At 39.4% G+C, this 72089-nt stretch overlaps 1 protein-coding gene across 1 annotated transcript; it reads right to left on the bottom strand.

Annotated features, from left to right (window-relative positions):
* Positions 1-33582: 33582 nt before the first annotated feature.
* Positions 33583-64995, bottom strand: LOC118825843 (BTB/POZ domain-containing protein KCTD1). Its single transcript, XM_036596690.1, has 5 exons — positions 64512-64995; positions 50834-51012; positions 43726-43870; positions 40172-40477; positions 33583-34340 (listed from the first exon to the last, which is right to left on the bottom strand). The coding sequence occupies exons 1-5, from the start codon at positions 64518-64520 to the stop codon at positions 34182-34184; spliced, it is 798 nt and encodes a 265-aa protein (XP_036452583.1). The 5' UTR covers positions 64521-64995; the 3' UTR covers positions 33583-34181.
* Between the last annotated feature and the right edge of the window lie 7094 nt (positions 64996-72089).

Raw genomic sequence — 72089 nt, 5'->3', positions numbered from 1 at the left:
ATGGCTACGAGAACACCATCTGTTTCACAGCGTGAGTGAAAATTCATAAGAACAGCTTTGACAAGATGTACTTTCATGTAAATCTCATCTGTCACAATGTACTACAGTGTAAAAAGTTTAAATAATATGAAACCAAATACATGAATAAAGTGATTTTAATGTGTTGATACTGTCACTAAAAATGCAGGAAAATGTCTGTTATTTTCACTTAGAAAGCCAAAAAAACAAATAATTAGACATGTTTAAACTTTCACATACTGTACATACATACACTTAAAAAGATGGTTATTTAAGGGTTCTTTAGTAAAGTCAATGGCTCTATTTAGAACCATGAGCTCTATACAGAGTTCTTTGCAGGGTGAAATGGCTCTTCAGCTTGATCGAAAATGTGTTGTGTATGGTTCGATATAGCACCAAAAAAGGGTCAGCGATTGTTACGATGTCACGCTTGTAACTATAGAAGAACCCTTTTTGGTGCTATATAGAACCCTTTCCAAAAAGGTTCTATATAGAACCATATATAACACATTCTCTATCAATCTGAAGAACCATTTCAACATGCAAAGAACTATTTAAACATGAAATGGTTCTGTACACTCTTAAAAAGATGGTTCTTCAAGAGTTCTTTAGTAAAGAAAATGGTTCTACACAGAACCATAAACACTCGATGAACACTTTGCATGATTAAAGGGTTCTTTGCATTGTGAAAATGTTCTTTAGATTAATGGAGAATGTGCTGCAGATGGTTCTATATAGAACCCTTTTGAAAAGGGTTCTATATAGCACCAAAAACGGTTCTCCTATTATTACAATGTCAAGCTTGTAATAGTAGAACAACACTTTTGGGTGCTATATAGAACCATATACAACACATTCTCTGTCAATGTGAAGAACCATTTCACCATGCAAAGAACCATTTAAGCATGATATGGTTCTACACACTCAAAAAAAGATGGTTCTTCAAGGGTTCTTTAGTAAAGAAAATGGTTATATACAGAACCATGAAGACTCAGAGAACCCTTTGCATGACATAAGAGTTCTTTGTACTGTAAAAGGTTCTTCAGATTGACGGAGAACGTGCTGTAGATGGTTCTATATAGAATACTTTTGAACAGGTTTCTATACAGCACCAAAAATGGTTCTTTTAATGTCAAAATGTCAAGCTTGTAGTAATAGAAGAACACTTTTGGGTGCTATATAGAACCATATACAACACATTCTCTATCAATCTGAAGAACCATTTCACCATGTAAAGAGCCGTTTAAGAATGAAATGGTTCTGTAAACTCTTAAAGAAGATGGTTCTTTAAGGTTTCTTTAGTAGGTAAAATGGTTCTATATAGAACAATGACCATTTAAAGAACCCTTTGCATGATTGAAGAGTTCTTTCCATTGTGAAAGGGGTCTTCAGATTGATGGAGGATGTGCTGTAGATGTTTTTTGAAAAGGGTTCTATATAGCACCAAAAAAAGGGTTCTTCCATTGTTACGATGTTAAATTTGTAATAATAGAAGAACACTTTTTGGTGCTATATAGAACCCTTTTCAAAAAGATTCTATATAGAACCATCTACAGCACATTCTCCATCAATCTGAAGACAGCTTTAGCAATGCATAGAGCCCTTTAATCATGCAAAGGGTTCTTTGATTGTTCATGGTACTATGTGGAACCATTTTCTTTACTAAAGAACCCTCTTTTAAGAGTGTATAGTGAGGAATCAGAGCAGTATTTTAAATTAATGAGCAAAAACAGCTTCTTTTCTTCTGAGAAGTTTTTTCCTTCAAAGCTCAATTAAGCCAAATACCTACAGTGTGTGTTTCACTCCTAAAGCTCTGCTGCTTTGTTGGAAACAGTGTGTGATGTTGCGGCTCAGAGCAAAGTGAGATGGTTTCAGCGCACATGACTGAACGCTGTACAAACTGAAGACAAAGCCCTTATTATTTGTTCAAGGTATATACAGCTGCTTGGCCCCTAATTTGTTTGCAATCTCTCTCTCTCTCTCTCTCTCTCTCTCTCTCTCTTTCTCTCTCTCTCTCCCTCTCTCTCTCTCAGCTGTATGGAAAGCAGAGCAGTGAGGGAGCCGTTAATGAGATATCTTGCCGAAGGCGCTGCCTTCGGCGATCATTCCGCTTATTTTTCAATCAAGCCACTGCCTGTTTACTTTCAAAGGGTAAATCTGTCACCGTCACTTCCTGTTTCTGTTTTTAATTATTAATCTAATCCTGTTTATTTCGTTACTGATAGCAAGCACTCGTCTGTTGTTGATGATGAATAATGAGGAAATGAATTCCAGATCTATGCGGTAGAAAAAGTCCACAGTGTTTGTGAAATAGAGATTCACCTTCAAGTCTGCAAAGGGCTTTTTCATTGGTGGCCACTCCAAACAGAAACAAGTAAAATGGATAATTCCAGTTCTAAAATCTGATTGGCTCAGAAAGCTACGCACCTATGACCGCCTCACAACAACTGAATTCTGCATCACTGCAACAAATGACTAAAAATCCTGCTGTTAATGGAATAATCTTTGACTGTAATGCTGCTTGCAAGGACCACCACTGTCGCATAGTGAGCTATGTTATGAATTTCTGTCTTCACCACCCACTATTAGTCCCTGTGTGTATGTACTAACTGTACGTGTTCGACTGAATCTCAAATTAATATTTGTTAGAAATATCATGCACAGCATGGGAAGAGGAATGTCCAAGACTGTTAGGTTGATATAAGCTAAATAAGACTGCATAGAGGTGCTAATGGAAATTAGTATTGTTGTCATGGTGGTAATTTGTTGTTAATGGAATAATCTTTGACTACAATGCTGCTCGCAGGGACCACCACAGTCGCATAGTGAGCTATGTTATGAATCTTCCCAAAACCAGTGCTATTTTATAATAAAAAAATCATGAAATAACTGCATTATACAGTTATGGGTGGCTGAATGTTCATAGTTGCTTCACAACACTAATGTACACTGAAGGAACTACATTTCCTGGTGGAATAATTGTTTATCTTAATTAACATTAATAAACATTACAATTATTTATTGAAAAAAATTACATTTTATCAGCCCTGCGATGGACTGGTGACCTGTCCAGGGTGTTTCAAGCCTTCTGCCTGATGACCACTGGGATAGGCTCCAACTCCCCCCCACGACCCAGAAGGATAAGCGGCTTAGAAAATGTTTGTATGTGTGTGTGTGTGTGTGTATTTCATCATATTTTAGGTTGACTGCCTTTTTATAAAAGCAATAAACCACATAAGTCAGTGCGTGACAGTGATTTAATCATGGGTAAGGGGGGTTTACACTGCTTCACTTCTAATAACACCCTTATCTATGATAAAAACACTGTAACGTACATCATCCCGTGGCTTATTGCTTTATCACACCTGCAAGGATCTAGAGTAGCTATCACCAACAGATTTCATTGTGTAGGCTTTGATGTTTTGTGGTAGACATCAAAGGACGATATGTTGGATAAGTCACACAGAAGACGTATCCACACCTCCAACACACACAAGCAAGGTAATCACCAAACACTGCTGGACACTGGCCCTGCAGAACCAGAGTTGAGCATCCCCTTGAATGATGTTTACAACTACGGATACAACTTTTTTCTCCTGATACCTAATCTAATATCTGAACATATTGGCTGATGCTTGAGTACCGTTCTGATACAAGTACTCTGTTTAGACAGTTGTAGTGGTTTAGCACAATTCAGTGCTAGTAATGCAAATGAACCCACATTTGCATATGCCTTAGTATCTACAGACGGATGACAAATTAAAGGAAAATCGAACATGAAGTGTCTTAGTAAGGTGCTGGGCCACCCACAGGTTACCGGAACAGCTTCAATGCACCTTGGTGTTGATTCTAGAAGTCTCTAGAAAACTGTACTGGAAGGATACAACACCTTTCTTCCAAAAGACGTTCCCTCAGTTGGTGTTTTGATGATGGTGGAGGTGGTGATGGTGGTGGAGAGCGCTGTCCAACACATTGGTCCAAAATCTTCCATAGGTGTTAATTTGGGTTGAAATCTGGTGACTGCGAAGGCTACAGCATATGATTTATATCATTTTCATACTCATGAAACCATTCAATGACCCCTTGTGCCCTGTGGATGGGGGCATTGCCATCCTGGAAGAGACCACTCCAATCATGATACAGGAAATGTTTCATCATATGACATATATTGATTATCAATCCTCTATAGAGTCCTAAACCCTGCCAGAAAAATGCTCCCCACAGCATAACAGAGCCACAGGACCTCCTGACTGCTGTTCTTTTGGTATACACCACACCTGCCTTGTGGAGAATATGGTGAAGCATGACTCAGCTGACCAGATCACTTTTTTCCCACATCTCTGTAGACCAGTGTCTGTGGTTTTTACACCACTGAACTTTGAGATGGTCATTTGTCTTTGTAATGGCAAATTTGGGTATTGAAACCCTGCTATAATATCACTCTGTGTAGTTGTGAACAAGCTATTCTTGCTCATGTTCTGCATTGATAATCTCAGCCATCTGAGGAACAGCTGCTCTTCTGATGTTCTTTAGATATTGCACTAATGCACAGACATTATGGTCATCCATTAAAGGTCCACCATTATTCTTTCCAAAAACCCTCCCATGGATATGCAGCATTTTGGAATAAAACTCTTTAGTAATCTAGGCACAACCATCTTTGTGGAGAGCTCTGAATTGTTTTCACGGCAGGGGGTTCTCACCCCTCCCTTTTCACCCCTCATTGATCACTAACAGCTCAACACTGTACTGTTACTGGGGACAAAATATTTGATAAACTTATTAAATCAATCTCCTTTCCACCAATGGAATTACCACTAGGGGGCCTGCGAAAAAGAGGACAATAAGGTGCATCCCCATTTACAACTAGTAGGCACATAAAATTTCTTATATTTTAAAGACAAAGGCAGTGGTAGATGCTAGTAGAAGAAATCCGTGAATATCTGTAGTGCCCTCTGGTGGACCCAGAGCGTACTGACGATCAGTTTGACACCATACCACCCTGTGCGAGTCTGTGCCACTGATCACTAATCCATCACAAGTGCATTCCTGACCCATCCGTGAGCCACATTTCTACCCCTCACTCAGGTTTAGTCATTACCTATCCATTTCCACACAGGCTAATGACCTCCTTCCAAATGACCAGTTGAGATATATTTGCTGGGGGAAACCGAGGGTTGCCATGGATATCGATGACTAATCCCCCTAAGGGGCTGACACTCTCATTTAGGCCTCTGGACCCTTCGGGTGTTTTTTTCCACAACTTTCCTAACCCTATAGATCTGACCTAATTCCCAGTCCTTTGCTGGTGGTCCACAAATACAGCACACAAATGTATAAGGTGTTAAAGTATGCATGTGGGTGCATGTGCATGTTTCTTTTTGATCTAAACCAAACCATTTTATGTCTAAGATTCTGAAAAATGAAAACAGCATTTGGGATTTACATTGAAATATTTATAGTGAACAGTTATAGCTAAAGCTTTCAAGCTTCAAACACGTTCTATAACATTTCTACATGCTAAATGACAGAAACGAAACCTATTTCAAGTGGCTACAGCTGAAAAAAAAGCAAATCAGACTTGCATTTCATCATCATTCCAAAACAAAAAAGTAAAGAAAAAAGAAAAAAAGCTTCACTCATGCATTATCAACATGGGTAAACATTTCTGAATGATTTATTCATGATGAAGACTGCTTTTGCTAGCTTGCCCCTATTATAAATAGTTTCTAAATGGTTTATTTTTAGTTGCCTTGAGGTACGGTAACAGAGTGATCTGCTCTGTGCAGTTGATTATGTGAGCCAGCCATTAATCTTACATACATGGGTGTTTGCTTAAGGTGTCTTGTGCCCGAGGTGCTTTGAAATATGAAATCAAAATCAATAAATCTTAATGAACACATCAAACATGACTCGTGGGGAACATACATAATGGTCCTGATCCTTCTCATTTCTGATTGGTGGCGAGTCTGTAATGCTTACAATGGATCCGGACATCTGTTTTCAATCATAGAGTCCGTCTTTATGCCCGGTGGAGTGCACGGTTTGCTCGTGGGATTGGCTACGGAACTGAAGCACGGCACAGACAGCTGGTGAGGTGACTGTGTCAGTATTATTCTCAACGGCTGATAGAGTCAGGTGATCATTCAAAGGAAATAACTGAGCTTTGGTCTTTTAACAAGCACAGGGAACAAAAAATATACGTCTCCTTAATAATATATATATATATATATATATATAAATTGTGTGTGTGTGTGTGTGTGTAGGTGTGTGTGTGTGTGTGTGTGTGTGTATGTATATAGCACTCTATATATATATGTATATATATATATATATATATATATATATACATATATATATATAGAGTCAATATATATAAATCGGTCAGATATTTGCACCCCTAGTTTTTATGCATGTTTCTAAACCTAAACGTGTGTGTGTGTTGACCACAGGAGAAAAGACAGCAGGCAACAGGGACTGACCTGTGAGCCAGCGCCATCACATCAGTTCTGTCAGGACACATTGTGCCTCAGTGCCCTGATGGAATAAGCCTGCAAGGGGTGTAAGACAGGCTAGCGACAGCACCCCCACCACACACATACACACACGCATGTACACACACACATATACACACATACATGCATGCACATGAGCTTAAACACACACGCTCATTATTAAATACAGCAGCAACATGATAAGACTCACCACAGGTACAAAAACATCTCAGGTCAGTAAGTCCGCCCATAGACAATACGTCCAAACCTGAACTCGGTCAGTTTGTAGCCTCCGGTGATTATGTTTTGCCTCTCTAATGCTCAGGAATCTACCTACCAAAAAGAAAAACACCCAGGTACATGCCACCAAAGGACTAACCTGTGGTTTGTATGTTAATGTGAACTTTGCAAACTGGGGTCAGTTCAAATATGATTCCTTCAATTCAGTTTAAATTCAGACAATTCAGATGCTAACCCAAATTGAACTACCAACCAATAACTAACATTATTAATCACAATTAATCACATTGTTTTATGTAGTTAATCATGATTAATCACTTTTGTCTTATTTGTTAGAACGTCACCATAATGAAAGATTATTTCCATTTAAAAAGCAATGCATTTATAGCTATATGAGTGGATAAAATAAGCTTTATCAGAAAATATTTATTGAAATTATTCAAAAACATTATTTTCATCATGTAAATGCAGGGTTGCTTTGGAGGTAACAAAGTAATGCAATTACTTTCTCCCATAACAAATTATTTTAATGCATTACAGTTAGAATTCTTGTAATCACATTGTAGTCATTGACTAAACTTGAATTTTTAACTTGCTTTTTTGTTTAATGAACAAAATGAATTGTGCACCATGCATTTAAAACAATTACCTTTAGATATATTATTTGTGCCTGTTCTTGTACATAATTTGTATCTGCTGTCTGCGACAGCTGACTGTATGACTCTGATTGTGAATATAAGCAGCGCAACATGAGTGTAAGAAATGTTGTAAACTTGGCAAACAATCTGTCAGATCATCTAGTAAACAGACCAGTCTTGATTTATCTACAGGAACAGCTCTGTAAGCTTTGCATTTTATTCACTAAAATTTCCTTTCAAGGCAGCTGTTTTTGGGACCTTTCTACTGATTAGTTTTGCTAACAGCATCAGCTTTTCAGAATTTTAAAGCTGCACTATGTAAGTTTTGGGGATTTGGAGACCTCTCTGGTGGAAATGTGTACTTGCACGCAACATACAAAAACATGTTGTAATGCTGGCTGTGCTTCCGACCCTCTGCTCGAGTGGACAAATCTGATGGTTGTAAGCACGTTGAAAGAGTATTCAAAGAGAAATCAGTCAAAACTTGGCGAATTGTCGACTATTGTTATCATATCTTCATCAGTATAATGTTGATTTTGCGTTTGAACCTACACATTGAGCCAGACCTTCTTTTTGAGTCTGTGCGTGTGACTTTAACCCTCTGTGGTCTGAGGGCATTTTCTCAAATTCATGCATATCTTCTTAAATTCACCTTTAAAGGGACTTGCTTATAACATGATACTGATATGTTTAATTTCAAAATGCAAAATTATTTTTGTCGCTACTTTCCAAAACCGCTGCAGCAACTTCAGTTGCTATAAACTCTTTGCACCCCTAAGGCCAACTGAATGAAGTTTCAGGTGTGTTAAGTAAGTCCTTAGTGATTTCCTGAGAGTCCATTTGTCAGTTTCATCCAAAATGTAGACTGACATATGAATCCACCAACTACATATGGTGAGAGGCAGATGACATGTTACTCAGCCCCTCTTCATAGCCTCATAACTCTGAATGTGAGTCACATACAATCTCATAATGAGAAATGTTTTTCTGCCCTGCATTATCACAAAGATACATAGAATTTGGCATGCAGGCATGTTCATGGACCCCAGAGGGTTAATACGTAAAGACACATGACACATTAATAACTTGTAATGGATTACATTTTTTCACACTGTATAGGTTGTATATATAGTCAGTCATTGCTCTGTCATTGTGGCCTTTCACTGTCATTCATACAGCTCATAGATTCTTGTTACAGCAGAGACTCTCGAGGGGAACTGGAGCTCCACTTTTCTGTTGCTTTTGTTAGTTTGCTGCTCATTGATTCCTCCATAGGTCTCCACTGAGCACTATCAAACATAGTCTACTGAAGGTGATGAAGGTATCACTTTAAAAGCCACTTAAAAGCTGTACTACTGAACTAGAGAGCTACAGAGCCTGTCATAGCAATATACTGTGCACTGCAGCTGGGTTCCAGCCTGCACTATTACAGAGTGACAAACTAGGAAAATGTAATAAAAAATGTAATAAAAAAGCTTTAATCATTTCTCATATTAATGTGTTATCTTTGACAGCTACTAAGAACCATTTCAAATAATAATTTTAATTGCAATGAATGCAACAGAATTTAATCAATTCATCTTCTATTTAACTTGAGCTTAAGAATTATATGTTTCTTGAATTGATTTAGAATTGATGAATATAGGTTAACAGGAAATTCAACTACGACTTAGCATTCCCTTAACTATTAAATATTCTAAATAATTACATTAATATACTCTGTGCACTCACATTCACAGATGTGCACATCACCCATGCCATGTGCACTAATGCACCCCTGTACCATCATGAATGCTGGCTTTGGAACTGTGTACTGATAACAAGCTGAGTGGTCTTTAGCCCGGAGGACACAGTGTCCATGATTTCCAAAAAGAATTTCAAATGTTGATTTGTCAGACCACAGGACACTTTTCCACTTCCCCTCAGTCCACTTTAAATGAGCTCAGGCCCAGAGAAGGTGACAGCGTTTCTGGATCCTGTTTGTATAAGGTTCCTTCTTGCATTTTAGAGTTTTAACTTGCATTTGTGGATGCAGTAATGAACTGTGTTCATAGACAGTGGTTTTCAGAAGTGGTCCTGAGCCCATGCAGTGATTTATTCTAAAGAATAATGTCTGTTTTTAATGCAGAGTGGCCTGAGGTCCCAAACATCACAGCCAGCAAATACTGGTTTTTGGCCTTGTCCCTTACATACAGAAATTTCTCCAGATTCTCTGAATTTTTTAATGATATTATGTACCATAGATGATGAAAAGCAAAAGTTCTTTGATATTTTACATTGAGAAACGTTATTCTTAAATTGTTGCACTATTTGCTCGTGCAGTCTTTTACAGAGTGGTGAACCCCTCCTCATCTTTATTTCCTCTCTCATCCTCTCTGCTGAGTCTCTTTGAGAGATGCTCTTTTTATACCCAATCATGTTACTGACCTGTTGCCAATCAACCAGCAGGTGTTTTTTTAGCATTACACAACTTTACCAGCCTTTTGTTGCCCCCGTCCCAACTTTTTTAGAACATATTGATGGCATCAAATACAAAATGGCCATATATTTTTCAAAAAACAATAAAATGTCTTAGTTTCAACAATTGATGTGATGTCTTTGTACTATTTTCACTGAAATATAGGGTTTAAATGATTTGCACATCATTGCATTTTGTTTTTATTTACATTTTACACAACATCCCAACTTTTTTGGAATTGGGGTTGTACATTAATTTCCTGAACAGATGTAGAAGTGATGTATATAGTTCAACAGCACACTTAGGTCAAAGAGCAAAGTTTAAAACTTCCAGCAAAAGTTTGTCATAGTTTATAAACTAGTATCTGGAAGCGCTTTCTGACATATTCAACAAGTCTTTGTGACACACTGCCCAGCTATTGCCCTGAGGTAAGAATATTTGTCCTGAAAATCTAATACAAATATGAAAGTATAATACCAGCACAGAGTTGAGTGAATGCATTAAAACGCCTCTCTGGGATTCATTTGGAGAAGGAAGAGGTGATGAAGTGTGTGTATAATTCAGGGCCAAACACGCACCAGCTGCTCAGAAGCATTCAGATTCTCCTGTTTAACTTGTCTACTCAACAGAAATTTCATTATATTTGAACCAGCATGTATATATATATATATATATATATATATATATATATATACACACACACACACACACATGTATAACACATGTACATGTTATAAATGGATATACAACATTCTGGAATGAAACACTTCATAAATAATTACACCCCTGATACAAATACACTACCATTCAAAAGAATCATTGTTTTCAGTTCTATAAAGCAGTTTGATGGCAGATAAATGTACAAAATGATTCAATATGCTAACCCTGTGCAGCTTCAGAAGTTTACATTATTTTGATAAATATAGTAAATTATTTATCCTTAAATAACTTCTTATTGTTGCCTAAATACGTTAAATAATGACCAAACTGGTGGTCAACAGCTGTTTTCCTGGAGATCTCCCTCCTGCAGAGTCTGGATCTAAAACCATCTGCCACACCTGCTCCAGCTAATGAACTTCTTCAGAAGTCCTTGACTGATTAGATCTTTATAAATACTCAAATCTGCACTGTATATGTTGTAATAATATACAAAGTCAAAAATCATTGACATTTATTCCTACAAAAAGCGAATAACTGCATACAGTGTTGTGCAAAAATCAGAGACCATTTATTACATTTCCAGTGAAAACAGCCTTTAAGTACAAGTTAATGCCCCCCAAAACCCCTCTAAAATTGGCCCAGTGACACCCCTTACCCCTTCCTTTTGCACATGCATTATCTTATATCTAATCTTCTCATAAATACCTTCTAAAAATGATTTTATATGTAATGGCCATTTTGCACAGTGCTGAGGACATGGAGGAGCCTTTTTTAGTTTCAGCAGACCTTAACTGAACACCACAGTGAGCTTCATTAGCATCAAGCAGCTTTCATAAAGGCTGAGGTTTCCTTTCATGCACAGGTTTATTCACCCATAAAATGTAGCTTGTATGATTATATAGAAATTACATTTCATGCATTTGCAACAAGTTCTGGAACAAACATGGTGTGAGTTTGAGTGTTTTGACCACCGAGTACAAATAAAGACCCAAACAAGTTCATTAACTTTCACACCCCCCCCCCAAAACACACACACACACACACACACACACACATGCATGCACTCACACTCTCAAACAGTGATAACATTAGCACACGCTGATGCCCACGACTGTTCACATGACTGACTTTCACTGTTTCTGAGTACACAGCTCGCACACTACAAGCATGGCACATATGCTAATGTGCAAAATGTTTAGGCCTAATGTTTACCACACACACACACACACACACACACACACACACATATACACACACATGCACGCTCAACCCTCCTTGACTAAATATGACCGCAGGGGCTTACCAGAAAATGCTCCCTTCTCCCTTTGGCTGCTGTATAATTGGAACATTAAGTGTTTATGTGTCCATGTTCGTTTTATGTCAGAAATGATCTTTCAGGGCATTTCCATTCGCTGCCTGGATCTGGATGCAAAACAGATGCTTCAGAATGAATATTCAGCCTAAATGAACCAATTATACTTTATACCTTTAAAGTATTACCATAGGATTCTGTAAGACCTTGGATTGTAGTATTTTTTGTGCTGTGGAGAATAGGGCTACTGTAGGCTACATCAAAGTCTGTGGAATCAATATTGTTCATTTAAGCATGGGGTGGGCAATCTGATGGTATTTATCCTTATCATGATGAATGACGTCACATTACAGTGCTGTGCAAAAACCAGAGACCACCCTTCAATGATTTAATTTTCAGTCGAAAGGGCTATTAAGTACAAGTTATTTATTTTTCAGGATATATTTCTGAGGAGATACAAACTAACAGCTCATGTTCTCAGAACAATGGAGTGACCACCCAAGAGTCCAGACCTCAACATCACTAAATGGATTTGGGATTACTTGGATTTGTGACAAGCAGAATGTGCAGTTGTTAGGACTTGTTAAATGTATGTTTCTGCTTTTTTTCTGGATGCTGAATAATGAATAACTTGTATTTAATGGCTGCTTGACTGGAAATTAAAATCAATGAATAATCTAACGGTAATCTAACTTCATGTTTTATCACAAAGAGGGCATTATCAGTCTTGTTTAATCTGATTTAGTGCAGTGCAGTATGTGAAACCTTAAATAAAAGTCATCGTACTCATAGTTTTTAAAATGTGAACCACTGTTGGTTCTTTTTTTGTCTATTTCTTCAGGAAAACTAAATATTGTAATTCATATCATGTATGCAGGAAACATCTTGAAGTATCTCGAAGTCTCCCAGCTCTGACGTACTATGATATTTTTGATACCACTTCTAGCTGCTGAGAAACATAGATTTGTTTGTTTCTTTGGTTACTTCGCCACCAATTCCCAGTTCACCTTGTTGGTATGAGCGATTAGGAGAGCAAACTGCGCTCATGTTAAATATTCTGTATTGGTTTAATGTAATTCTTTTCTAATTCTTGGTTTATTCAATTTCAGCTGCTCAAGGCAGCTGGATATGGTAATAAGGCCCTTTTTCTTTTTTTCCTTCCCCTTCCTTGTGTAAATTGCAGCTATCACCTGGAGCCTTTTGAACAAGATTACCCAGATGGCCTAGCGTTATGCGCCTCAAGTTTTATTTTTCCTCTCTTTCCCCTCCCTCCTTCCCTTCTTTTCCTCTGTGGCTGGAGGGGAGAAAGCAGTGGCAGAGCCCGCTGAAGGCTCAGGGCCGGCCTGCGAGGCGACAGCTGTGGTGAAGGAGAGAGAGAGAGAGAGAGAGAGAGAGACAGAGACAGAGAGAGATGGAGGGTGGTGGTTAGGTTCAAACCTGAGCTGCCTCTTTAAGACACACACACACACACGCCCCATCTTCTAGTGCCGAAGGGTCTGGATTAATCATCCAAGTAGTGTCTACCATGTGTGGTGAGTTAGATAGAATTAAAACCCATTTACCAACAAGCAGTCATGCTAAGGTGAGATGGACTCCTGTATTTATAATACAATTGAGTCCCATATTAAAAACAGATTGAAATTTTATTAATCCTGAAGGAAACTGTAGCACTAAAATGTGTTAAAAGGAATATGCTCAAGTTAGAGCTGTACCCTGAGACAGTTAACCAAGTTACCACTGTAAAAGCCCCCAGTGACAGTAAAAACGCCTTTACTGCTGGTTTAAAAAACATTCATTTTCATTTATTGACTTGTGCAAACTAGAGCAACCAGTATTACCCCACACGAACATAACTAAACTGTAAAAACATGTGTTTGATATGGTATCTTACATTATTACCACACTTATTGTACTTTACATAGATGAAACTGTTCTAGAAACAGCGCTGTTGTGCTGCACTGGTTGAATGCACTCAGTGGGGAGACTGGCTGGAGGGAGGGGAATGTGACCCTATGCAATATGTTTATTTCAAATAAATAATCAAACATTCCATTTTATCACTACCGATACAATGATAAAGCCTTCAAAACTTCACTGAATGTTTTGGTAGTGGCAATTTTAGCTAATTTTAAGCATAACTCTAGTACATAACTGCCAGTACATGACTAGCAAACACAGCTTTCAACAGTTGTACACACATAAAATCATAATATTTCCATGAAAACATGAAAAAGTTTACTTAATTGCAGAAAATCTGTCTTTCGGTAGTGACAATTGTTAATGTTTCACTTTTTTTCAGACTTTGGGACACATTTACTTCAAAACTGATGGATCTAATTGCTCACTATGTGGCCATGAGGGACAGTGATGCAGTCTCACTTCCTACTCTAAAATGCAGGGGTGTGGCTAAAAAAAGGCTCCGCATATGGAGTAAAACTCTTTGTGTTTTGGTAGTGATGTGAAAACATGGGACAGCACAAGAGGTGGTACTGCAGTTTGAACTAATTTAGTAGGACGGTCCACATACAATTAAGAACATCTTCAGACCACATCAGATAGAATGGCCTCAGGTCTTTGGCAAAAAGTGTTGTGTCTCAGCTCTTGTGCAATTTCCTGCTGGCACTAAGTTCCACCAGTTTAGCTAGACTAGACTATTTTACTAGCATAAATTGTTGCCCTTGTAAATTTGTTATTTCATAGCTTTAGCCTGTAGTGTTGCATACCTATTAAATATCTTAACAAGATGTCAAAGTTGTAATGTCTTGTGTGGATCTAAATACAGTGGGCAGTAAATCTATGCGAAAATCAAAGCTGTTCTATGTCACTGTTGACTGTATAGTCCAGGGGTCAGCAACACGCAGCTCCAGAGGTTGGCGCACAGACCGCTGGTCACATAGCAACGCAGACAAGAATTTCGCCTAGCTAGTAGCTAACGAAAAAGACAAAGAGAAAGATTTAAGATGAATATTGATGATTTGGAGATGAATTGACTTATTTGCATTTATGAGCACTCAGCTGGTTTCCTGATATGTTTAATCTGCAACAAGAAACTGTCAAACACTAAAAAGTCGTGAGGTTTAAGTCAGCTTCTCATTCTCCAGCTTCTCGTTTGAATTTTCTCGTTCCACCTTAAATGGCGCAGGAGTTACATTCTGGCAACTCAGGCACCATTTAAGGTGGAATGGGAAAATTCGAACAAGAAGCTGGTGAATGAGGAGCGACTTCAGCTTTGTAAAAAGTCAAATGTTGAGAGACATTTTACAAGAAATTATTCCAATTTTGGAAAAGTTTCCTGCTGAAGATACAAGAAAAGTGTCTATAGCTGAGCTAACGCTTAAAGCAGAGCAAAGTAAGTCTGTGTTTTTGTTTATATTATATTTGTTAGCCTTTACTAGGACATCAGCACATACTGAGACATATTTTCAGGCAAGATGGTAAAATGGACATAAATGTTGTGGCTCCCAAGATGGTTTGATTTTTGTTGAAAGGACAAAATGGCTTTTCTTAACATTTGGGTTGCGACCCCTGCTATAGTCTTTCCTACAGTGGCTATGCTCTGCCAATAGGAAGGGCCTGTTTCCACATTAATATTCATAATTGGAGTTACTTGAACAAAACAAACAGTCCATAACCTTGGTTCCGACCTTCGTGTCCTCATAGCTAACTACTTGGTAGTGTGGTAGTGTGTGGTGCTGGTATAAGCTAGCTCTAACAGTGGCTCTGTGGTCAGAAACTGGTCATTGAATTGCTACAGAATGGCTAACACAAGCTGTGCGTCAACAGATAAGCTACAGTCTCAAACTGTACATTAGCAAGGTGCAGCGACATGAGACTGGTTTCAAAGCAAGGTGGGTTTCCAACAAAATGGCCAGTGAGTGTATCTAAGCCAGCTAACAAATAAAATACAACAGAATTGAGACTTCTTGCAATATGCTGCATCCAAATGTTACCTGTCATTGACAGATAATGTTTCCTTTCTCCTGACGTCCCAGTGGTCGAGCATTTTGCAGTGTCTCATTCCCTTCAGCCGTGCCATTTGTGTCCCTCATATATTCCTGTATACGCCAGGCTTATTATAGGCGACCTCAAAATGCACAGCAGCACCAAGGCTCGCTGTCACCTTATCTCAGCTATAATTCCTCTTTACCTCCAGAAGCTCCACAGCCCAGAGTCACATAACGTATATAAACACAAACACGCTGTTGTGTCTCGCAGTGCTGTTGCCACATTATGCAAGACGGCAACGCTTACCTATTTAGCATTCCCCCGTGCTGCGTCACGCAGCTAATCTGCCCAGCAACAGATGCCGTGATTGGTGATCTTGGCCTGAGGGCCAGCGAGGGAGCAGATTCTCACCTGAGATAGGTGCTGTCGGAGGTGAGGAGAGCAGCCGCCGCAGCAGACGCGAGGAAGGCCAGACTTATCACTTTCCTCATTAAAGAGAAAGAAAAGGACAAGGTTGATTGTTAGCATTAGCGTTTGTAAATGCTGTGAACGTACAGCCCTTAAGGTCCGATGAGTCAGTGAGTAAGATACACTCGCAGATAGAGGCTTAGGCCCAAGGTCCGCTCTGCTTTCATGTCAAAATAACACGGGTGTGAATTTATTCACGGCCTTCTGTAAACTTAGCATTAACAATCTGCTCCCGAACTAGCGGAGAGCAGATTATCTGGAGAGGTCTAGGATTAATGCTGCCTTCACGCACTATTAGAATAATCATAAATATTAGATTCCGACTTAAAAGTTGCACAAGAATGTCTTTTGAAGTAATAATTACGAGTAGAGTCTCAATTTTTTTCTCTCTGGGCCAGATTTATGTACAAGTGTAGCATAAAATGCGCCTTGATGCAACTGAAGTCTGTGTCCTTGTTTTCTGAATTTCATTTAGTAAAACTGAGGCCCAGGGTTTATAGGCTCTGTGACATATGGAGCCGTCAAGTAGCTGGAAACAAAAGAGAAAACTAAAGGTCAGTGAAGAAGATATAATGTTAATAAATGAGGTTCTTTCCAACCAAAATATTTGTAATTCTACTCCCCTTTCTTGAGAAAAAAGAGAAGGTTTTTTCATGTATGGACATCTGGACCCAGAGCCTAAACAGTGTTATTCTGTAGCAAACACGTGTTTGAGGCTTTTGCCTCCATCTAGCCACTGGTCTGCTTCCATTGGTAACAAAAGTCTCTCAACAACACATTCTTTGAGACCCGACGCAAATTTACTCCTGGTTCTAACAGGCGGAGCAAAACGAACTCAAAGCCACCCCAAGTTACTCAAACGTTAGTAAGCAGAGTATATCGGGCAGAGTACAGGGTGTCCCAAAAAAATTGACATCATTTGAGATGTGAATATCTGAGTAAGTACATATCCTAGGCAGACTAAATAGGCTTCATGCCGAACAATACAAGATTTATTTATCAAAATTTGAACAAGAAATTCAGCGGGATGTAGATTTTATAACTGATTTCACAAAGCTTCACAAATGTAATATCTTCCGATACTGGTGGTCATCCAGACCCCTTTGCGCTGCACAGACAGTCTTCCTCTTAGAATTTTTTGTGCCATGTCCAAATCTGCTTTCCAGTTGGTGCATTTGTATTGAATTTTCTCGAAAATGCTCGCTGCACACTCTTGTGTGACTGTGTTCGAGCATATTCTAACACACAAAATGCCTTTTCATTTCTAGTGAACGCCATTCTTCAACCTGAAAAAAAAAATTAAAATTAAACTTGTTTAGTTTTTACATATTTAGTTAAAATTTGAGATCATTTGAGGGAGAATTGGCTGTGTTATTAGACTACGAATTTATGTCAATTTTTTGGGACACGCTGTATATACGATTTCTCTACCAACTTTTTTGCATGACCCTCCCATGTTTTGCCACCCCTCCCTCAAATGCTTACACATGAAGAACAGAAGTGCATTATTCTGCATTTTTTCCTCGCACAGAGCCTGGAAACTACGCATTTAGCCTTATGAGCCAGTTACATACATAGCATGCATGCAGAATTTGTCAGAAACTGGTTAGCTTAGATCATCATGTCCTCAGTTTTCCTTAGCCCTTGGTCTTCTGTCAAGTCCACACTGATGTCAACAATATACAGGGAAATCAAGAGTCCTTGAGGGTGTTTTTGGGACAGACTTTGGGAAATACAGCCAATGCATATATCATACCTGGCAAAACTGCAATGTCAATCAATTGTACTAGTGTGTTCACCTCTTGAACTCCCAGGCTTTTCACACACTATGGATTATTATTCAGTAACTACAGGGACTTCAGTGCAAACTGGTTGAGCTATTCTTAAACTATAGAAGTTTGTAATAAAACTCCTGACCAGCTCCTGACCATTTCTCCAAATCATCACCAGACTGCTACACTCCCTCAGGACCTATTGATGGTCAACAGCATTTGCTGGCCCCTATCTAATTAGGTTGCTTGGTTATGGTTTTGCTTTCAATCATAATGAATAACGCTCCATCTCTCTCTCTCTCTCTTTTTCTCTGCCTCTGTGTTATTTTCCCCCTTCCATTCTCCTGATATTTAGTTAACCCTTTAACAAGCCAAGAAAAAGCTTTATTACAGACTTCTATAACCTAAGAACAGTTCAACAAGTTTGCACTGAAGCCCCTGTAGTTACTGAATAATAAGTCTTTGCATGAAATAAAACTGGAATGCTAAGGGGCTAATTAGCTTAATTTGGTAAGTTGCTCCATAGAGCAAGCACAATGCAGATGAATGACAAAGTAAAATTCTAAACAAATGCATTGGAACTCATCTTCTTCTCTGATGTCTTGGTCTTGTTTGTTGTGATTGCTCCTAGCCTGGATCTCAATGAATTCTGGGTGAGAGGCCACTGCTGAGCACTCATTAATGAGGGCACTGCAAGGGTGCATAGAGGGTGCTCGAGAGCACACGTCTGAACTCCAAAATGAGAAATTGGACACTTAGAGCACTACATTACTCATGGGCACCTGGAAATGAGGACAGGGCCTCACTGAACTTTACCCTTTCACTATGGCAGGGAAAGAAGGGTCTCAGTGGTGTATGGATACAATTTACTGGTTGCAGTCACAGATAGGGACATTGATACCTGCTTACAACTGACTACTGATATATTTAGAGAGAGAAGATTTTAGGAAGATACCGGAGTTGATCAGGCTAGTTAACTACCTAAAAAGGGCTTGGCTAACTAGACCTCTGTGTTTCTACAAAGAGCTTAAGCGGAGCAGCTGTGGAACTTCGCAAGTGGCAAATGTGGAGGGAAAGTGCTTACTTACATCACACTTGCTGGTTGCACTCAAACTAAATTCATACTATATAACAGCAGAAAGATTTACTGTAGTGTACTGTAAAGATTCCAATGCAATTGATCTAGCTAACCCATGGCTTAGTGCTAGTGCCGCTTCAAGGCAAGTCTGTGAAGAGCTAGTTATCTGACACAAATGTCACAAATGCACACAATGATGGGGAAAGCTTTATTTCATTAAATATATATGACTAAAGCATGAAATGGACCTGAGTTTGATGTATATCGGCCCTCTCTGATGTTTATCGGCAAACTTTCTCATCTGCTTTTCTAGATTTTACTCTGATCTTTGATCTGGTGTCCATGTAGATCCACACACTGGTCTACTGGTATATACTGAGTCCTTGAGCTACAGATGCACTCTCAGAAACAAAGGTATGAAACCATCACTGGGGCATTACCCCTCTTGTCACTGGGGTGGTACCCTCAAGGGGTAAAAATGATCCCATAATCCATTTAAATTATATTTTCTAAGTTGAACTGACTCCACACACCCCGTCTCGTCTCCAGGATTTTATTTTATTGTTCTGTTTTAAAACATTTGGTTATGAAAAGGTACAAATCTGTACTTTTCCACTGGGAAAAACTTCTTTAAGGTGCACAACTGGACCTTAAAACCACTGTTGTACCTTTGAGGTACATTAACATTGTTTGTTCCTTGAGGAACGAAAAATGTACCTGCACAGCACCTTTATTTCTAACAGTGTGAGACAAAATGAAGGAAGGTAGGTATAACAAGAAGGTTCATTCGGCTATTCTGAACCAGCCTTGACTGACTAACCCTGCCACAATGGCGGATCATCCATACAACACCGCGTCATGAAACCACATTCCCAAGGACCATCTGGCACATAAGCGAAGGCAGTATAAGTCAGATGCTCTAGCCCTTTTTTTTTCGTTTTTTGGGAAAACAGCCTCACCCCATCCTGCTTGAAGGGTTTGAGTTTCACCATTATGACATCGAATAATAAATTTGAATTGTTAATGAAAAATGTTTACAGATTATATGGAACTACGACTCTGTCACTGACTTTTTCATGCCATTTTAGACGTTTGGGTGACACTGTAGCAATACGATGTCATGTGATCATTGTCTCCTGACTGTCAGGCACATTATTTCTGAAATTCTCCACATCATCACCAGACTGCTACACTCCCTCAGGACTTATTGATGGTCAACAGCATTTCAGGCCTCTTCTAATTAGGTTGCTTGGTTATGGTTTTGCTTTCAATCATAATGAATAACCCTCCATCTCTCTCTCTCTTTTTCTCTGCCTCTGTGTTCTTTTCCCCCTTTCCATTCTCCTGATATTTAGTTATTCACATGACTAGAGGGGAGAGAAGGAGAGAGAGAGAGAGAGAGAGAGAGAGAGGGAGAGAGTTGTGGTTTGATGAGAGGTTGAAATGAACTGAGCCTGAGCCATGGCCCCGAGCGGCTGAATATCTTAACATAAGTGATGGGCCGCCCGGGGCCCGAGCGTTAGCCGCCAGCGCCTGTGGGCGCGCCGCGCTGACAGATCATGTATTTATAGGTCTGTTGAAAGAGCGCCATTGTGTCCCACATAGCCTGGGACCATGTCTGTCCTCTGTATTAGAGGAAAGCCTCGGGGCCGGTGCTGCGCCGTGATGGATGGCTAGTCCCTCGGACGGCCAGCAACAGAATTATCCCAGCACACACAAAAACACGCCGGACGAGCAGGTTTGGGTGCGCCTGCACACCAGCTGCAGGGAGAGTCATTGACCAGGTGATCCAGTCCACTTACCCTCTCAGGTGAAGGACGAACGCAGAGCAGGACGGTGGTGGGGAAATGGTGCGTTTACTGCACAGGATGTTATGAGTGTTTGTACTTTACTGTTTGGAATCACTTAATAAGTCATATTAATAATTGTTCTTTTACCTAAAATGATAACTCATACAATGTCAGTCTAAATATTCCAAACTGGACATGAGAAAGTATTTTTAGATTTTTTCTTTTTTGTTGTATTTAATGTTTCATGAATTTGGGGAAGAACAAGAAGTTATTACATAATCAATAATTTTCTGTAATTTATCCATTAACAATACATTCTTGTCAAGATTTGACTACCAATTCCATGCAAAGTAGTATGGATCTTAATTTTATTATATCTTTATTATTAGTGCTATTACAACTTTCACAGTTTTTTAAATTCTTTTTATGATTTTATTTTATTTTTCATGTGTTCAGTATTTTATATATTGCATCTCTGAAATGGCAATTTTATTGGAAGACTACATGCTTAAAATTAAAGATGCCAAAATGTATGTATATATGTATTCACAGTACTGTACTGTTTGTACATTTTGGAGATATGATGTTTTCTTCCCACAACAGTGATCAGTGATATGTATATATATAAATGATAACTTTACAGGAGAAGGAAAAAACATATTTTTAATGTAAGTCAATAGAACCAGACTTTTTTCCAAGCCATTTTGGGTTATTTCTTTTAGTCCATTCATCATAAAATTTACATACAGTGTAAAGCACAAAAGGTATTTTCAAATTATGTCAAAAACTGAAAAATGTAAAAAAAAATGGAGATAAAACGTTTGCGATATGTATATATTCATATACAGCGATATGTATCAGTTTTACATTATTTAAAAAAATGAAATCCACACATTTGAAAGCTGATTCCAAACTTCTGAATGCTGTACATGTGAGTATGTGCGTACATGTCAGTGTATGGGTGTGTTCTAATGTTCTTGCAAGACTTTGCTGGAGGGTGCAGCTCAGACAAGGCATTCAAAAACACAGAGCCTGGGCCACAAAGCTTTTATCCCATAAACACACATCCAAGTGAATGAGTAACTCCGCTGGAGCGCTTGCATCAGTTAGCCTTCTCATTACTATGAGGGGGCACCGCGCCTGGTTTTGAGGAGCGGCCAGACTTTCGGAATCTGTAATAAATAACTATTTTAATATTCTCCATAACATACCAGCTCCGCGGCCCTCAAGCGCCCGGGGCCGATTCGAAGTGGAGTTTCGACTGTCTCCCCAATCTCATGTTCCTCTCTAACCTCAAGAGTGGAATATAAATGATTCTCGGGAAAAAAGCACATGCCAAGCAGCCTGCAGCCAATGTGCTCCAGCCCGAAAATGTCTCAGCGAGATGGCGGCGAGACCCAAGGCAACGTTGATAAATAAACAATGCAAAATCCCTGCAAGTTGGCTATTAGCCCCCACTCCCAACTCCCCACCCCCACCCTCTGCTTGGAACCCTGCCACGCATGTTGGAGCTATGGGTCACCTCGGGGATGGGCTTGGCCCCGGGTGCTTTCACGCCACGACCAAATAGCGCAGGGCCAGGTCTGGGTTTCTGAGCCTGACGAGCTGATTGGCTCTCACCTGCATGCATTGTTTGTGCTCCAGGCAAACTATTGGCTGCAGGACTGGAAAAAGCTGCATGTGTGAAAACTGTAGTGCGCTTAGCCTTTATGTGATCAAAGTGTCCCTCTAAAGCCCTTCATACAGTATGCATACTTTTTTATATCATCAGAAGTTTAGAGACACCATGCCCTCTTTTAAAAAATTCAGAATAACATTTGATTTTCACCCTGTAGGTTGGAGGTGAAGGTGTTGCTAACATAAAACAGCTCTTTATACTGATATACTAAAGCTTTGGTCTATTTACCTTCAACTGCTTCATGTTTATCATAATGTCTTACCTGTTATTAAGACCATTTTTTGCTTAAACAAAGATTTGACTGCTTTCTTTTCCAAATGATTGTTAACAGCACATACTGATACTCTTTTGGCCCAAAGGTGGTTTAAACGCCTGAAAGATTGGAGTGCTGATGTGTGCTGACATCACAACAAACGGATAAAATGTGTGGTGTTTGGCTTTATTCCTCCAGGTAGCACTGTCACGACTATAGTCACAAATATTTGCACATGTGATATTGTTTGCCTCAAAATAAACCTGATTTGTCTTTAATATGTTAAAGGAGATGTAACCAATTTTCTGTGATTTAAAAAAATCTGTGATCTCTCAGCTATTTTGTGTGGATCTGGACAGATGTTTTAAGTTATTGTCTTGCTCAAAAATCCAACCACAACCCAGTTTTTGCCTTTTGGCTGAAATTTTCACTCAAAAAAATCTCCTCATGCTTTCCATGTCCATGATGCCATGGATTCCAACAAGGTTCCCAGAGCGTGTGGAGGAAAAACACCCTCCAAACATTACAGATCCTCCACCATACCAAACAGTGGGGATGAGATTCTTTTCTGGATAGCCATCCTTCTTTTTTTGCCACAAAACATTGCTTGTGTTTGTTGGCAAAAAGCTCTTATTATTGTCTAGTTAACCACAGAGCCCAGTTCCAAAGTTTCAAACTCCAGGCGTTTACATTTGTGGTTAGATGAAAGGAGAGTCTTCTGGCATGCCTTTTGCATAGTTTGTTGGTGTGGTGGTGACATCCAGTTGCAGTTTTAGGGACATGGTGATCATAAAAATGCTATGATCTTCTGCAGATCTCCAAACATGATCCTTGGAGAATGTTTGCCTCTCTAACTGTCCTCACTGTCCGGGGGTGTAAAATACACTTTCAAGCAGGTCCACTACAGCTCTGGTTGTTCTAAACGTATTAATTATTGCCAGTGGATATGAACGTTTTACAGATGTGAAGCAATTACCTGACTCATGAATGTCAACACAATTTTGTCATTTCATTTGCATATTCTCTGATCTTCTCCTTGTTGATGAATGAATGAAGGGAATAGGGCCACTGTGTCACCTCATATTCAAAGTCAACTGAAACAGGAGGCAGGGCTGTCTCTAGACTTTTAGGGGTCCTAAGCATGATTTTTGGAGGCCCTCATTGTGCTAGCTGATTTGCTGTAAAGATAGAGATTAACTAATAACAATGAATAGCACAGGCTGTCTAGATATATACATTTATAACTGGCTAATTTGTGTATTGCTTATGACTGGATGCTTAGTTATAGTTATTTACAGTTTAAATTACAGATAAGATCCTGTAATTCAGATATGATCCTGTAGATTCTGTCTCACCAAGCAGTATTTCTCACTTACTCTGCTGGCTGTCATAAACATCATACTTTCATGTGCATGCGCACAAGGATTAATAGCTTATTATAATATCTTGAGTATTTGAACCTGGATTAATCACAATCTGAGTATCTACACCTGGATTAACTGAGAAATTTGTTAACCACTGTTGTAAAATGTGTTAAAACTAAAACGTCAGAAAGTCTAAATTGAACTTTTTGGAGCTCCAAATTAGCTGATGCTAGATGCCCTATATACATTACATGTGTTGCATTTTATGTAACAATGTTTATCTGTATTGTCCCTGTCAAAATAAATAAAGTTAATTAATTAATTAGAGAGACCCCAGATCCACTAGCCAAAACATATGGCAGTACATTAACAGCATAAATAACAAAACATACCTTTAACTTTAAGCTTTTTCTCCTCATCTCCTCATTTTCTTTTCTGTTTTCAGTTCCAGATTTTTTTTAAAAACATGATTAACCTTTTTGTTCCCCTCACTCGATCGTCATAGATAACTTAATGGTGCAGTATTTACCCCAAACTTTGGCCCCTCTGGTGGCCGTCTCACCCTACATGGCTGCTTATGTTACTTATTAGGTAGAGTCAGCACAGCAGGAAGTCTTAAACGACCACGTAATGGTTCCTTAACATTTAGGTGGACCTAAAGAAAAGTGAAAAATAAAAAGGAACATGCTTCAGTTTAGTTAAGACTTAGATTTTCTCATATTTCAGTGTGAGATTGAGCTCATTAAGACATTGTTTCTTTTTTTTTCTTACCCATCTTTACCAAGGGTGCCAATACTTATGGAGATTTACTGTAGGTATCTTGTCACAGCCTTTTTGCAGTTAAAGAATGACACTGGATGAGCGTAGAAGGTTGATTTGTTGGAAATAGACGCACAACTGCCACTCTAGTAGGATTGATTTTGACTTTGCGCTAATCTAAAGGAAAAACAGCACAATCTCAATATATCAGCAGGGATGGCCAACCCTGTTTAGCACTATATTAGTCAGCGGGGCAATTAATGCTTGAGATGTGATCTCTTAATCTACTTTGCGGGGTTAAAAATGAGTTATTGTCTCCATAAGGGCTGAATTTGGTTAAATTGTCCAACAAATCACAATCTGACTTGGAGTGCTAGAAGGCCTTAGATGATCTGCCAATGCATTCATCAAGAAAATGAACAGGACGCCCTTGCCCTGATCCGCTGGAATAATGAATGGATATGTGGCCATTACATTTTCATCAAGGTATTTATGAAACCTCAACTTCTCCTCTTTCACAGCGTGGAGGCTTCTAAAAACCAACCTCCGCAGGCACATGCTTCGTACGTGTGTTGAGGGGGATTACAAATCCAACGAAAGTCAGTGGTGGATTTTTCAAGAAATATGTACACCTACTCAACACGAGTTGGAAAAATGAGTCAGAAAACATGGTGTGGAAGAACAGGGCAGATATTCGGCTGAAATTAGAAAAAAAAAAAGTTGTTTGCTGATTATCTGTTGGGGAAAGGCACTCCTCAGGGGTTTCCCATTTTAGCAAGTGGCAGTTCTGAGGAACATTCTCAAATTAGCCCTGCTCTTCAAGTCCACACATACTCTTTTCTCTTTGAAATGTGTTCACTGTCGGAGCAAAAGCTGGTTTTAAATATTCTCTCAGAGCCGTGGTCTCAGAGTGAGCTCCGTTCACCGCGAGTCAATAGCTAATTCTGTTTCAACTCGCTGCAAATCCTGGAAACACAGCCTAGCAGTGGACCTCCACTGATCTTTTTGATGAGCAAAATGCCCGCAGTTAAAGATTCAGGGCGAAAGGGGCTGGGAGAGATACCCATCATTTAAGAGCATGGAAAAGTTTCCCCTGCTAAATGTTTCATGGCCCCAGAAAACTGGCCTGCTCACTGCCAAAAGGGTTGTTTTGTAGCTCAGCACATTTGCAATGTTCATATACGTTCTTCACCAAAAATAGCTCACCTGGAAGGCCTTTGCATTTTTTTCTCCCCGTGTCAAGCTCTGAAAGTCAAATCGATGCTAGCGATGCTGAAGAAAACAGCATCAAGAAGGAATCATCTGATGAAATGCCGGCTTCACTGAATGTGGTCCAAATCAGATCTGATTCCTGTTTCTTTTTTTGTTGGCGCTCTTTGGGTGTCAAGAAAATGATCAGACTTTGTATGTATCAGCTGTGTGTGTGTAAAAAAGAAAGCAGATTTGACTGCTTGTCTAACTGTAGCCCCAAGTGTCTCACAGCTCCTGCTTGCTTAGCACTGCCGGCGGAGTCTGTGTCGAGCTGAAATGGAGACAAATAGGAACTAACGTGAAGGGGGTCTAAGAAAGAGGAGATTCTGCCAAAAGCAATTAAAGACAGACAACGGGCCCCCGGGTGGGGTTTCACTTTGGATCGCCACACTGGACGAAGACGGCCGAAGCCATCTGACAGGGCTTGCGTGTAGCAGTCCTCCTCGTTCGCCCGGGCCACATAGAGGCACGCCATGGTCGCTGATCAATCTGGCATCAAAGACAGGCATTGCTGAGCTGAAGGTTTCACCTCAAACATCACCAAATGTCAGCATTTGCAGATGAATTAGCACAGGCTAATGAGGTGGTTCCCAGTCCTGATGTAACATAACTTGTTTGTGTTCTCCTCAGAGAACCAAGAGTGATGAGAGCAGTTAGCTGATGTACAGGCAGTTAGTGTTCTGCTTAAAGAACCAGTGATGGGGACTGTTAGCTGATATAACATTACTGGTAGTTTGCGTTCCCCTCAGAGAACCAGAGTGATGAGGGCTGTTAGCTGACAATAACATAACTGGTAGCTTGCTTTTTCTTCAGAGAACTAGAGTGATGAGGGCTGTTAGCTGATGTAACATAACCAGTAGTTAGCGTTCTCCTCAGAGAACCAGAGTCATGGGAGCTGTTAGCTGACATAATCAGTAGTTAGCGCTCTGCTTAAAGATCCACAGTGATGAGGGCTGTTAGCTGATGTAACATAACTTGTTTGTGTTCTCCTCAGAGAACCAAGAGTGATGAGAGCTGTTAGCTGATGTACTGGCAGTTAGTGTCCTGCTCAAAGAACCAGTGATGGGGACTGTTAGCTGACAATAACTAGTAGTTGGCTGATGTAACATAACTGGTAGTTTGCTTTCTCCTCAGAGAACCAGTAATGAGGGCTGTTGGCTGATGTAACATAACTGGTAGTTTGCTTTCTCCTCAGAGAACCAGTAATGAGGGCTGTTGGCTGATGTAACATAAACAATAGCTTGTGTTCTCCTCAGAGAACCAGAGTCATGGGAGATATTAGCTGACATAGCATAACTAGTAGTTAAAGAAACACAGTGGTAGGGGCTGTTTGCTGATTTAAAATAACTCGTTCGGGTTCTCATCAGAGAACAAGAGTGATGAGAGCTGTTAGCTGATGTGCTAGTAGTTATTGTTCTGCTCAAAGAACCAGTGATGGGGCTGTTAGCTAATGTAACATTGGCAGTTTGCATTCTCCTCCAAAACCTGTGAAGCACCACTGCATCTTTTAGAACAACGTGCTTGGAGGATAATTCTAACTACAGGTCTGTAACATCAGCAAACAGACACTTGCGTGATGAGGGAGAGGGAGGCCAATCCTACCCACACAGAGAGAGCGAGCGAGGCCAAGTATGATCTCTCGGACTCCCGGCCACAGACGGCTGTGGCACTGCCAGAGATCAAACTCACATCTCCTAATGATGGGGCACTAATGTTGATGTTATTACACATCAGGGCCAATGCTTAGAGGCCGCCTCACTTTCAAAGTTAGCTCGAGGTTGCAGGGAAAATGACTAGATAGAAAAGTAAGGTTTACTCTTACTGCCCAACTGTTGTAATCCAGATGAGAGACATAGAATAATAGTTGATTAATAAAAGTCCATCTAATGTAGACCTCACCAATCGACCAGAACACTACACATTTCCATTATTATACCCATTCCCATGTTAACGCTAGCAACAAGTTCTGAGAACAGAGTTCCTCTCACTTCTGATACCAGAACTATGCCCTTGACTCTAAAACACATGATTCACCTTATCAGCTAATTAACAGGCCCTTTCTAAGTTGAAGTTGGCGTGTTAAAGCAGAGAGAATACTCAAATGTGCAGGACAGGGGTACTCTAGGACCAGAGATGGGTAGCACTGGGCTAACATTCAGTGAACACAGTTAAGGGACTAGTATGTGCTTGCACATCTGATGTGTACAGATAACAGTGTTGGTTCTTGGACTGAAGATGCCATATTGAGAAGGCCTCAGAATTTAAAGCCTTTTATAGAGAGACCTAATATCATCATAACTGACTGGAACATTTAGTTGACAGTGAGTACACTGTGAAATCTAACATTTTTAGTTGTGATTTAGGACATACACCAAGTCAGTTTCACACCATAATCTGGTCTGAAAATGTTACTTAAATGGGTCTAACAATTTTTTTTTTTTAATGTTTCTCATTATTAATGTGTAACTGGTGTAACACTTGTAAGGGTAGGGGTCGGCAACATGCGGCTCTGGAGCTGCATGTGAATCTTTTACTGCCCTTTCGCGGCTCCACAGCAGAATTTGATTTTTAGGTAAAAATAAAATAATCCAGTACTGCTATAAAATAAAGCTCTGCTGATCATTCTAACACTAAATGGTCAGAAATGCTGAAGTTAATGCAGCCTATATCTGCTAATTCACCCTTTAACTCTGAAGGTTGGCGTGCAGACTGCTGGTCACACAGCAACACAGACAACAGTCTCGCCTAGCTAGTAGCTAATGAAAAAAAGGGAAAGAGAAAGATTTAAGACATTTACATAATTGAGACAAACATTTAAATAATTGAGACAAGTGGACAGATGTTTTGCATTAATGAGAACTCTAGCTGGTTTTCTGATACTTTTAATCTGCAGTGAGAAACTGTCAAACACTAAAAAGTTGAGAAGATTAAGTCAGCTTCTCATTCACCAGCTTCTCGCTCAAATTTTCCCGTTCCACCTTAAATGGTGCCAGAGACGCCAGAATGTAACTGCGGAACGGGAAAATTCAAACAAGAAGCCGACTTCATCTTCGCAACTTCCAACATGAAGCTAGCAAATGAGGAGCTGACTTCAGCCTTGTAAAAAATCTTATGTTGTGAGACATTTTTCAAGAAACTATGTACTTTTGCGAAAAAGTTTCCTGCTGGAAATGTGAGAAAAGCCACTATAGCTGAGCTAAAGCTTAAAGCAGACTGGCTTCCACTGGATATGTTCCCAAGAGGAGAACTTCTAACTGAAGACAAAAACAGTTAGCTACTCAGCATTGCACAGTAAAGGAATCACTCTCTTGGATTACTCCCCTCAGCTCCTTGTATACAACATATATCCATGGCTTATCATATACATGAACTGAACCACAATCAGCTCCCACCCGCCTGTCCTCTGTCCCGGTGGAGCTTGGTCAAGTTTGGAAGAAGAGCATGGTGACCTCTCTCTGTATACCAGCTCCAGAAATAAAAGTTCTTCTAATGGACAGGAAATTTAGCATAGTGGTCAAACTCCACAGCCTAGGCCCTGAAGCCCCTCCCAGCAGTGCTGTGCTGCTCTGAGGTACCAGCGCCCGGGGCAAGGGCGTCTAAAATAGAGCTCATCACCCAGTCTGCACAACAGGAGGGGCTGGAGGAGGGGACAGAGAGAGGGACAAAAACAGAGAATAGGAATGTAAATTGTTTTGGTTTAGGGGTTTGTCTTGTGCTTTTTCTGGATAAGAGAGGGAAGTCATCAGATGGGGAGAAAGTGAGATAGAAGCCATGATCCTAAAGGTCAGTGTCTCTCTTGTGAAGCAGGGATAGCTACACTGTGTTAAATTAAAGAGAAAAACAGAGTCTGACAAAGGTGCATTGCCTTTTCTCAAACTAGTGCAGACCACTTAAACTACAAAGTCCACTGACATATTTAACTCTTACGGTGTCTTACAGGGTCTTTTTCAGTTTACATTGACTTCTTGTTATGCAAACACTATATGGCCAGAAGTATGTGGACACCTGACCATCACACCTAAATGAGCATGTATGGCATTCCTTTTCAAAATCATGGGCATTAATATGGAGTTGACCCCCTTTTGCAGCCCTAACAGACTGCACTGTTCTGGGAAGCTTTCCACAAGATTTTGGAGTGTGTCTGTGGGAATGTTTGCCCATTCATCCAGAAGAGCATTTGTTGACGCTGGACGAGAGAGCCTGGTGCGACTTTCCAGTTCAACTCAGGGCTGTTCAGTGGGTTTGCGGTCAGGGCTCTGTGCGAGTTCCTCCACACCGAACTCATCAAACCATGTCTTTATGGAGCTCACTTTCCGGTCATGCTGGAAACAGTATGGTCTTCCACAAACTGTTGCCACAAAAGCATGTAATTGTTTGAAATGTCTTTGTATGCTGTAGCATAATTGTTCCCTTTACTGGAACTAAGGGCAGCCCCAGACCATTGTCCTTCCTCAGACATCTCATTAAAGATGTGGGAGTTTGCCTCCTGTTCGCCAACCTGTTTTGTGAATTTTCTGTTCCACCTTAAATGGTGCCGCAGTTACATTCTGGCATCTGTACAAGATTAAGCATTTAAGGTAGAATGGAATATTCAATTAAGAAGCTGGCGAATAGGAAGTCAAATTCAGCCTTGTTTAAAGATGAATATCAGCCTTGCATGCTGACAGATCGGTTGCTTGGGAAGAGTATGAAAAGCACCAACATCAACTTCACAGTCTGGAACAGTAACATTACATCTGCTGTGTTGCTGTATGTAAATTTTGAGGGCGTAAATTTTAGAGAGTCAAGACTCTTACTGACTACTCAGCTTAGGATTTTGGAATCAGCTCGTTTTACCACCCTCTTTTGCAAATGCAGGATTTGTTTTAGAAGGAGGAAACATCAGTGTTTGAGATTCACAGTATGTCAGTTCTATGTACCAAACTCTCCTTATTCAACTCTGCGAGTGTAAACACAGTTTTCCATCTACGGCACCTTTAAACTTTTGGATTTTTTGCTGATGTATTTTAATTCAATTCAATTCATTTCAACTCAATCCATCCTGCATGCCTTCCCTGTATGCTTCTTTTATACCCAAGCATGACTGCATCACCTGTTTAAGATGTTTTTTGAACATTTCACAAACGTCCTAGTCTTAAACTGCCCTGTTCCAACTTTTCTGGAAGCAGGCATACATTTCAGAATGAATGTATGAGACATAAATATTCAGTATTTTGTCTTTGAACTGTTTTTGTTCAAATACAGCTCAAAGTAGATTTTTAAATCCCTGCTTTGGGTTTTTATTCACATTTTATGTGAATCACATTATATCTGCTTTGGTGAATATCCCAGTCATTTGTCTTTCAAATCTCTTGTGTAGTCCTCTAGTTTGAAGGCCGGCCTGCACGCTCATAAATGTACATACATTTTCTCTGCCATACTAACATCCTTTCCTAAGTGCATATTTTTTGGCGTAATGGTGGAAAAACAACACTGTTAGCTTCATTCCATAAATGATTCCCCTGCATTCTGTGGGAAATCTTTAACTAAATTATGTTTCTGATAAGAAAAAAATGATCTTGTTCCATGACCGGTGTATCACTAATGCTAATGCTAGCTAGCAGCATATTAGGATAATAGATCAGACGGGTCTACAGCATTAATGACTCCCAATAGTTGTATAATATATTTGCGGGAAGTTTAGTGAGAGAACACTGATGGACCAAAACAACAATACAAAATGGTGAATGCTTACGAAATGCAATGCTGTGCTACAGAATAATAAAACATGAAAAATAATAAACTAAACTCTAGTTTTATTCGTGTTTCGCATGACGTCACACTGTATAGTTGCCGACATTTTGAGGACTGAATCAGGGAGTGACTGCGCTGTGCGATGCCTTCAATTTGCTTTGTGAATGATTCACCTGCGAGACGCGACAGAAGCCGAGAGAGCAGAGACAGACAGACCTTTAATTCAGTGTTTTCAAACTCCAGGCTTGAAGCCCCTGAACTGTATAGTTTAGTGTTTTTCTCTGCTGTTCACACCTCGTTCAGCTCAAGAAGGGATTCATTAGCTAATAATATCAGGTATTTTAACCAGGGAAACAAAATTATGCAGTGCAGGGGTTGCAGGACTGGAGCTGGGAACTCTCTAACTGCACTAGCAAACTTACAAAATCATATCTGTCTAAACATGACATGGTTTTCCGACCCACAAGATTCAGTCTTATATTTAATGTTTATGTTTCTCCATTTAAACATCATTTAAATCTCCAAAAACGGAGAGTAAAGTTATATCTGGCTGTTTGCAGCTCCGTTAGGGGGATGACTGTTTACCTCTCGGCTGTTAACATTAGCTAAAGTTATCTAGTAAAGGCTAGCATTGTTCACATCTGTGTTAATTAGCTGATGTGGCCATTCTTTCCTATGATGATAGAGTTTTTTCTCCTCTTTATGCAACACCATGGGATCCTTCACCCGCCCAGACGTGAAGAGCCAGTGGGCTTCTGTGTTTTTAAATGCTTTGAGAGATTCTACAGAATAGGGGGAGGGGCTGTGTATGAGATAAATATAATTTTCAGGAAAACACTAATTTGGTAGCTTTCCTCCAGTTTAAGTGGGACCAGGAGTTCAGGGGAAACTGTATAAGGATCGCAGTCTCAACAGTCACAGTAACATTTTTTCTGTTCCAAAGTAAGGTGAGTAATTTTAGCTATCTTTCACCTCTAGTTACGTTTGGATGGAGCAGCGAAGACAGAAATTTGGTCCCAAATATGGCAGCCACAACAGAAAAATCGTGTGACTGAAACCCTAGGATACTGGAAAGCAGTAAAACTGACTGCACTGAAAGTGTCCAAGTAATAATTAGTCATCAACATTTCTGGCTTCCTTCATATGCAAAGCAATACTTTCAAGGGATTGTTTTTCACTAGAATTAATTCAAGAACTTTAAGACCAATTCCTGAATATAATTTGGACCAATTTATTTCACATTTTTTGCTACATTCTTCATTATTTCGGGAAGTTGGGCTTGTTGTGAGACCAACATAACTTTCTCAGTTTGAGAGATAGAGAAGAACCTGCATTTAAAGCGGGCCGTTACAAATTCAGTCAGAAGGAGGTTCAATGCCAAAGAAAACATGTACATGTGCATGGACAATGAAAAGATATTGCAGCTTATGTATAAACATCATATCAAATCATAAATTAAGAATAAACGGGTGACGTTCAATGTATTTTAAATCGGGGTTTACGTTACTGGATGTAAATCTCATAATCTTCATATTGAGTAAGCACAGTAAAGGTCTTATCTCCATTTTAAAATCTCACATATCATAATCTGTAATGACAGATTTCAGAAAATTGGTGGTAACTGAAGTACACAATCTTCGCTCGCACTTATTAATATGTAAAAAAAAAAACAATTCATCTGCTATGAGAGAAAAAAAAGTGTGCAGATTTAAAAGGAAAGTTTGTCACCTTATTGTAATATGACCTTATAGTCAACCAATCAGTATCAGATATCAGGAAATACCACCCATGATGTCGGCACCATTTTTTTTAAGGGGTAAGGAAGAATATCCATGAGTCAGTTTTATATGAAATAGCAAAATATATACATATTTATATATACTGTATATAGCACTGCAAACAGAACACACTTTCTTTAAGGTTGTCTTAATGTTTGTCGTGTTTCACCTGCTGAAATTTCAAAGTTTTAAAACAAACTTAATGCGGATAAGGGACAATGCTTTCAACAAAGTCCTCAAGTGGACAGTCACAGTCGCCCCAGAGGTCACTAGGGGCTGTGGAACACGCTGAATCTTCTTCCAGGATTAACAAACCTCAAAAGCTTGCTTCCTCCGGTTTCCCCTTGTTTTAAAAAAAAAATCAAGACTGATAAGTGTCCGACCTTTGTGGAGAGCTTGGCAACTGCTAAAATGTCTGGTGCCTTCTGGGGCCCTTTGGGGCTATTTTTTGTTCTGTAGGCCTGTGGGGCAGTTTTTGGCCCTGTTAGGTCTCTAGTCCAGCTGCTCCTGTTTTATCCTGTTACTCTGGAGTCCGCGCTGGGCCCGCCGGAGCTCGCGCCGCAGGACGTACTCGCTGAACTGAGACGAGTCCACACCTCCTCCACACGAGCCCACGATCTCAAAGCCGCGCTGCTGCAGCCGCTCCAGAACCTGCAGACACACGGACAGAGTGAGGAACACAGCTGCAGTCAGATGTTAAGAAGCTCGAAGTCTCAAAGAATCCAGACACCAGGAACTCCACAGTGCTGGAGAAAATTCTGACAGTGCTGGAGAAAATGCTGATTCTGACTTCATTATAGCCAAATTGGCTCACACTGCATGGGTTAAACAAAATTTGCAATACTTTCTATTAGCTAAAGTCACAATATAAGCAACATCATTTCCCTTTTAATGGGCTAAACTGGCATTTTAGCCCACATTGCCAGCTTTTTTGTCTTTTATTTCTTTCCTTCATGCCCACTTCTGTATAAACCGTCATAATTCATTTTTACATGACCATTTTTCTACCTGTTTTTCACTTAGCCTGGCTTTACACAGTGAAACTTTTATGCAACTTTAGTTACATCAAATTCAATTGCACTTGAGTTGCATGATGGAAAGCGTGCTGCAACTCAGCTGCAACAGCTGCAACTGTCTCAACTTTATGCAACATGTTTCATGAAACAAAACACCCTGTGATATTGTTGAAGGACACACTTTCAAACCATTGATTTTTTGTCAGTGGACAAGAATCTGAAACAGAAGATGGTTTATCGGGCAGTTGAAAAGGAGACCTCACCTCTATGTTTTTCAGTTTTGTCAGTTTCCTGAGTCATAACAACAAACGTTTCTCAAGGCTAACGTTTCTATAACCAGCTGTGTTAACTAGCCAGCTAAGGCTGACAGCTGTTTAAACGGTTGTTTACGTCACCATTTATTCTTTTTTGTTAGATGATTGTTCCTGTAATTTACGTAGCTAGATTGTTCATTTTCTCCTCTTTTTGCCCCCTGATTTTACACAGACCTCAGATTTATTTATTTCTGAAACATATTTCAGAAATGGAGACTAAGACACAATCCACTATTAGCTTTTAGAACAAGATGAGAGAGACATCAGGTAGACTATAACTGTTATGGCTATTTAAATATTAATTTTTAAAGTCTTAACACACAAACAGATAATATATATCAAGGAACTCTAGATAGATATGATCTGCTAATTTGGTTAACTAGTGGAGTAACTAAAAGTCTCATATAAGTTTGTTTTTGAATTGCTTTGTCAGATAGAAGTCGTACAGAAATTATGTCGCAGGCAACTCACAACATGCAACTATAAACGTTTCGGCTTGGAAAGCCAGCCTTAGAATGAAACACTGTCTTTGTTACTGTACCTTTAGGCTGATATATGTAAAGGACCTCAGCAGGGATGCAGGAAGGTGTTTTAAGAAGTTTTAAGCAGCGCATGTGTGATGTGACTGATGATGTCATGCAAAATGATTTTTTTGTTTCTAATTTACATCAAACAGAAACTGTCATTCAGTGCTATAATGAGGCGAGAGACTACAAAGTATACATCTAACTGACCCATCAAACCACTGCTCCCTCATCTGGATGAACTTTATGCAAATGAGCTGAGTGTTATCCAATCAGATTGCTGATTGGTGGCGCTGTAACCGATTGTGTCATGCCCACAACCACACATTTAACACTGGAACACACACAGAGCAGGAGACATAACAGTTGATAACATTATTATTATTATTTTTACGTCAGATTATTTTTTAAGTTAAAAAAAAAAGAATATTTACAACTAGCCTATAACTCTCCACAGACTTTCTCCCTTTTCATCTCAACCTACGTGTGCTTGAGCAACGCGCCCGCAAAGCGGCCAGCTGTTGTTGGCTCACTGTAATGAAAATATTGAGTTCACTTAAACATGCAGCTACTGCAGATTCTGAAAATATAAATATACAAACTCTGCTCTAAAACAAGCAAACGTCGGTCTTTGTTTTTAACTCAGGGGTTCTGCAGGACCCTCAGCACCCCCACTTTCTGCATTCCTGGACCTCAGTTCAGATTTGCTGCCTTGTTCAAAAAAGTCCAGGCTGAAACACTCCTTATAACTTCTTTGTGAATGGGTGGGGCTTAAATTTTGCAGGCTGTATAGATATATGTAAATGTAATATAAATATAAATAATGTGAATTTAAAACTGGCTGTTTTTGCAGTTTAGTTTCCATGTATGGACGGCATGGACTGGGGATTAACGGGCATGTTTTGACACTTTAACAGTGTCTACATCAAACTGATTTCAAAAAAGACAAGAACATTCAGTTTTCTATGATATTGGCCCTTTAAGTTCTTCAAAAAAATGAGCTTCTTATTTATGTAACATGAAATCAAATAAAGTGCTGCTATTTAGCCCAATGACTCATGTATAATTATAAATATACTACAATTATTTACCTTAAAAACTGCAACGCAGCATAAAAACCAACATAAAAATAATAAATTGGCTGACTGCTGATCATGCACTCATCATCATGAGCTATTTAAAAGTTAGTTACTTAACAAACAGGTTCTAGGCTAAAATATTACCTCTTCCATTTACAAACCCAAATGTGCTATTGACCAAAATTTCAATAAGCGTTTCATAAGAATTTCAATAATATCAAATTGTCAACTGACTGTCTGGTGTAACTGTTTAGTTATACTATCTGTTTTTATCTGTTATATTGTACATCACTGCTGTCAACCTGATGTCTACCCCTGGCTCTTTAACCACTTACTTCAAACACTAAACTGGCCACTTTATTGGAAACCCATACAGTGTACTTTCACTGACTGAACACAACGTGAGCACCACTTACCTAATAGATCCAGTATAGAGGTGTCTATATAGGTGTACAATTACAGACCCACATGGGCAATAAATACAAGTAAAGTGTATATATCAAACACGTTTGGTTGATGAATGTTTTTGTTTGATGTACTTCAGTGTTTGGAACACATGCTTTTTTTCCTGATCAAAATAAATTAACTATTCATTATTTTCTAGTCTTTGTGATTGGGCTGGGTGTGTGCTTAATTATGGCTCTCGTCCTGCAGATGTTTAGAAATGGTCTTGGAAACAATGTATTTGTAATATATCACACATAAAAATACATGCTCATGTACTGTTTCCCATATGGGAAACTGCAGACCATCTACTGCTGTACAGTTTATCAGCCCCTCTCCATTCCGTACATCACGGGTCAGATCACAGGACCACTGTTGTCCAGATTTTATTTGGGTGGTGGATCATTCTCAGCACACCAGTGACCCTGACATGGCAGTGTGTGAGGTGCTGGTATCTCAGTGTCGCTACTGATAAATAAACATTGACCAAATGTAGAAATTAGAGCCAAAAGTTTGGGCACCCCTGGTCAAATGGCATGTTTAGGGGATTTTCTAAGTGAAAATAAGTTACACATCCTCTACAGAGACACACTTCTGCTCATGTTAATGCGTAATTACTGTTTATGTGCTGAGTTTACATATTGGAAAAAAAGTAAAACATAAAAAGTGGCCTGTGCAAAAGTTAGAGCACATTTCACATTTTATGTTTTATTTGTTCAAATACGTTAAACTCAGCAAATAAATAGTAAAATGTGCCCTAAAATTAGCAGTAAAATGCCATTTTTAAGTTTGTTCCCTGCAGAGGATGTGCTAACTTATTTTCTGGGGGTGTTCTAATTTTTGCATATAACTGTACACCAACCTGGATTTGCATGACAGAGAAATAAAACACTTAATTATAGTATTGTATTCATTTCTCTGCTTTTATAAAAAGCAGAGAAATGAATACAATACTGACATTTCAGCGCAGTAACCCAGCGTCCCCTAAACATTGTGTTTTTCTGAAGCAATATAAATATATCATCAAAGAACAGTTTAAAATTTCAGGCAAATCTAAACAAATCTGTTCAATGCAGCTACTGTTTTGCATCTGTCTGCTGATACTGATTCTGATATCATCGTGCAACCCTATGTGTTAGCTACATGAACCTCATAGCCCCAGTACAAAACTAAAGAAGATGTTAACCTTCAACTACAACAATCAACTACCAAAAAAGGCACATATTACAGTAGTGTGCATCTACATGCTCCACACACATTCGTGCATGTCTGTTGGGGGGGAGCAGAATCATCACATTCCATCAAAGACCCCCAGGGAGTAGAGTGTGTGCCACTTGGAAGCACAAAATCTCAGAGCTGAGCCCCCCACCCCTCAACCTCCAGACGCTTCAGGCTTCAACCCCCCACCAAAACTACAAAGGTCTCGCTCTGCTGACAGCCCCTCCCCTCTTCTGCCTCCAGACACACGCACACATCCTGACACCATTAGGCGCAGATACAGCATCCACTGCGGGCTCACTTTAATAACCAAACAGGATTAGGGGCCGTGCCTCAGGACTACCTGCCAGCGTCCGTGTGCGTGTGTCCTTATGTGCTAATGTGAAATCTCCCTCCCTTGGATACAGATGAAGGCAAGCCTTTTAGAAAACGGCTTAAACATTTGGTGGAAAGAAAAGGGAAACAGTCCACGTTACAAAAACATGCTGCAAAAGAAAAGGTGAATTAAGAATGTATATGATCACTCTGCATTTGTTCTGTCGTGCCATGCCAAAACAAATTTATGCTGGTGGAAGCAGTGCAAGAATGACATTAACCAGACACTTCATTAAAGAGAGAAATAAAGCTATAATTTTGCAAAACATGTAATGCACATAATTTACACCCCTTAATCCAAATGTAGCTGTTATTCATAAACACAGGCATATGTATGTCACACACTGCCATATGAACACCTCCAGTCAAATGTGTACATGTTTTGTTGATTTTGTAAGTGAAAAGAAGTTCTACAGGGAACAAAGTTAAATACGGCATTTTTCTGCACCCAAACTTTTGAGTATGACTGTGGCTAAAAACAGCAGTGGCAGCCATTGTGAAGGCTATATTTTATCCATACTTTTGCCAGTTTTTGTAAATGAGAGTAGGACTGTATGATATGGACATAAAATTTAACGCTTTAAATAAATTGTTAGATACTGTAACGACAATAAAAGAAGCTCTAAATTATGCGTAAAATGTGTATGAGTGGATGTGCAGATTCCTTTTGTTGCTGTGTAAACTGAAATCTAAGCAAAAAAAAAAATTACAAAAGCACCATTTACTATTGGACAAAACAGAAATAATTAAATATTCTAATATTAGCAAAACAGGCACAATTCTGTGAACAGCTTTTTGAACATAGGCCTAAATAATTAAAAGCTAACTAAAAACTTAACTAAATATTAATTCCTTAAAAATATTGTTAATGTGATGGAGGTTTGTTATGACAATAGTCACACTGGGATTGAGAATGGTCATCACGTTTGAAGTATCTTTTTTAGGTAGTAGTTAAGGACAGAACAGTTTTTACGCTGTGCACATATTTAGTGTGTAACTGGCTCTATACCAGAGTGGTTAATTCACTTTATATGCAGGAGACCAGAGTCCAGGGCACTGCTCTAATATTAGACATGATTCTTAATGCTATATTCCCAATGTGATTATATATAATTATATACTGTGTACAGTATGCTAACCTCTTAAAATTCTCAGGCTTAGTATATTGTAAGCCTTATAATATAATAATCACATGGAAAACAATTCAAACCGAGTGAGTTACTCTTAAGTTATAGAAGCACGCAGTAGAGGTCTGGACCTGCTTGCACAACAATGCAAATGGTTGCGATTGGTTGACTTATTCTGAAGTCATGAAAGTGAAGGATCCTGATATATAAAATAACAAAAATTGTGAATGTCAAACAATTTCAACCTTTTAAATGAATGGAAGCTTAATTAAGGGGTTAAAATCATCATTGACCTGTGCTGACTTGGTCCATCTCAAGAGAAAAAGTTACAAATGGCAGTCTATAAAAACACGGCTCAAAGGACTGAGGGCAGTCTCTCTCTTACCTGTACGGAGTTGAGGTGGCAGTAGCCGTTGAGGGGGAAGCGGATGACGTGTGTGGAGTCGTGGTTCCAGCCGGCGTTCACTGAGTTACACATGACGTCTCCGATCTCGGGGAAGACATCTTCGATCAGGGCCTTGTCTCCACTCAGTGTGATCCGCTCGCCCAGGTCCGGAGCCACGCGAACCACCACGCACTCGCACGGTCGCGAGAGCCGGTTAAGCTCGCGCTCGTGCCGCCAGCGTTCCAGCTCGGCCAGCAGTGGCTGCAGCTGAAAATACCTCGCTTCTTCATACAGCAGACTGTAGTCCTGCACACAAACACATACGCTGAGACACTTAGGGACACACTCATAATATCTGAGATGAGTGGACAAACTGCACAAGCGTGAGGGTCATACGAATAGGGTCAGGAGACAAGGGTCTGACCTGTTTCCTAACTGCAACCTGTGCCTGCTGCTTTCCTTTTTTACATGCCCTTAATGATCCAATCATAATCAGATATCTGCAGTTATCTAATTATTCAAATGATCATGTAAACAGCGTACTCTGATTTCTTAGATCAGAGTAAGGCCTAGAAATCTGATTAAGAAGGTTTAAATATTGAAGGATGAAGTTTGAGTTCACGTTACGTTTACTATTTTAAATCTGATTACTGTCTGACTCATGTAGACCTGGAGTTTTCCCATTATCTGATTACTCAAGTGCATGTAAACGTGTTGATTGGATTACTGACAGTCTGATTTTCTGCAGCCCTGCGATGGACTGGCTAAGCGGTTTAGATGATGGATGGATGGATGATTTTCTGCAGTTGTGGGATTTTTAAGTGCATGTAAACGCACTCACTGTCACTGTCAGAGCAAAACCTTGTATTTCCAAAAAAGTCATTTTACAAGAGAAGGGAAAAAAGCTTCTTTGTCTGATTTGTAAATGTTCTACTTTTCTGTCTTCCTTTCTCCAGTGAGGTTCTTCTTGTCAGCTACACATCCTTTCAGACCCATAGCACTGAGTTGTGTTCTCACAGTGGAAGGATGGACAGAAACACCTGTGGATGTTCCTCTTTTGAGTCTTAGTTCCTCTCACGGTTTCTTCCTCTTTCTCTTAGGGAGTTTTTCCTTGCCACTGTCACCACTGACGACGCTCAGTGGGGCTTGGACCCGGATTTTTCTGAAAAGCTGCTTTGTGACAACACCTGTTGTAAAAAGTGCTATATAAATAAACTTTGACTTGACTTTGATAGGGTTAATTTTGGTGGTCTACCAGGCGCTGCATGGTTGTTAGGAGTAATTTTCTCTTTTTAACCTTTCTGAACTCCTGTTTTTTCTTTTTGACCTTTCATTTTTTTATCAGGTCTCATCAAAAATATCTTCTGACAAATGAATAACTTGTACTGAAAATGAAATAAATGAAGGGTGGTCTCTTATTTTGCGTGGTACTGCATATCAGTCTTAAAGGCACAGTAACAAACACAGCCCACTTCATTCTGAGAGGTAAAGAGAGGTTGGAAAACAGGTAAAAATTAATTACGACTATTTATGATACATAAACAGCCACCAGCGCTGTAAGAACCCCAGATGCTAAAGTAGTTCTTTTCAAAGTGCATAAAGAACAAATCAGTGTTTCACGACAGCGTTCAGCAGTGCAAAACAAAAGGAAGCCTAACAGGGAAAAAATGCGAGCTGATTTAAAAAGACTGGAAAAACTAAACCGTACTGCTCCCATAAACTCTCCAAGATTGTGAGTGTAGCCTTTCAGTGAACCAGGGCTACTCTTGAGTCTCTGCTTATTTTAGCTGACATACTTTCCTCACGGACAGACCATCAGATAATGGGATTATTTGTTTTCTCCCAAGGCAAATTTGTAATTAAGGGCTAAATGACACACAAGAGCTAGCCACTGGAATGCAAATGTGTCTCTTGGCCAGAATGAGGGCTGTGCGGGGTTTTTCTAAACGCTATTGCCAGATTGCATCATGGTTAATACAAAGATCTGCAGTATGCCTTGTTTTGGATATTTATGGCAACACATCAAGCCTGGGTCAACCACACTTTTAGAGTTATGAATGCTTATGTAGTGGTGTTCATTACTGAGAGCAGTTGATTTAGTAAGCAGTTCCAGGGTTGCAAAACTTCTGAAGCTCATCTGTTGCCATTTGTGCACTGTGTCCATTGGAAGGCTTTAAATGGGAGATTTTGATATAAGCTGCCATCAAGATTTTGAGTAAAGAGTGATCTCCTAACACTGAAACTGCAACTATCACTGTAACCTAGACTGTAGAACAGCGGTTTAATAATAGTCTAATATTAATAGTATGACTAGTATAATAATACTAAGATTTTTCAACAATATTTTACATCCTCAACTTCTTCCTTAGGCTTTTTCTGATTAATGCATGTTGCCTTTAATAGCTTATAATCTATTAGTTTCATCTAACACTACATCTTTAAAGTCTGTAGCTGTTGGACATGAGTATTTGCCAGTTGTTTTTAATCACTGATCATGACATTTTTATGAGCCTACATTACTAATGTAAGCACTTAGCAATAATCCTACCACTTTTTTAAAAATCTCAGCATAATTCAATTGTGCAAAGAAAACAAGCTTATTCAGAGTGGTTTGATGCGAAAAGGTTCATTGTAGAGAAACTTACAGACTGTTTTTACAGTGGTGCTGATCGGAACCAGGGGTCGTGATGTCTACAACACAACAGCCATTTTATTTACTATCAAAAATGACCAATGAACCTTCTGAGATTTTATACGTGATGTTGGTGATGGTTATATAGTGGTAAATCTGAAAAATATATTTTTATTTAAGGACTGTTTTTTGCCTTGAATGTAAATCTCTTAAGGAATAGATTAATAAACTATGTTTTAAGTCAAAACCTTATCACAAAGCTATCGTAAAACAGTGTCTTGGGCATCAGGCAGCGTATTCATAACTATTTTGTGTATCAGCATTCTGTAAGGTAGCCTTAGAGACATTAAATGCTTCAGGCATTTGGTTCCTATCACCACCACTATGAACATATCTGACTCTTAGGTTTATCTAGGTTGGAGCATTTCAGACAAACCACTCTGAATGACTTTGTTTACATTTTAGTCATTCAATTATGTAGATTTTTAAAAATTGGTGGAATTCCCCTTTAAGGACACTATATTTCACCTAACTTAACTGATTTGTAGCTAATGCTAAAGCTTCAGCCTTGAGGCTCTCAAACACACCGAATTACCTTTTCATGGCAAATTAAACTCAATTACATTTATATCATTTATTTTGTATTATTTTTTTCAAACTATTAGCTGAATGTTTGTTCATTTTCAAAAAACATAATTTAATAAAAACTTGTAGATCACTAGTGTGGTCACTGGTTAGATTGATCTGAGCCAAGAAATGTGACAACAAAGGTAAATCTAGCCTGTTACAGTCAGATATATACATATATATATATATATATATATATAAATATATATGTATATATGTGGTACATGCAGATCTCATGCACTGAAAAGCTTTTTCTAAACGTTACACCACAGTCAGGCATCATTCTCTCACTCACTTTGAAGTCGTCAGGGATGAGGAGCTTGGACGTCCTGAGGAAGTTGAGGATGTAGCGGAACATGTGACCGTCCCTGTCGATGAAGTAGTGTTGCTTCAGGCTGTCCAAAACAATGGGCTCCGTGCCATCAAACAGACGGCCAATTCTGTTCAGAGAGAGAGAGCATGAGTGTGAGAGGAGAGAGAGAGAGAGAGGGAGAGAGAGGGAGAGAGAGAGAAAGAGAGAGAGGGGGAGAGAGAGAGATTAAGATATATAGTCACACTACCGTAACAATGACCACAGCAGAAATTAAAATTCCATTTTCTAATTAAAACCATGTTTTTCAACCCTTAGAAGCCGCAGTTAACAGCATCACTGAAACACATGGAGAAAGTATGACTCATAAATTTACATCCATACCACACTTGTGTGAGATGTTATTGTATTATGATTTATATTTGATGAAAAGTTATGGTTGTGTTCACTCTTGTCTTGTGGAACGAAAAATCATCCTTTACATTTTTGCCACAGAATACTGTCAACACAGAATGTAAATATACGTAATTACACTTAAATAGTTTAGCACAATAAAGCTAATAACTCTAGACGTCTAAGAGTTAATGAGGATATCACACATTCTTGAAAATGTCTACATGATGTAAACAGTCATTCAGAGTGGTTTGATGCAAAATTCTCCATTCAAGAGAAACTTATCGAGTCACAGTGGTGGTGATAGGAACCAGACGTCTGGCAGCTTTTTAAAATCCATTTAAGGGAGGTGCATGCGTGTTTAAGGCAAAATATTACCCTAAGAAAACTAAGAAAAGAAATATTTTTTTCAGATTTACCACTATTTTACCATCAACATCATACACTGTATAAAAATGTGTAGGTCCACTGGAGGTTTTGAATAGTAAATAAAATGCCTATATATAAAAGGCTAAAATGGCTCGACCTCTGGTTCCCATCACAACCACTGTAGAGAAATCTGAGTTGTTAAGCTAATCTACAGTGAACCACTTCACATCAAAGCACTCTGAATGACTTTGTTTGCATTTCAGTGACTAAATATTGTAGAACTGATGAAAAATCAGTGTAATTCTCCACTAAGTGCAGAGACAGAGAGAAGAAGAGACACATACATTTGTCAGTTGTTGCTCTGTGATATCAGACTGACTGCTGTTATAGACTCTAATTCATTTATCTTTACAATTTATTTCTGTAGACTAATCCTAACTCACTTCCACACTGGGCATGTTTACACTGAAGAGCGGCTCATGGACAAAAAGAACAGGAAACTGTGAAGTGGTTAAAAATGTGTGACCCTTGGTCTGATGGCAGTTAAAGGGCCATCTGGAGGACAGTGTTCCCTGCTCTGCCCCAGGCCACGCCCCGCTGTCCTGGCTCTGAGCCTCCAGATGGGTCCAGGGCCCTGCGGCTCTGAGCGGCTGCTGGTACGACTGCACCCAAAATCATTTCGGTTAAATAAACAGTCCAGCAGAAATACTGAATTACACAGATTTCGTTTTTTCCCCAAATGTAGTCAATCAGCCAAGACATGTTTGGTGTCTTTAGTTTTGCAATGGAGCTACACGTGTAATGTAGCTAACAAGTTATGGATGCTTACAGCATGCATGCCAATTAGCATTGTGCAACCTGCAGGACTAAATCATCACATACCTGCATCAAATTGTGTTCGGTTGTTAAGTTATTCCAGCCTAAAACTTTATTTGTTGTGTTATTTGTCATGCTGTGCACCATTCTGTAAGGCAGTATTGAATCTCTCATCTTCATTCATTTTATTCATTCATTTAACAGAATCCATGATTTTATATTGTTTTCATGTTTGAAAACCCAGGTTCTTTCACTACAATACCCAGCATGCATTACATGAATACATCATACAACCATTGGGAATCCCTGTGGTGTCGACCAATCATGACAGTCTAATAAATACAACCAAATTACCATTAGTGTGATTCTTAATCAGCTGTCAAACTGAGGTAAGGTCTCTAGGTAGCCAAGTAGCTACCTTGCTAACTATAGCCTTTTTCTAACCCCGAAGCAGCTGTAGTTTTTCCAAAAAGTCTTATTACTTACAACATAAATCAACCCTGCTTGAAAAATCAAAACCAGCACATGTTGGGTTTTAGATGCTCGTCTGCTGGTCAGCAGCAATGGAAGTTAATTCGCTGGTCACCAGCAAAACCAGCATATACTTTGTTTTGGATGCTGTTATGCTTAACCAGCACCAGACCAGCACTAGACCAGGACAAACCAGCTTAGAACAGAATGCAGTGCTGGTCTGTACTGGTTTTTTAGCAGGGAACAGATTCTGGAAATCTCCCTCTAGAGACTACAGGGACACCACTGTAGGATACAAGCAGGCATGTTTACCACAGACATAAAGAGGTTAAACTTTTCATTTTGAGTGTCTCTTTAAGTCATTTCAAATAGACCTGTGAATGTGGTTTCTGAGCGTGTTTATCATACTGTTATCTATAAACACAGACAAAAGTAGGAACTTTTTTGTAAATACAGTTCATTTTTGGCCTTGAAACTTGAAAAGTGTTTTATTTTAAGTTAAGCTACAGATTCATTAATTTTTCACAGAAATAAAAACACAACTGTCACTTTATTGCTTTTCAAAAGGTAATTGGACATAAATTGATCCCTATTCATATGGAGGTGCCAGTACAGACAGAATTCAGGCTTCAAGATGGCCTCTCCTGGTTTTAGCTATGTGACATACTTTGGTCTTTTACCATAAATAACAGAATATCATACAGAAACAGTGTCAGAAACCACATGAGCAAATCTATTTGAGATTACTAAACAATTTAACACAGTTTGGGACAAATGTGTGATGATTTAGGAGGCAGTTAGCTCAATGCTAACCTGGCGTTTAGAAGCTTCCATTATATGTTAGCTACATTAGCCCTACAGCTCCAGTGCAAATAAAGAAGCAAACTTCAGAAACCAGACGTCTTGGCTGATCAACTACATTTGGCAAAAACAATTAAATTTTCAGTTCAATTTTCACTGAGCTATTGCCTTAAAGCGCTGCTCATAAATGGTTTCAAAAGGCTGAAATATTTCCAGTAAAAATAGCAGAGCTTCCAAAACCTCAGTTTGGTCTGTTTTTAAGAAGGAGTGGGAATGATTTACAAATGAGTACCACATTGCCCTAATAGCACTAATGGCGTGCTTGGGCAAAGTCAGTCACTTAGTGCAGAACACAGTGCATATGTTCTTCTGGGCTTTCAGCCGTGCTGGGCTTTTAGCATTTGGGTTGCGACCAACGGCCTTTACCACACAAGCTGAGTGCGGCGGTGGAAAAGCCATCAGCAGCTAATGAAGAACTGTTGATGCGAGTCATGGTGGTTTAAAACCCTGCATGGCTGAAGTGAAACGCTCCACATTCGGCTGCCCCACTTCACCCTGAGTGCAAGAAGTCATAGCAGCATCTGTGCGCGTGAACAATGGCGGCCACTGATAAATGCGCTTTGACACGGCGCTCCAGCGACATGGCGGGTGACATTACGCAGCCAGAGAGTTAATGAGAGCGACAGGCAGACACATCAGATCCATTTCACATATGATTCACCACACGTCCTTAAAAAGGTCTTCACCCACCCACATCAGTCACCATTTCCTCAATACTGACTTTTTTCTTATTAATCTGTCTGGTTTAAGTGATATTCGGGTGAAAATCTCCCCCTTATCCTGAATATAATGAAACAGCCAAGACATGTTTGGTGTCTGAAGTTTGCTCCTTTAATTTTACACTGGAGGTATGAGGCAAATGTAGCTAACAGGTAATGAAAGCTTATTCTACCAATTAGCTTTGTGAAAACTCCATGTCTAAATCACCACCATCTGCCTCAACCTACCTTTTTAAATAGACTTGCTTATATTGTCTCTAGATGACATGCAGAGACATACATGTATGACATTTTCTATAAGAATGAAAAAATATGAACAATCATACAGTGTCAGAAACCACATAAGCAAGTCTGTTTGAGATTACATAACAACTCGACACAGCAAGCGAGCGAGGAAGGCTAAGCGTCTATTAATTATTAGCTACATTAACCTTGTAGCCAAGGTAATGCTGTGTTTACATGCTGGTACTGAAAAAAGTGTCGTTCTGTGTCTTATCGATGGCTGCGTTTGGTGTGTGAGTGGTGATGTAATCCTGCTAGTAATCACTCTGTTTTTGTAATGTACCTGTAATCTTGGCTGCTACTTATATTGACTATATTTGGCTTCAGAGGAAAACTGTGTGAATTTTTCATCCAACCACTGCAGATTTTTGAATTTTTATCTTTGCATCCAGTCAGATTTCACAGACTTTTGCTCATACAGTTGTCTATTTTTATAGATAACAGTATAAACCCAACTCCAAAAGCTGGGACAGTAAGAAAAATTTAAATAAAACCAGAAATCAGTAATTTGCAACTTATTTTGACTTGTATTCAATTACAAAAAGTACAAATGCAAGATATCTATTATTATTAATAAAGACAAGACAAACTTTAAACACAGCGACAAAGTGTGTTTACTGACAACGGTTTTCCTAAGTATTCTCGAGCCCATGTGGTTATTTTCATTACAGAAGTATGTCAGTTTTTAATGCAGTGCCATCTGGAGATATGAAGGTCAGGGGCATTCAGTATTGGTTTTTGGCCTTAACCTTTACGCACAGAGATTTCTCTGGATTCTCTGAATCTTGTAATAATGTTACAGACTGTAGATGGTGAAATCCCTAAACTCCTGATTTCCTTGCAGTTGTGCATTGAGAAACATTGTTCTTAAACTGTTGTTCTATTCACACATGGAGTTTTTCTTATCCCATCCTTGCTCTTAAATGACCAAGCCTTTCGTGAATGCTCCTTTCAAACGCACTCATGATAGTATTGTCTGTTGCCTATTCACCTGTTTACCTTTGGAAAGTTCCAAAACAGGTGTTCTTGATCATTTCACAAACCTCCTAGTCTTACATTACCCCTGTACCAACTTGTTTGGAATGTGTTGCATGTATTAAAGGTGGAATTAGCATATATTTACAAAAATATAGTATTAAATATCTCTTCTTTATGCTATTTTCAATTAAATACCTGTAAAAGACCATTTATAAATCACTGCTTTCTGTTCTTATTTGCATTTACCTACTGTCCCAACGTTGTATATCATGCATGAACTATTATCTGAGCACATCTGACACAAGCTGGCATTCAGGCCCAGTCCTTATAATCCCACAACTGGGGATGTAAGATTTCACAAACCAATTAATAATATGGTCATAATATGTTTTCAGAGGAGGGATGGTGTGCCCTCACTGTTGGCTTGCTTGTTTCATTTTTATGCTTCATGCAATATAATCAGTACTAAACTGAGTACTATATTTGCTCCAGTCTGCTGAATGTGTTGTGTGTATTGAATAAGAAGCTCACACTGAACGACACATTACAATATGCTGTATTGTTACACTCCTAGTTTTAAACACACACATATACAGTCATGTGCAAATGTTTGTACATCCCTGGTCAAATTATGTTTCGTTTTATTTTCTAAAAAACGTTTTAGCGTGTTTCATATTATATGTTTTTACTCTAATATGTTAAACTTAGCAAAACAATAGAAACTGTGCACTAAAATTAGCAGAAAAATATTTATTTTTTTTTCCCCCCAGTAAATGATGTGTTTACTTATTTTCACTTAGGAAATCAACAAAATGCAAATAGTACAAATGGTGCTCAAACTTTTGCATACAACTGTAGGTGGGGCACCATATTTTAATTCCTCATAAAAATGTTTTTGGCCACTTTTTCAAACACAGACTCAGCATGGGCCGAGGCAGAAAAACACTCCTCTAAGGAGAAACATGACTGAGCGTATAATTTGCGAATTAGTGAATCATCAGGGCTGTAAATGCAGTCCAATGCGACCCATCTATCCAAGGGTTAGTCAATATTCCATTAACCTCCCACTGATAGTGTCACTAGTTTCTTGGCATGAGCTGAAGCCTTTCCACCAATACGGTGATGAAATGACATATTAATTCTTTGAACACTTTATGTACAAAACTACTCAGACAGCCCCTCCAATTTGTGATTTCAGCTACTAAGGTGAACCTATTGCTGACTCTCTGGAGCACCATGCCTGATGACAAGTGTCAGCTAAGGGGGTTTAATCAGCATTGAGCTGTGGAACTGTGTAACGGCGTTCTCTGGAGTGATGGAGCTTCATCCAGTACCTTTCAGATGAGCTAGAGTGGCATCTGTGATCCAGAACTGATCATCCAACATCAGTACCCAACCTCAATTCTATGACAGCGCTAGCCAGGTCTTAACTTCCATTCCCTCTACAGATTTTACAGCTGCAAGATGATTTGGATGAAACTGTCCAATGCAAAAGAAATCGTCTATTCTCTACAGAGAACACACTTCTGTACACTTTAATGCACAATTATTGGTAATTTGCTGAATATAACATGTTGAGGAAAGAAAATACTGGTGTAAAAGTTATGGAATATTTCATATTTTGTGTTTTTATGTTAAATTCAGCAAATAAATAGAAATTTTGCATTCAAATTTGCAAAAAAATGTCATATTGAAGTTTCCTGCAGAGGATGTGTGAACTTTTTACTTAAAAAATCAACAAAACGTGTAAGTTGACTAGTGGTGTTCAAACTTTTTCATACAAGTGCATAGACTGTAAGGACTGAGGAGCGAACTTTAACACTGTTAACATACTACCATCAAACTCTTATTTTGAAAAGCTGGGGAACTTTGCTTTTCCATAATATGGGCTCTTTAATATTAAGTATAGTTTTTACAGTTTAATATCGTGTGTTCAGTTTTCATTGAGACATTTCTCAAAGTCATCATAATGTATATGATAACATTTGTATAATGAAAGTAGTAGTTTGGCTAGCTGCACTCAAAATTGTTTCATTTAAAGGAAAAGTCCAGCAAAAATTCAAATTTACATAGTTTTCCTGCTACCCTAAATGTAGTCGATTAGCCAAGACACATTTGGCATCTAAGAAAATATAATGATGCAATGATCCATACAGCAGGTCATTTTGTCCAGCTGTTTACACAAAGAGCAGTAGGATCCTCACCTGGACTCTGGGTACTTGGTTAGCGTGGCTAGGCTGCTGGTGTACATGTGTCCGCCCACATCGATGTGCACTGGAGCGTTGGACTTGGTGAGCTGGGCCGGGGTGGGGATGCCCTGATTACTGAGAGGAGATGCTGGGGACCTGGTGATCATCGGCCTGGACATACTTGAGCGGTTATCCTAATGGAAAACACAAAGATGGCACCCATTAGAGAAGGTACAAATGGTACTACAGCACTGACCAAAAGCGCTTTGGTTCCATTTGTATTTTATATCGATCAAGAACAGTGAACCAAGTTTTGGAGACAGAAGAACATTGAGAGAAGACCACAATCCAAAACCATGTGTTCTGCTTTCAGTGAAACCAGCGAAATGTCTTCTTAAATATTCGGTGATGGGAATATCACTTTGATTTCATATTAAACTCACATCTGGTACTAAAATCACTGTTAGAAGTCTTGTTTATGTAAGAGTTTACGTAACAGTAGAAGGAGCAATCTTGAATTTTGTCTGTACATTTGTTCTTTTGTTTAAATTGAACTTAACTTTCATGCAGAGTAAACAAAAAAAACATCACAGCTGACCAGTCAATACTGAGAATGCCTTCTCTCTTTTGGTCAATGTGAAGGAAAAGCTAGTTTTGGCCGTTTTCAAGCACCTCCAGCCGTACAACACTCCACACAAAGAACTGCCACAATCTCTATGTATTATGATGATATGTATTTGGAATGAAAAGGAGGAAGTCCATTCTATTGTTCAATATTTCTGTATAATTAAATGTGAGTTTCTCAATGAATAGAAACTCTCAGACTCAGATTTCTTGTCAGTGGTGCTGATAGGAACCAGAGGTTGTGATGTCGACAGCACAAATATAGCCATTTTATTTACTATCCAAGACCACCAGTAAACCTACGTGCATCTTTGAGTTTTATATGTAATGTTGATGGGGGGTGAAATAGTGTTTAATCTGAAAAAACACACTGTCGTTGGGGACTATTTTGTCTAACAACACCCCACGTGTACCTCTCTGCCTTCAAAGTATTTTTAAAAATATACATTTTATGACAAAAACTATCCTAAAACTACGTACCAGGCATCATGCAATGCATTGTTTACCATTTCATGTAATAGGTTTCTGTGAGGGAGCTTTAAAAGGCATTAAACTCCTCAGATGGTTCCTATCACCACCTCTGTGAACGACTCTGACTCTATAAGTGTCTCTCACATCAAACCACTCTGAATGACTTTACATGTTAACCAGTTAATTTTGAAAGATCAGTGGAATTCCCCTTTAAATCACTGTCTACTATGTTGACTACTTGTCAATCAAATGCATTAAGAATTAGGATTTAGTTTGATGGTCATTGGTATCTCATAAGCTTCCATTACTTGTTGGCTGCATTAGCCTCATAGCCCGAGTGGAAATCTAAAGATGTCTCTGTTAAAAATTACTTTCGGTGTAAAGAGAAAATTGCATAAATTTAATTTTTGCCAAACTCCTCCTTTACTCCTCCTTTTCTTAATTGCATGGTAACTTTCTGGTTAAAAAGCACTGTGTACTATCTTACTAAATGTGAAAGGAGAAGAAAGGAGACCCATAGAAAATACACAGTAGTTCTTTTGATCTACTACTGAATTGGTGCAGATGCTGAAAAAGTATAACTGACCAGTAGTTTCTGGGAGTGCACGATAATACCACTAATTAATGAATCATCTCAGAATGATAAATCTAGTGATCTATTTGGCATAAAGAATTACACCATTAGCAACTTATATCTTTTAAGCTTTAACTTCTCCTATATTCCCTGTACATTATATATTATATTATTATAGGATTATAGTATTTTAAAATGTAAAGCATATGAACATGGCTTTGGAACTACCATCTAGCAGTTTGGTGTTTCTCCAGCAGGCAGCGCTAGTAGCACGCAAGTGGATTTAATGCTTATCATTTAGAGAAGAAACAGCCACAAACCATGTGTTTGCAGTGCCAACTTTCAAAAACAGAGGTAAAAAAGAGAGCGAAGGGGAACAAACAGTCTATTTAATCACTATTTCTCATTTTCATTGTCAGATTATTTGTTAAGTGTTAGATTTTGACACTTTGCTGTAAATCTATTTAATATTTTGTTCTTTTTTCTCTTTCGGATAAAAGTGGAGCTTTCATTAGCTGAAATTTTAGTCCGTCTCTAAAAATGATCGGTTACTGGTATCATTTGCGGCCAAAGAAATGTGTTAATTTTCGTTAGGGGTGGGCAATATGTAGATATTTATCGGTACTGTGATAAATTACATCATAATGAGCTTTTCTGAGCATATTCTGGGTATTGTCAGTGTTGGCCAACTGCAGGCTTCATTACAAATAGAGCATAATTAGTCCTGTTTTACGGTGCAGTGTGTAAAACAATAAAAATCATTGTACTTATAGTTTTTTGATTTTTGTATTTTTCAAACGTGGCAATAAGTCAAGTCAAGTCAAGTCAACGGGTGTTGTCACATGGCAGCTTTACAGAAAAATCTGGGTCCAAGCCCCCATGAGCATCGCCAGTGGCGACAGCGGCAAGGAAAGAGGAGCAAGAGGAAGAAACCTTGAGGGGAACCAAGACTCAAAAGGGGAACCCATCCTCCTCTGGTCAACACTGGATAGCAAACAGCATTAGTATAAAATAGTAGAAAACAAAACGGGTGGAGCAATGGCAATGGTTAATTAAATAGTTTCAGTTTATACAGCAGCAGCAGCATCAGGATGGGTTTGAAATATGGGCTCTTTTTTGTCTGTTTCTACTTACCAAACCTTAGAAAAACTACATATCATGATACATATTGTGGATCATGAAAATGTTTTAAAAAATCGTGAATTTGCCATAAAGCCCACCCTGAATTCTGGTGCATCCCTAACACTTTACACTGCCGGGACAACTTCCCCAGCTCACTGATCATCAGCACACGTAAGCTTGAGAAAACCCAGGCCTACTTTACACATAGCAGATGATAAAAAGCCCCCCTGAACGTCCCCTGGAAATGAAAAAATTATACCGCAGCCGCTGTCATAATAATTACTAAAAAAAGAGAAAAAAACAGAAGAAGTTGGAGGTTTTCAAACCCATCCGTGTTTTCGCTCCTGGTTGCGAGTGTGGCTTTCACACCTAGATCCCAATTACCAATTAAGCCTGCCTCTGAGTGGCGGCCTGCGCCGAGCACGGCTCCATTTGCATGGCATTTGTGCTGCTGCTGATAAGAGGGCTCCGGCAGAAGCCATGCATAGTTTTTAAAAAATGTGATGTGTGCGTGTGAGATGAGGGGTGTTTGCCAGGGAGCCCTCGGGGGACACACTGCTGCTCTTCAAAAGACAAACCTGGGTGAAACTGCATGGGGATCACACTCCCAGTGCAGGTAATTTGTTTCTTCACTAATTCGCACAGATTGCGCTCTCCCACACCGTGTTGGGGGGGGCAGGGAGGGAGCATTGTCACTTAAAGTTAGCGAGGAGGGCTTCACCAAATTGGTCTGCATGTGTATGAGTCAGAGACAGAGCAGAGTTTGCACACGACATGACTGCAGTTTCCTGCTTTCTAATTAACTTCAAGATAGTTACACTCAAGACTGTTACTTCAGCCCTATTTGGATTGGATTAGCTCATCGGGGGACTTCTGGACACGTCTCCTCAGCGATAAAACTCTCGCAACTGGACGGCAATAAAATGACCGCAGGACGAGCAAGTTTCTAGTGGGCTGTATTTCATTTTATCAGAATTTTATATCAGACCAGAGTCTCACAGTGATACAACTCGTCATTGTTTCTAGAGAACTTAACCTTGAAAAACATTCTAAAAAAGTTGATTTGGTGCATATGTGAATATAAAAAGGAACACTTTAGGCCTGTACCTGCAGCTGCCATTATAATCACCCCTTTAATGAGCCTGTGGGATCTTACTTTTCTCATTTACCGCTGCCTTAAATTTACTCCCACCTTAAATTCACTGCCACCTTAAATTAAGTGATTTTTTTTATCTCTCTCTTCCTGATAAAGCTCTCCCAGGTAGTGTATGGAGTCAAAGTTTTGCCACCCAGACCAAGTAAATGGTTGAGTGATTGTTCAAAAGCACCCAATTTTCGTTTAGGGGTTTGGAAAGTCTTTAATATCTGGGGAATGATCTCTTTTTTTCTCTTTGTTTTCCAACACAAGGCAACATCTGCTTGGGAAAGCACTGGGTGTGTATCTGGATGAAACTAAAAAGTTAGAGCGTCATTGAGTTTGGTGAAAAACAGTCAATTTGGCCTGTAATTTTCTCAGGAGAAGAGAGAGAAAAACACTGACATGGCAAAAGCAATAAAATCACAGAGGAGCACCTGGAAAAGAAAAAAATACCTCAGGACTGAATTTAATCCCTACCTAGGGGCAGGCCCAGTTTCAGGGGCTCATTTAGTGGGGCAATGCCCCACCAACCAGTCTGTATTCTTCATGAATCCACTAAACCCACTACTTTTGATACATGCTTATATAGGGGCAGTCAGCAAAATCAGAGTGAAACTAAACTTTGTGCTTCGCACTGCTTGACACATGCACCCAGTGTAAAAGACTACATCACTTAACACAGGAGGGTTTGCGTTAATCACTTTGTTTTGGCTGTATTTTACGGATTCACTGATGTTAAATGACAAATTAGTAGACTTCTTAAATTTTAGTACATGTGGCTCTCCTGTTAATGAATGAATGTGTGGCTCATTTGGACAGACCTATCGTAAATGTATTGCCCCGTATTTTCTAATTTATAAAACTAAACCTAAAAGTCTAGTTTATAAAACAGACAAAAGTACATCACACAGATAAACAGCAGTGCCAGCCATCTTTAAACTTGAATCTTGAATCTTGTCTGTTTTGTCTGTTTGTATAAATTACAGCGTGTTGTACAGTGTCTGAAACCACAGAAGCAGGTCTATTTCAGATTACTTAACAGCTCAGCACAGTTTCAGGCAAGTCTGTGATTCATGAATATGGTTTGCACAATGATAATTGTTTGGCTACAAGCTTCCAGTACTTGTAAGCTACATTAGCCTCATAGCTCCAGTACAAAACTAAAGAAGCAAACTTCAGACAACACGCTTGTCATCACTACATTTGAGGGAAAAAAGAAAACATGGGTAAATCTGATGTTTTGCCTGAACTAGAACTTTAAAATGTTTCAATTTACAACATGCGCTAATTCAAGATATGTAAAGAGAAAGATTTAGTCCTGCTGTGGAGGTTTCAGCTAAAATCATTATTGTCACACACAGATGTGTATAAATAGTTTAAAGAAAAGCATCCAGCATAAATGTGACTCGTAATGAGCACAAATGAAATTCAATTAAGTAAAGGAAAGAAACCCGCCCATTTGCTTTACTGGACACCAGGCATATTTTCTTTTTGTGTAACTGCTGGCCCATAGATTGCTGTTAGGGTCAGAACGCACACCATGTTGCAGTGCATGCTGGGGACCATAGTGCATCTCAGGGTGAAATGGGCTAATAATTATAGAAAGTTAAAATAATTTTGCAGGCCAAATAGGACTGTGTCACGGGCCTGACTTGGCCTGCGGGCCTTGTGTTTGGGGTCTAGATGGTGAAAGTCTATTATTCTGTCTCCTTAACGTCTAGGTGGAGAATGTTCCATACTTCTGTCTTCTAATATCTGAAGTCTGGTTGGAAAATGTTTAGTACACACTTAAAAAGATGGTTCTTCAAGGGTTCTTTAGTAAAGAAAATTGTTCTACACTGTAAAAATGGCCGGTCGGATCAACCTTAAAAATTACTTGATGTAACGAGCAACTGAACTAGTTATTCAACTCAAAAAATTACACTGGTAAGTATTTATTTAGGCTGAATAAACTAGTTGATTTACTTGTTACCACATGAGGTAATTTTTTAGGTTGAACTGACAGGCCATTCTTTACAGTTTACTTGGAACCATGATTAAAGGGTTCTTTGCATTGTGGAAGGCTTCTTCAGATTGATGGAGGATGTGCTGTAGATGGTTCTGTATAGCATCAACAGGGTTCGTCTGTTGTTACAAGCTTGACATCCTAATAATAGCAGAACCCTTTTTGGTGCTATATAGAACCCTTTTCAGAAAGGTTCTATATAGAACCATCTACAGCACGTCCTCCAGTGTAATACTATCTTCTAAAGTCTAAAGGATGAAAGTCTTCTACCCACTTTAAGTTTGGGTTTTTAAGTGACCCTTATTAGTCCCACAACGGGGAAATTTCATCTCCGCATTTTGACCCAGTCGTGCAGTGAAACCAGGACTCTGAAGTTCTGATGACAACTTAAAGAACCATTTTAGAATATTTCAAAAAATGTTTCGATATAGCACCTAAAAGGGTTCCACTGTTGTTATACACATATATATATTGTATATATATATTGTTGTTATACATATATATATATATATAACAGGAGAAGGAAAAAACCTACTTCACTTTTAATGCAAGTCAGTGGAACCAGACTTTTTTGTAAGTTTCCTTTGGTCCATTCATCATGTAATTTACACATAATGTAAAGGGCAACAGGCATTTTCAAATTGACATAAACTGAAAAATGACAAAAATGAAGATACAAGGTATATATTAGTACTGGTACTATATAGACCCCCTTCTACAAAAGGGGTAATTGCTATATTGCTGTGGGAATCTGTATAAAAGTGTGAATTACAGTCTCTCCCAGTAGAATTAGGGCTTCAGCTCACTGCCCATTCATGATCTTCTAAACGGACGAGGACAAATCAATGACAATGAACGGGGCAAGCAGGGAACTACAAACACCGCCCAGTCACTGCCATTGACATTTAAATACTCCTGAAACTGAATTAAAGCAACGGATCAGCCAAATGTACACCCCCACCCCCAAACATAGCTGACCAGCCAAAACATTTGGTATCCAAGGTTGGCTTCTTCAGTTTTGCACTGGAGCTATGAGGCTAATGTAGCTAACAAACAATAGCAGCTAATCTCTCACCAATTAGCACTGCGTACCCACAACAGCCACAAATAGACCTGCCTGTGTGGCTTTTGACACAGTATGACTGCTGTTATTCTGTTACCTAGACATATTTGCACCTCAGCTCTGGCACAAAAGTAAGAAGTGGTAAACTCTGCACTTCAGACATGGCTGTAGCTTTAAACTGCAAGCATTTCTGTATCGAAATCCTCCAGCATGGTCCACATCTTTCATATGTGTCCATGAACGACACACAGTTCCCAAACGTTTACAGCAGCTGTGGGGCAAGTAGGCACAGTTCACTGAGAGGACACATTTCCAGCTTCGCAGGGCAAAGGTTTTTACCATCTCCACTGAACGGAGCGCTGTGAGGTGTTTTAGTGGGAGTTAAGCTGATGATGCTCGGTTCATAACAGGGCAGCGATACAGTGTATTCAAGGCTTTGGTGAACAGAAGCTGCCTGTTTTAACCCTGACATGCTTCACTTAACTGACCCCAGTGGCAAAAAAGTGTGATGCTACAGAAGACACACTTTTGGTTCCCTACAAAAACTTTTAATAGACGGTTCTTCACAGAGTCAGTGTTGTAAAGCAAATGAGTGAGTGTTAATAAACTTTTCAAAGATTAAAGAACCATCAAATACTGTGAAGCGTCTATGTCAATCAAATGTTTCACCTACACCCGGTTCTTCAAGGGTTCTTTAGTAAAGAAAATGGTTCTATGTAGAACCATGAACACTCAAAGAACCCTTTGCAAGATTAAAAGGGTTCTTTACATCATGAAAGCGTTCTTCAGATGGATGGAGAATGTGCTGTAGTTGGTTCTATATATAACCTTTATGAAAAGGGTTCTATATTGCACTAAAAAGGGTTCCTTTATTGCTGCGATGTCAAGCTTATTACAATAGAAGAACCCTTTTTGGTGCTATATAGAACCACCTACGGCTCATTCTCCATCAATCTGAAGAACCCTTTCATGATGCAAAGAACCATTTAATCTTGCAAAGGGTTCTTTGAGTGTTCATGGTTCTATATAGAACACACAGTGCTATATAGAACCCTTTCTAAAAGAATCATATAAAACAACAGTTCTTTGAATACGAAAGGGTTCTTTGAGTGTTCATTGTTCTATATAGGATCATTTTCATTACTAAAGAACCCCTAAAGAACCTTCCTTTTTAAAAGTGTACAAGCCAATAACTATTTAGGAACCTTTATTTTTAAAATAGAGAGCTGAGAAATGTACAGAGAAGGTGCTAGAGCAGTAATAAGACTTTAAATCTAGGTTCTAGTATGGGGACTGTATGGTTTATAATCTTAAAGAAGAGCTTGTCTTTTTTCCAAGCCAGGATTATTTAAGAACCTTCATTTTTCAGAGTGAAAACCAATTTCCAGTCCAGTCCTCACGGACCCTCAGCCAGTCCCCAGTTTCATTCCCTTCCAGCCACAAACACACCTGAGCCAGCTGATCAGGTGCTATAGAGGGATCCTGATTACCTGGCTCAGGTGTGTTTGAATGTTACCCAGCAAAACTGCAGACTGGCTGAGGGTTCTTGAGGAGCTAAATGAAATCACTGCTCATCTTTCACAGTTTGAAACCAAAAGTACAATCAATAAAGGTTTCTGTTCACTGGCAACAATAAAAAAAGCCTCCAATCAATTCCAGGAGAGACGAAGAAAAGGGGTCTGCTGCTCCAGAGAGAGAGTCCAAAACCACAGTATTCCTCAAACAGTTAATGAAAAGAACACAGATGTTATACCACATCCTGTCAAAATCTGATGTGTGCAAATACTGGACACTGTTCAGTCCCATTCAACTCCAGAGGCATGGAGGGGTGTGGCCTCTGAGGCAGATCAGTCAATTGAGATCCATCACGGACGATGCACAGGTTTATTTTTTGCGTTCAAGAAAGGCATTAAAGTCCGGCATTTCCTGAAGCTTTCATCTCCTGCATCTCCTGGGAAATTTGTAAATGACCATATGAGTACGTTGTTACAAAGGCAGTTAAGTAAACAGGCAAATCTGCTACATTCTGCTGTAAATAAAGCCTCAAACGCAGCCGACGCAACCAGACTCCACGAGCAACGACTCAGCTTTGGCTTCCCTTTGATATTTCATGCATCACAAAAACACTGCGAGGAACTCTGGTCTGTGTGGTAATGAACTGACAGGCACTGAAACAGAAAACTGCGTGAACCTGCAAGATGTTCATCGTCAAAAGTTGAAAATGTATGGGTTGACTAGTGTAATTTATGGGTTGATGTGGTGGTCTGTTCATACAGACTCACATTCACTTGAACGCATTTTACTATATATTTTGCTTGCATGACACCTGCAGCACGTTTTAGATGAATTTGTGAATAAAAAAGTGTGGAGGGTGCACTTTAGCCTGGCTAGCCCTCACTGTCAGTTATCTACATGCCTCAAAACAGTGCTACACACTTAAAATGATGGTTCTACAAGGGTTCTTTAGTGAAGAAAATGGTTCTATAAAGAACCATGAACACTCAAAGAACCCTTTGCATGATTAAATGGCTCTTTGCATGGTGAAATAGGTCTCCAGATTGATGGAGAATGCGCTATAGATGGCTGTATATAGAACCTTTCTGAAAATGAGTCTATATAGCACCAAAAAGGGTTCTGCTATTGTTACAACGTCAGGTTTGTTACAATAGAAGAAACCATTTCGGTGCTCTATAGAACTCTTTTCAGAAATGTTCTATATAGAACTATTTACAGCACATTTATGCACATTTTCCATCAACCTGAAGAACATTTCATGACGCAAAGAACCCTTCAATCATGCAAAGGGTTCTTTGAGTGTTCATGGTTCTATATAGAGTTGTGGTTCTATCAGAAAGGTAGTTAAAACAATGACAAACACTTCTGATGAAAGGACGTTACTTTTATGATACAGCAGCACAGCTCAGGGTGAATTTTGAGAAATATGTGTTCAATTGTCAGAATTTGCATAAAAGGTTGTTATGATAGGAGATGATGGCTAAAATAAGATATCAGGAGGTGAAACTGATAACTGTGTGTGAATCTGCAATCTGTTCATCATGGATCTGTTTATCCACATAAAATGTCTATGATACATTTTACCCTGCATTAGATTGTGTTCTGCTCTCCTGGAGTCAGGAGAACACAGTGTACACACTTTAAAAAAATGGTTCTTCCAGGGTTCTTTAGTAAAGAAAATGGTTATATATAGAACCATGAACACTCAAAGAGCTCTTTGCATAATTAAAGGCTTCTTCGCATCATGAAAGGGTTCTTCAGCTTGATGGAGAATGTGCTGTAGATGGTTCTGTATAGACCCTGTCTGAAAAGAGTTTTATACAGCACCAAAAAGGGTTTTTCTATTGTTACAAGCTTGACATTGTAACAATAGAAGAACCCATTTTGGTGCTATGTAGAACCCTTTTCAAAACAGTTCTGTATAGATCTCTCTACAATGCAGTAGTTTACATCAATCGGAAGAACCATTTCATCATGCAAAGGATCCTTTAATCATGCAAAGGCCTCTCTGAGTGTTCATGGGTCTATATAGAACTGTTTTCTTTACTAAAGAACCCTGGAAGAACCATTTTTTAAGAGTGTAGTACAAAATGCTAGAATTAGTGTATAGTATATAGTAATACAGTAAGCATTTAGTATGTGCAGTATGTAATGCTTGTGTAGTAGGTGCACTGTAAGTGTACAGTATGTAGGGGCTGCATAGACTAGTCGACTAGTCAACTATTAGTGCTGGTGTATTGGTCAATGGGTCACTACACCTCTAAATCATCATCATGATAATCTCCATGGACAATCTACACTGCATCCACAGAACTTCTATCTAGCCAACCTACACCTGCTATACCTGCACATATAGATTGGACTGACATCTTGTACATCTTCTATCCATGTCTGGTAATATATACACACACACACACACACATATATATATATATATATATATATATATATATATATATATATATATATATATACCTCAGACTGACAAATGGAATATACATATATATATATATATGGAATATACATTGCATATATATGTAATAAACATCATAGCTTTTATTTCATAACTTTCACATATTTCTGTACAAAAACTGTACATTGGAAATGGTCTAATACTGGTGTATATTAATGTGTATATTGTGTATATGTATATATATTAAGAGTCTAATATGTATACATATATTTTTATTTATTTATTTATTTTTGCATATTTAAGTACTACAAGGAAGCTATGCACCTAAGATGTTCACTCACCTTCACAGCTGTGTAAATAAGATGTGACAATAAATGTGATTTGATGTGATTTAATAAGGCGCTAGTTAAGGGCACCGTCAGAAATGCATAACAGTAAAAAACTGTGAACAAAGTATTATATTGGTGTGAAAATACTACACAAAATGAAACCAAATCCACTGCAAGCTGTGTGATAAATACAGGCTCGTAAGCCAGACCGGGTAGTTTTTAAGAACTGTCTGAAAGGGCCTTTTTACTGACATGCAAATTGACCAATCACATAACACTTAGTGCAAAGTAAGTGCAACAGCAACAAACTTGTGTTCAATAAGGTGGCGCACCAGGCATCAACTCCACAAGGATATCTCGTTTACTTGTGGCCTACGGCTTCAAACAATTCAGGACAACACAGGAAGGTGTGGGTAGGGTGCCTGGGGCTGAAACTTACTGAAATAAAACAAAAACTACCCAGAGTGCACATCTAACTCTTCAGACTGCAGCATCCGCCTCACCCCAGCCCCCTATTAACAAGCTACTAACAAAATACTTTTGACACACATCAGAACACTTTTAAATATAGTAATGACACCTAATCAACTAGTCGACTACTATTTTGAACGGTTAGTTGACTTAAAATTACTAGTTGCGCAACCCCTATTAGAATGTAGTATTCAAAAATGGATGTAGTATGAACTACAGTAAGTGTTCAGTATTGATTTCAGACACACCAAATTGAAGGGAACATCTGCGGTGTGTGGCCTGCTGTCCTTGCTGTATCATGACCACTCAATAGTCAGTAGTTATTGGCTTCTGATTAATCCAAAAAATAGATAAATTAAATAATCCATAAATAAATTTGCATGGCCTCTAATTACAGCACTAGAAACCAATGGGAACTTAGAGAACAATGAAGAGTGTTGAAAATTGTGGAAGCAGATGGTGGTCCAGTCATGCAATGCAGTGCAATGCAATGCAATGCAATTGGGTGTGGGGGGGGCAATACCAACGTTGTCAAACTCTCTGCTCCAGTAACAAATACACCCACTTTTCTTGGAGAACACAGACCCTTAAATGCCCAGAGAGCTTGACCGGGTTTTCATTCACCCCAATACAGCAGCTGGTACAGCAACAACAGCGACCTCTAGCGGATTCGCCTGGTTTAGACAGGGCTTGCCAACACACGTTCGACGATCAGCACCCACACTCATGTGATTTTATAAGGGAGTTACTATAGGACACATCGGGACCACCATTAGCATTTATTTGGACCAGAACAGAAACTGATACTCCTGAAACTATTTGGACCCAATCATTGTGCCCCATATACACCAGCAGATACAAAAAAACACGAGGCTGAAATTGGCTTTATCGAATTTCCCGTTCCACCTTAAATGCTGCAGCAGCAAGCAGGTCTGTGCAGGCGCAACAATGTTGCTGCCGCACCATCTAAGGTGGAACGGAAAATTCGCACAAAAAGCGAACGTTGAAAGTAAAGCAAACGCGGTAAGAGTGGAAGTAACTGAGGCCAATGCATCATTAGCTTATTATATTATTTGGCTCAACTTATTTTCAGCCTGTTTTCATCACGTAACTGAACTAACGAGCCACGCGAGAGAAAGTCAGAGTGTTTTAAAAGTTTTTTCTACGTTAAAAGTCCCCCTTCATCTTTTTTACTTTACTCACTACGGAGGTAAGTAAGCATTGAGCGTATATACACTCACACCAGCCATTTCATTTCAGTTTACTTCGCCGTCTATTGACCCGTGAGTGTGACTGTAGCTACATTACATCTCTCTAGATCAAGTTAAGGTCAGCAACCTGAAGACCTGAGCACAGTGAAGCCAAAGGAAAAGCTCTGGTTTCAAAGCATCACTACAAAAGGGCCGATTCACTGAATCAGCACTGATGTGTATGTGTGTGTGGAGAAAAAGGTGCCTCCTGTCTTCAGAAAAAGCCTTCAGGCACATTTACTCCACAATGGCGCCTTTCATTTGCAAAATCTGGGGCATCCAGGAACATGGAGCCGGTCTGGGTGAGCGAGGGAAGCTGGAAGTGGGTCAAAATGACCCGAAAATGTGGCTGTTAGGAGCCGAAGCAGGGAAGCCACACAGCAGCAGCAGCAGCAGCAGCTACAAACACCACGACGAGAGACAGAGACTTAAAAACACACAGAGAGACACTAAGAGACGCCAAGCGGCCAGTTCAACATCAAACCTCACGACGGATGGAAACACTTTTAACTGCTCCGTTCAAGCGCTGGGACGCTTAAAAGAGTCTTTAAAAAAGACGCAGAGACTCGAGGTTGCGGAAGTGCTTGAATATATATGGGGTTTTCTCGGGGTTGGATCTGTGGCGCGCAGCGCAGCACATGCGTAAAAGCGACCAGTCAAAAGGCGCAGCGCTGGAAAGCAAAAAACGCACCAAAAATTCCCCCCTTCTGCCGCTTACCTGAAACATGGATGGACATAAAAGTTGCCTCGTCTTCTTCTCTTCTTCCTTCTCCGCTCCTTTTTTCCTTGTTTTCCTTTTTTTTCGCCCTCGATCTGCCTCCCGCGCCACGCCAGAGAGAAATGCAATAGCTCGGCTGAGGTAGACGGAACAAAACCGAGAGGGAGACTCGCTCCAGGGCTTCGAAACCCCTCAAGGCAAAAAAGATCAGGATACAATTAGCTCATGTCTCTAGCCTAGCCTAAACCAAATCTGGCCCCCCCCTCTGAGGAGAGAAGGGGAGGAAAAGGCAAACTAGTGGAGGATGGAGGAGCCCAGAAAGGAGAACCCTTTTTTTTTAAAAAAGCTATGTGCGCATTTCTCTCTACAGTTTAAAGACGTGCCTCGTTTTTGTCCCCCTTTCTTTTCTTTTGTTTTCTTTTCTTTTCTTTTCTTTTACTCCCCCTGTACTAAACTGCCTCAGCCCTGCCTGCAACTTGCCTCCTCGCCCTCCTCTCTTCTCTCTCTCCCCTTCAGAAAAAAAAGAGAAAGCTGATTTTAATCGTTATGATTAGTTTTGATGTAACATTCCCCCAGGCCATAGCTGCAAAAAAAAAAAAAAAATGGATGGAGTGCTTCGCTGCCAGAGAGGAAAAGAGGGGTGCAGCAGATGATGGTAATTATATAGATTGTAAGTCAGTTTGTGATTATTTTCTCTCTTTCTTTCCAGAGCTGGGAGTCTTTTAATGTGTACGAGCACCACGAGCACCCAGGCAGGTCGTGGGACTTGTTGCAAATAATCAGTATATGTATTTTTTTTATTTCCATTTTTTTTCTCTCACATAAAATAAGGAATGCTTAAAGGAAATGTGTAGTTTGTTTTATTTTTTTCGTTTCTTTTCTTTTATATCTTTTCCTCTCTCTCTCTCTCTCTCTCTCTCTCACTCTCTCTCTCTCTCTCCCCCCGTATGGCCAACCTCCAGCAATGACGTGAGTGTGTAAAATAAGCTACTCTCAGCCTGCTTTGCCCCAATCAAGTGTGGATCAGCGCCCGGGGCACCAGAGCAGCTCATTTCACATGTTCACCCATGCAGAATTACTCAAACACTGAGGCTCTTCAAGCTTTCAGTCTCGAACTGAGACCAGGCTCAAACTGGCTTTCTTCTTCCAGTTTTCCGTTCCACCTTAAAATGCTGCAGCAGTTACATTCTGGCGCCCATTTTAAGGTGGAACGGGAAAGTCGAAGGAGCCAACTTTAGCTTCATCAAATGGCACAGCACCACAATAGTAAAGGTTTATTTAAAATATGTATACATGTGCTAAGATAATGTGCCATATTTGCAGTAGGTATTGAATTATATTCAATATTAGTGTTTATGGAGAAAGGTGCAGATGAATGAGGGGTGACAGAATGATAAGGAGTTCATGATCTCGCTTTCAGTCCATCAGACCCTTTTCAATACATTTACACCCACCCACCCGTGATTTAGCATCTGAGCCCTCTCTTTTGCCCCCTGCTGGTCAATGTCATTAGTCAATAAGGAGTCAGAAAGCTGTTGAACTGATTTACACTCTGAACTAACTGGGGTTTTTGCTATTGTTCCCAATAGGTTTAAACAAATATTATATTCTGGCTCATCGTTGCTTATTGATTTATCAAGCCTGCTACAGATGTTAAAGTGACTCTCTGGCCACAAGGACAAATGTAACCGTCGCTACATCTGTTGTAAACGTGTGCTTTCCTTCTACAGCAGTGCGCAGTGGTCTCTAGAGTGAGATTTTCCAGTTTAAAGAGTAAGAAAACCCCCTTCTGATGATGCATCTTGAAGGTGGGAGGAATTTCTGAAAAACTACAACTACTTGGGGGTGGATTTTTGGGAGCAGGCCGGTTTGAAGTGTTTTTTTTTTGTTAGGGAGTGCATGTAGAAGGAAAGCAGATAGCCAATGTTACTGCTAGGAAGCCAAATACATTGAATGCATTTACATGCACTTAATGATCCGATAACTGCAGAAAACGTAAACTCAAACTGAGCTTTTTTTTTAATCGTAAAGCCACTTTACCTGAAAATAGGAACATAAATCATCTAGAATATGGAGAATATTTAAAACCTTCATTTTGTCAAGCATATAGTCGGTTTCACCGTCTCTCCAAAATTCTTTTGCTGCCATCTTGCAGCGCTGTGTTAAACACTGCTTACTTATTTCTGGAACCACGGTCTGTTTTGCACATGCGCAGACTGAGAAATCTGAAAGAAATCAGAGTAAGAGTTTACATGCACTGAGAAATATGATTATTCCACTATGCAGGCTGAGCTAACTTAATCTTTTCTAGCATCCCAAAATGCAACACAGTCATTCCAGGAGGATGTAAATACTGATGTAACCACCTGCATATTTTTATTAGCCCTGGATTCAGCCTTTCTGTACATTAAAATGGCAAAATAAAAGTTTATCCAGATTCTGCTTCACCGAGTGTAACACTGAAGCCACACCAGCTTCTCTGCTGGTCTCAAGGTGGATTGACTTACTTTGTCTATTTAAAAGTGAACTTACCACACAGGTAACGTGGTTACAACAGTAACCTACTGAAGTTGATCTAAGCTGAACAATCCGCTCAGCATTGGCCTTTCAGGTTCACATGTGGAGTCATGCTGCTTATTATTCAGTCAAACTAGCTCATGTTACCAACTACAAATGGAATGAAAATGAAATGACTCGCAAACAGAGGAAAGCACAGGTGACTCTGGAAACCACACAGGATTACCACACAGACACATCCAGAGCTGACACTTTTAAACATTATGGAGGTCCAACTCCTGCTGAGTTTATTTGTGGCTGTGAAGATGGGTAGAAAACAACGTCGTGCCCTGTGTCATGGTACAATCACACAGGCCCATCTCTTGACCATAATTTAAACGTACACACTGAAAAGCAGCTAGCAGTGGTTACTAAGCAGTGATTGGAGGGCTGAGGAAAAGGGGCCGGGTCTTGAGATAGTTATAAATGGTTGAAAATCCTGGATGTTGGCAGTCTGGTTGCTCCTCTGTCCTGTAGTACAGCACAGGCTTTTGTAGTATACTGGACACTGTTCAGTATAGTACTGATGAAGAGTATCATGCAGTATACAGTATATACTGATACAGTATAGAGTAAACAGTATGCCTCTTCAAACACAGCCAGTGGGTGTTCGACAGCTGAGGTTTGTTGTATTCATTAGTCTATAGCTCAGTGGCTAGGCTAGCAGTCAGGATTGGTTGACACTGCAGGGATTCCTAATGGTTGTATGCAGTGTGCGAAATTTCCTTGGTATTCGGGGGGTTCCATGTTGGCTCCAGTGTTAGCTGGCTGCTTACTCACTCACCATAGCGGCGCTGATGCTGGCTTCAAAGGCAACAAAATGTTTGGGTTCGTCTTTTGCAAATGCTCTTTTCAAGTTTGGTAATTTGCTCTTCCATACATTAACTGATATCTTACACATCTGTTTTTTGTCTTTGGTTTGAGAAATGAGTGACAGTTCCCTAAACTCTTGAGAAAGTGGGAAAGTTTTCAGATTCACAAATACACTGTAGAATGTTGTAAAGTTTTGAGGTGTCCCAGGCATAGACAAAGTTGCTAGGCTATGAAGGACCAACTGGGTGAACTGCTGCATCTCTAGATAGTTAAGAATAGCAAAGATAGAAGCTCGCCGTTTTGTGGGTGAAGCAGGCTGAACAATGACATTTCCCTGAATTTGTATTCGAGAATTATGTATGAACAGCTTCATAAGTTTATTTTTAGGGACCCTCCAAAATTTTGATTTCCCAGACCTCCCAGAACCTCCTGTATTTCTCAGCAGTTGTAATGAAGGAACATTGATGAACAAAAATATGATATAAAATTGTGAATTTTGGCAAACTGATGAGGCTGATGAGTGAAATTCTGTACTACAGATAACATATTAAGCTAAAAAATAAAATGGAAAAAAAAATGAAAAATACAGAGTGCCATACATGCTATGAGTCACATTGTACAATATGTCTAATGTGTAAACCATATGTGTTTGTGTATCATAAGGAGCATTCAGTCCAAAAGCTACCTAAACCTGTACTCAAGTCAAGGCTTCCCTTCCAACCAGACAGGTATGTATTAGACTAAAAGGACCACAAGGCTGTTGGGTGTCTCATACAAAGGGGTGCTCATGAGTGCCCTCTGTGCACCCTTAGTACAGGCTTTGGTGAAGATCACATAGATGTAGACTCAGCATCGGCCCTTACTCAAAAAATTCCTTAACATACAGGCGATGACCAATCAGATTGGAGGGTTTTGTTTACAGCTGTCTGACCAACATGGCTGAGGAGAAGATATTCAAATGTTAAACCTTGCACCCTCTTTTAAAAGAAAAGACCTTTGTTCACCGTCTAGGTTCATTGTTGACGTTACCAAAGTGTGGACTTGGAGTGCCTTTTGGGGCAGGCCCATTGTCTCCTATATAGCCGATGTGTGGCCGACCTGATTGAGTCCTGTGTGCATATCCTCAACTTTCACCCAACAGTGTGGTCTGGATCTGTTGCAAGTTGAATCCTTTTATTGGAAACCTGGCTGCAAATAGCTTAGCTCAGCAACAACTTAATGGATCTTCTTCAATATCCATTTTGCTTTGCTTAATGGTTTCGCCAATAGCTCTACTGTTATCACTGCTAGAGGGAAAGTGAAAGTTCAGCCAAAAAAAAATCCAATGTACACAGAATCCTCCTTCCCCCAAATGTAGACGATCAGCCAAGACAAGTTTAGTGTCCAAAGTTTGCTTCTTCGGTTTTGCACTGGAGCTACAAGGCTAATGTAGCTAAACATGTAAAGGCAGCTGTAGTAAACCAATAAGCTTCCGAAGTTGTAGGCCATTCTGTCGTCGACGGCATGCCCATGTTAGCAATTTTGGGTCTTGGCAGTTTTCTCTATGGGAAAAAATGATTGTACCACCACTGTCGCGAAATGTTCTAAACCTGATACATTTTTCCCCTGAATGTCACTAGATCCTTCTCGTTAAGGAGTTGAAATATGAATATAAAATATGAAATATGAAATATGAAAGCTAACCCTTTTGTGCATTGAAATGACATCTAATAAAAGTAAATCTGCTGCTAATCACAATTATATACCAACACCAGCCACTCAAACTGCAGGCTACTACTGCTAAAGCAACCTGACTACCACAAAGCTTTGGGTATTTTGGTGGTGTTACATAAGTCTTATGCTGTCAGTTCAATGTAAAGCAGTGTAAGCTTGCATGTAGCTTTGTTAATACATGCTGGATGATCAACATCCTACATAGCATCCAAAACAAAACATATGCTGGTTTTGCTTGTGATCAGGGCTGCGTTCAGCCCCAAGAAAATGTAGCAAAACGTTTATTTAAACAGAACTGGTGGTGCGTTGAGCACTCTGTTGTGTTACGCAAGCATTGCCTGTTCTATTAAAAAAAACTTTACACTAAAATTCCTACGACAAAACGTCTTCTAACATCTTCTGCTGCGTAGACCAAGCTGCAGTGACTGCATTTGTAGAGGGCTTTATTAGAATTCATTGTGTGCGCTGTCAGGGTTTACATACATGTCACTGCTGATTGGGTAACACTTCTGACATGTCCATCAATCGAGAGAATACGTACCTCAAAGCCCGTTGCCTGTTTCGACAACACGGAAACCGTAGTAAAACGATACACAATGTTTTGAAACTGAACGTGCCCCAAGCATGCTGGTCTACGCAGGTTTTTAGCAGGGATGAAACAGCCTTAGACCTGGAGTTATTAGTACGGGCATGGCACTGATGATGATGACATGACCTTAGAGGTCTATTAGCAATATGCAGAAAAATATGTTATATAGCTAAAACAGTAATAACAGCCTGAATCCTGAATTTTGTCTGTGCATTTATCCAGTTTTACAGGTAATAGTAACCAGAAACCACATATGAAAGTCTGAGATTACTCAACAACTTGATGTGTGTGATGATTTAGGTACGCTGTTTTCATGTATGCTTATTAAGAGCATCCACTACTTGTTAGCTACATTAGCCTTGTGGGTTCAGTGCAGAACTAAAGAAGCAAACTTCACCAAACATGTCTTGGCTAATTTTTTTATTTTTGCCAAACTATTGCTTTAATCATTAAGTGGGGTTTTAGTGCTGTCAGCCAAATGTTGAAGGATATTTTTAACAACCATGCTGGTCAGACTCAGCTGTATCCAGTGAAGCTGTACTGGATCCAGACATCTTGGTAGAAGGCATATGGTTGGAATCGAGGCTATGTTGGGAGCAGCATGTGAGCGAGTTTAATAACGTGCCACTGGCTGTGTAGGTTCAGCGGGTGTGTCATGAATCTTCTGCAGGCGGACAGAAAGTCTAATACCATGCGTTGGCATTTCTTCCCCTCTCCTGCAAACAGGTGCATGGGCTTTATTACAATCCCAATTAGACTATTTATTTTCATAGCATTTTTATGAATTTGGAGGGTCATGGGAAGAAACTTTGAAAAGCTGCTTTGTAAATAACAGAACGGGTGATAAATATCAGGTAGTGCTTCCAACTGATTCGTAGGGTTGCACAATATATCATGTTAATCATCACTGTAACATATTTATATAGGTAATACTGATATTATAGAAGGCTGCAATACACAAAATGTCCTCTAATTAATTCCTTTTTGTTTGTGTGCTGAGCATTTTAACCAACCTCAGATGTTCTGGATGTGGGTGCTGTCGTGTATCAAGACCTTCATGTGATCCAACAAATGTAGATCATTTTGGTTAAAAATAATGCAGGCCAAACTTCAGTCATGTCTCATGGGCTTACCAGTATGTTTGCACATGATTGAAGGCATATTGCAATCTCAGTATATAGCAATATAAATGCAATATGCTATTTGTCCATATCATGCAGCCCTCCTGATTTGAATATGACCTCTAAATGCTTTCCTAACAAAAAGCCACAGCCCCCCCTGCACCTTGAATACTGTTTTGCAGAATTTTGCCTCGGGGTAACATACCAGCCTGTGTTTACTAGACCTAAAAAGGGTTTAAACCAATAACAAATGTGTCTTGTTCTTTCTTTTCGATGAAAGTTTATAAGAACAACAGAAAATCATAATAAAAAGTGGCCATTTTTAACATATGAAAATAAACACTTTCCTGTAGTCCACTCTGGGGATACTTGTTTCCAGGTGCTATGATAAACTGAACCGCTACAGCGATTTACAGACTGGAAGGATTTCGTCTGAAAGCCAGGCCGAGTTGGTATTACAAGAGTTAAACCCAGAGATCTGTGCAGTCTGTAATTTCCCCTTAAATACCCCCAATCAGGACTTTCCAATCAGCGCCATGGCCGCCTCAGGGCTTGCTCTGAGCTCGATAACAGAGGAGGCAGTAAACATGCACTAGGCTACGTACTGAGCATTTTAATGGCTGTGGTGTTATTGCTGCTGCTTGAAAACCTTTGTTGTTGTAGAACCTAAACCTAGCATGCTTGTGACAGATTCCTAGTGGGAATCAGTTTAGCATGAGTCTTCAAGTCTTCTGTTTCTTTTGCTCCTTCCATGGTATCACGGTGAAATCTGTGAAACATTAATTT

Source organism: Colossoma macropomum, unplaced genomic scaffold (genome assembly GCF_904425465.1).
Source record: "Colossoma macropomum unplaced genomic scaffold, Colossoma_macropomum, whole genome shotgun sequence".
In the NCBI taxonomy this organism is placed as follows: Eukaryota; Metazoa; Chordata; class Actinopteri; order Characiformes; family Serrasalmidae; genus Colossoma; species Colossoma macropomum.
The sequence above is the reverse complement of the archived record's forward strand: the minus strand, read 5'-3'. Positions and strand labels throughout refer to the sequence as shown.

What these genes read in the sequence shown, in the direction of transcription:
- LOC118825843 (XM_036596690.1), bottom strand. An exon ending in ACCAAGTACCCAGAGTCCAG is followed by an intron (nt 43,871 to 50,833) that starts GTGAGGATCCTA and finishes CTCTCTGAACAG; the next exon opens with AATTGGCCGTCTGTTTGATG. An exon ending in TCATCCCTGACGACTTCAAA is followed by an intron (nt 40,478 to 43,725) that starts GTGAGTGAGAGA and finishes GTTTGTGTGCAG; the next exon opens with GACTACAGTCTGCTGTATGA.